Source organism: Serinus canaria, chromosome 2 (assembly GCF_022539315.1).
Source record: "Serinus canaria isolate serCan28SL12 chromosome 2, serCan2020, whole genome shotgun sequence".
Lineage (NCBI taxonomy): Eukaryota > Metazoa > Chordata > Aves > Passeriformes > Fringillidae > Serinus > Serinus canaria.
This window is the reverse complement of record NC_066315.1, coordinates 124,875,016-124,944,577: the sequence shown is the minus strand read 5'-3', so window position 1 is coordinate 124,944,577 and position 69,562 is coordinate 124,875,016. Positions and strand designations below refer to the sequence as shown.

The following is a 69,562-nucleotide window of genomic DNA, read 5'->3' as shown; positions in this document are numbered from 1 at the left end:
ACAAAGTCTGTTAGTGCAACCATCTTAAAATCATCTGATGATCTCAGTGTCTCAAACCCTCACTGCAGCCATGTCCTTTCTTCCAGCACCAGCCAACATAACCTTTACAGTTTGCTCACCTATTTTCTTGTTCTGTCCTTTGGATTGTGTCACCACCTCTATGAATCCTGGCTGTCTTTTTTTTTTGTCACAGCAAACACACATAACTCACTTTCAAGGAAGGACTTTCAAGGTCCTTCACAGATTTCTTTCTCTTGACCTGTTATCTGAAACTGGGAATCCAAGTGCCAGCTCTAGTCTCTGACCAGCAAGTGTGCTCTTAGGCTTCTAAGCAAGTATTTTCAAGCAAGACAAGGTGATTAATGGCCCCAGTGATCTGAGAAAAAAGAATGTCTGTTCCAGACTGAGGAGTTCTTTCATTCTTCGAAAAGGAGGGAAAGGGAGGTGTTCCCTCTGCTACTTTATTCTGGAAGACAGCTAGGTGTGGCAGGCAGCCAAACAAAGACGGGTTTGTTAAAAACACACTAACTTCTCTAGAAGGATGCTTTTTCTCCTGAGTCTGAAATTAGCTGTATCTTCAGTCAAAATACTATTGCATATTAACTAAAATCAGCAGCAGAATGTGTATTTACACAGCACACATGTTTTGTGTCTATATTGATATGCACATATGTATACATATACACAGACAGACAGTAAGCTGTAAAAACACTGAGGCATAGGTCTGTTCAGTGGCAAAAAGGCTTTGAGGCAAGGGAATGAAACATTTTCCAAACCAAGCCAAACTTGATGCATCCTGATGACCATTACAAGGGATTTGCTGTGTGTCCTTCTGGATAGGGGGCTTTCCCCAGCTGACAGACTGGAGTTCAGCTGCCACTGCTGCCACAGAGCTGAGCAACAGGACAGACCATCTGTCCCAATAATCGTTTGTGATCCCAAATCTGAAACTTGAGCAAAACAATTCAGAATTCTTCTCATGGTATTAACAGCTCTCCATATAGGTTGCAAAATACTGTCTTACGTATTATAAAAAGAGGGTCTTAAGATCTGCTCATTTTGCTATAATTACTGTAATGAAATAGAGAATAGGCATAAATTTGGAAATAAATCAGATTTAATCAAGTTTCATTCTGTTCTAAATATTTGATGAGTAAATTCTTCAGAAATATCCATCACTTGAATTTTGACTGTTCTTCAACACCAAAATCTACATGTATTTTTATATAAAATTTTAGATTATTTATATCTACCTCCTCTTGCCCACCTCAGAGAGCTCCACAAAGTGAGACTGCAGGTTGATGGTTTCCTGCCCAGCTGCAGACAGGTAACACATGGGTAATTTCTGTGATCAACATGTTGGGGCTAGAGAAAAGGCTCCCAATGAGAAACATAAGAAAGTGGACTCCCCACACATTTACCATGGATATCTTTTAGTTTGATGACGTTTAGAAGGGGAGATCCTACCTAAAATTGGCTGTGGAAGAGCATAATCATATCTTTGGTGCTGCTGCAGCTGCCAATTCATTCCACAGCACTTTCTTGCTCGTGTTCCAGACTGTCAGTGACACGGATGCAGGGACAGCCATACCACTAAATGTTTCAAGTTTTGGGAAGACTTGCAGCACCACAGAGCATGGCCATGTAATTTCTGACCTCTGCAGTAGATGAAAAGTGACTTGGAGAACGGGCTGCAAATGAACTGTGCAGTGTGTCTGCATGTCTCATTTTTGTTTCAGAGGGGCTGTTCCTGATTAGCACTGATGTCACCAAGTGTAGTCAGGCATACATGGTATGAAAGTCAAATACAGTAGTAATTCATTCTGTTTTACCCCACCAATATGAAAACTAGGTGTCTTTCCTTTTTATCAGGTAGTTCTGAACCCAGTGCTGTTCTGAACCCAGTGCTCCCTGCTGCTGTAGTGCAGATTTTGATTACACAGTGGGAATGTGCAGGTAAGAAGTGAGGTATGACGGATGTTACTACTATGTGATCTGAATTCAGTCATACCAGTGATTAATTTTTCTTGTACTAGGGGAAAGCTGCAAAGCAAGGGGTAACCTCTGCAGAATAACAATGAACACAGCCAGAGAGAGCAGGAAATTGCACGATACGTGAGCACATTCTAAATGCTGACTCACAGCACCCCACATTTCTCCCTGCTGTATTCAAAACTCTCCCTAAACTCCTCATATTCAGCTTACAGTGTGATTCACAGGGTCCCTGAAGCACCCCCACCCCCATTCTTTGGCGTTCTATTTTCCTTCTACTCCTACTCTTTCCATTTTTCCCGATGCCTGCTGTACCATTGTTTTCTGGATCTGTCATCATTACTTCCAGCAGTCCCTGAACATAGAAACAGGGTCTGTAAAACAACTGCCAAAACTCTTTTTCACACACTTCCTCCTAACTGCAGCTCTCCTGGGCCGAATTTAGTCTACCTTCTACTAATTATAAATACAGATAAAATGAAAACAACTGCATGGAAGAGTCAGTTGACACTTTCTTTTGAGAGATTACTTAAAATTTTAAGTTTCTGAATTAACAAACATGACTCTGGAGGATGAGGCTTACCTCACCTGCATTTATAGCACCCAGACAGCTCCTTTGGAAAGCATAACTGGGAAGCCACCATATCATTAAAAACCCCTCAGATTACATGTTCCAGATTTGCAATACTATGAATTTCAAGGAAAAAAAAGAGCCTGCTCTAGGATATGCAACTCAGTTTAATACAGCACCTTGTAAAACAACTTACCTTGTAACTCACAACAAACGAAGCCTTTTGGAAAATCTTTTTTTGCTTCAATTTTCCTTTTTGTAATGAAGGAACATAAACTCTCTTCCATCAAAAAGCTCAGCAACATCCTCCTGCCCCTTAATGTGGCAGCCAAGAATCCAGGCACTGCCAGAGCAGCACCTGCCTTGTATGTCCTAAGCTCAATGGTAAACTCCCTTTCGGTTTAGTGAGTTTGGATACAGACTGAACTTTTCCACTCTGCAATCAACTTGTGAAGTTGATTCATATGATGTTGCAAGAAAGTCCTTGTCAGAATAGAGATGATCTCCCTAAAAGAATAGATGTGGATGTCTCAGGGATGTGGCTATTTAGGGTAATGTGAAATCAGTACTCTTGTAGTTCAAATAAATATCTGAAAAAGATACTATGCATCACCAGTTTCTATAAAGATACACTACAGAGGACATTGACAGGTCTTTCTTTAAAATTCTGTTACTTTTACATGCTTCTAAATAGTAAAAAACTACAGAACAAAAAAGTCTTAAGTAAATATATTTATTATTGTTGGATTGTTTTAATGCAGAAACAGTGTTATTTCAATTAGAGGCTTACAATCCTGTTTCATTGTTCTTTGTGCCAAAACAAGAGACAAGAACAAATCGGTCAATTGCATTCTGATTAAGAGTCCAACTGTGGTTTCAGATGCACTAATTTCATTGACAGAAGGATTGATTACATTTGTACATGAAATGAGAATTTGTCTCAAAAATAATTGAAAATATTAAGGACTCTTCTTATTTTAACACCCTTTTTACATAGAAAAGCCATTTGCATACATGAATAAAATATATACGAAGGATACAAAGACCAACTTCACAAAATTTATGTCACCTTGACTGCTACAGTATTAAAATGGAAATTAGTTTTTAATAAAGAGAACCAGTTGTGACACAAAAAGAAATAGCTCTTCCCCCTTCCCATAGTTTTAATGACATATAATTCGGTGAATACAATTTTCAGAACAGACCTCTGTTTCACCTGTCCATTGTTTTAAGAAAGTAAAAGTTTAGCTCTTTATCAGTGATTATAACACAATTTCCTGTACTTTCATATTTTATGTACCAAAGACCAAAAGAGTTTATAATTTCCAAGAATGCCTTGTGGATTAACTGGTGCAGCTCAGAGCTGGATATGGGTAATGCTAAAACCATCAACTGAAAAATATGTCTTTAATCACCATTATTAATCACCAAAACAATTACTTCTCTTAACTGAAACTTCTTTAGCATGCAATCAGACAAGCATCAAGGGACATGTGCACAACAGGAAATTGTCTTGTCTTATTAGTAGCATCTTCCTTCTTCCTCTGAACTATTAACAAAAGCTAATGTTAAAGCAGTTATGAAGAACAGACTGTCTACTTCCATTTTAACAGTAGGATTTGCCTAAATAAATGTTATCCTCTGAAAGTGAAATTCTCATTCCACAACTCAAGTTCCAGCCTCCAGACGTATAGCTGGAGCTCTGTGTAAATGCAGCAAAAGACATAAAACAAAACCACCTCTCATTTCTAGAGGTTGCCTCTCTCAGAGCCACCCAACAGGAGCCAGGTCCTAGAGGAACGACGCGCTCACCATCCTGAAATACCGCGGCTGAGTTGGGCGCCAGTTATCAACCAAGGGGTGATCGGGTTCGTTCTCGGCATTCTTGGAGAGGCTGCGGAGCTTTGCCATCTGCAAAGAGCAAAAATTGAAGTGTCTGATGGAAATCCTTTGGGATCAAATCCACAGCCCAACAATTAAACTAAGGAGGCTGGTCCAATTGAGGAAAATGTCTCCTTCACCCCACCACCACAAGAAATGTACTCTGAATAATCCAAACAAAAAAATGGGTCCTATTTGAACAGAATTGTGAATAATAGCATCATTTAGGTACTGTCTACAGAACTGTGTACAGACACAGAAACTGTTGGAAGCACTCAGAAAATGTGAATACAGCAGCACGTGCTGTAATAAACCTTAGAGTAGGAATACTCTAACCCTGCCTTAGTGCCCGATTGTTAAGAATCCTTTAGAATTACAAGGGGCATGGTAGGTCTGCAGCAGAGGATATATTTTGCTGCAGTTACACAAGAAGTTCATTATTAGTAACAGGAATTGGAATTTAAATCTGGATAAAGAGTTGGTCAAGGTTTCAAATGGTTTGTAAACAAGGTCTACAGCTTGACTGACTCTCCTTGGCGATACCAAGGTTTTGAGGGATGCCATATGAAGAGTTCTGCCCATACTCATCAAAGCTCTTTAATACTCTTTTCTCTACTGCTTTCTATTTCTAATCTAATTTTCAAAGGATGCAGCACATATACAGATACCCTAAATTAATTTCTTCTCACTACCATGCACTGCACTAGACCCAAAGCACATCAGCTGTGATTCAGACACTTGAACCTGTCCCTGTTGGAATGACTTACTGTGAAAAGCACACACACATTTCCCACGTGTAACTTGAAAACGTAGCCCCATGCAGGGCACACATCACCTTTGTTTGCCAGGAGCTTCAATATGCTGATGTATCTACTTTTCAGTACAGACTTCAAGGCCAATACAAGCAGAACTTCTGTCTAGTTTGTAAAACCTGGGTTCACTGTGACTGAAGTTGTTCTAGTTTATGGACTGAGCTAGCTTGGACATCTCAACATTACTCTTCACTGAACAGCTCAGAGAAGCCAGCCATCTCAGTCTGCCTGAACAACAATGGGATCACATTTATAACTAGCATAATATGCATCCAATGGATTAATATTCTGAAATTAAATTTCAGGTTTCACATTAAGAATAATTTGTACAGGAAGAGATGAAAATTGTTCATCAGTTTTGTTAAAATTGATAAATTATTATTGGAGAAGAGTGCTGGAGTTTATTATTTGTGGAAAATCTGCTCTACTCAGTAAAAAACCAACATGGATTCAGGCTACGATTACATAAAGATGAAAAAATTAGTCTGCAATTAGACAGAGTTATTCCACAGTTAAATTCCTGTTCTTTCATTAAAAGTAATCTGAGCAGCTAGGCCACCCACACTCTATCTCCCTGGGATTTCTGGTGAATTGATTTTCCTGCAGAGCACTGATTTGCAGTGACTGCACTTCCCCTTGTGGCTAATATATGGTTACCATCTGGCTGCAAAAGCATCCAAGAAATCCACTGCAAATGCACACACACTTAAAATAATCACTATTAATGAGGCTGCCATGGTACAACACTGTCTAGGATTAGAAATAATTGGCAACACAATCCTCTTATGAATATATTATTTAGAGTGCAGGCACTCTGGAGTGAGGGAAGTATTTCTATCGTATTTCTAGACAATAACTCACACATGCTGCCAATTCTGCCTGAAAAGCAACCTCAGGGTAAGAGCCAATGTCTCATATTTATGTAGTAATTTCATCTTTAACTTAAATGCTCCATTTTTTCAGGAGGGACAGTTAAAGAACAGTCTGAATGTTACCCAAAACTCACTACTTTTAGAACAGCGGAGAAAAAGACCATGACCCAAACACAACTGTACTCAAAAAATCTTTTCATGAAGCTAGATCAATAATGTGATTTGTTATTTCTTTTAAAATGCATTTTAAATCAGAGATGCTCAATAATGACTACACTTTTCCTAATATAATCTGTAGCTGATCTTCTGTAATATAAACGTCTAAGATGATTCATTTTGTGGAAACCAGTCAGACCATATTTGTATTTTTCACAGAGGAACCCACTTTAAAATAGCCCCCATATTTTAATTTTTGGATGGACAGGGAAACAGAAGGCAGAGCAATTCAATAAGCTCTGAAAATTAAGCTGAAAGTTATATGAACACATTACAATATTTCATCTATTGCCAGCTAAGTTCCTCATCATACCTGAGTTGCATTACTTAAAAGATAAGGAGCCACTTAAAAACAAAGTGCTAGAAAATAAAAATATTTCCTTTTTGTCATAACATGCATATCAATGAATACACTAAACACATTATCATCTTGAAAACTTAAAATGAAAAGTTACATGTCTAAATATAATACCTACATAATATGTCAATCCCTTGATTAATATGCAGGTGCTTTGTATCCTGGAGCCTTGAAATATGTGGTATTGCATCATTATAGTTTTCTGACTAGAGGAATAATCTCAGGTGAGAAAACTGACTTGTGTGGTAAGAGTAGAATCATAGGCTGAAATGAGCTGAAAGAGGACATGCAATTCCTGTAAGTGGATTGGGGGAAAATTAGGACAGGAATTAACAAGAAATACTTCTTTACAGTAAGTGACAAAAGAAGTCTTTGATATTAACAATAAATTATAGTTAGCTGATGTTGCTCCAGTTTGTGAAAATTTAGCTGGTATGCCTTCCAGAAACAGGTATTAAACATGTAATTCAACACTTCCAACTTGCACTCCCATCTGCAATACAGAGCAGATAGAATCACCAATCTCATTACATTTGTATTCTGATAAATGATGTTTCTAAAAGAAAACCCTGACCATCTACACTGTGGTATGTTTTTACTGATTTAAAAAGATCTCTGATGTCTGTGGGCTTGAACAACCATGGTGTTGGATGTAGGGTGGTTCTTCACTCTCCTTTTAATCCTGCAATTTCTCACAAATCCAATGACTGTTTTCCTTGTGAAAAGAATAAATTCAGGTTATTACATGCAAATGAAATGAAGGGGGAAGTTTACCTGGTCTGAACTGACTATGATGGGCTCTCTAAGAATAATCCAGGTAACACACTCTTCGCAAGGTGGAGTAGTGACAGATCCATGGTATGTCCAGTAGTCATGAGATTTAGGGAAAAGAATTGAAGGATCGAAATTTGGAAAAGGAGCATTTTTCCCCTTTAAAATAAAAACAGAAACACAACAAAACAAAACAGAAAACTCTTCAACAAATCTAGCTAAGATTTGTTTGCAGCTCTGTTATTTTAAGAAACAGGGAGTGACTCAGATACTGCAAATGTATGAACTGAGGAAAGTGAGCAGAGATCTACACAAGATACAATGGTGCAGTGAGACAGGGGGACTGAATGACCCTCACAGATGGGCCCAGAGAAGCATGACGCAACAGAAAACTCCATGCCTCAGCTAACTCATGTGAAGCAGCGTCCAGTACCAGTGTTTCACTCATTTCTGGGCAGAAACACTCCTCCTACTGGCCTCCTTTCTTATGGAAATTCTTTCTATCTATTGAATATTGCATTAGGTCACCACATAACAAAGTGAGACAGGTACTACTTTTGTAATATTTGTGCTAATAACAAGCAAGGCAGCCTATGAAATGTGAGATTTATCACACAGGACACAAATCTAAGACACAAATGTCTAGTCAGTGACATTTCCAGAGATCCATTAGGCAGCCTATATATTAAGATCAAATGGACTGATTTCTAAATATGCCTTTTATTTGGCACTGCCCACTGAGGCAGTAAGGTTCCATGCCTAGTTTTTAGGTGAGCAAAGACTGGGGAAATTGCTCATTTTTGCCAAACTCGTGTGCCCTGCTAAAGTCAAAGAAAGCTCATATGTAAATGGAAGAACAGACTTTTCATGTTAAGGAAAAGCTACTCATGGTTTTATTCCCAAAAATATTCTAGAAATGTTGCAGAGCAGAATGTGAAAACTTATTCTTTTTCTTTTTTGCCCTGAGACTTTGAGCAATCTTCCTATAATGAAGAGCCCAACATCATTACCTTTGTTTTGATAGCATTTATTTCTTCAAGAATTCTCTTCATCTCTGGTTTGGGAGTTTCCCCTACCTGTAAAGAAAAAAAGTGTGAGCTAAGCAAGGAGTTCTGCTTGACCAGGTTTCTTCTTTCTCCTATTTTTCTATATGAGCATCTATCAACTGTAAAACTATGAGTGTCTATCTAAACATCTATCAACTATAAAACTATAAAGCATTAACCCAATCTATCACCCCTACCATCTTGGTAAGCTATGTCTTCTGTCTGTTACCTCTGCCTGTACCACAACAGATTTTACAATACAAAGGGGGACATTATATCAGTACAGAAATTTTAGCATAACAGGTAATTTCACAACACAGATTTCATGGTCAGATATATTGTTTGCAATTGCTGATCTCAAAAAAGACAACCAGCTTTCTATCTCTAGTTCTGTGTCTAGTGAATATGAATTAAACAAGAAAGAGCAACAGCTAATATTTCAGGCTAAGGCTGCATGCCCCTAAAAGGATTTAAAAAAAAGGATGAGCAATATGTATTGCCTGTGAGATAGTTCTATTTGATATAAAGTTCATGAAAAACCTAGAAGAGATGCATGTCCTTGAAATCTGTCCCCAGTTAGCAAAAAAGACAGCTGACTGCTATTGGTGAGAGGGTTACTTCTGACACATGTCCCCATTCCATGAGCCACATAGTGACACAATAGCTGCAGGGACAAGTGTGTGTAGTTTTGGATACCACTTGAGATAATATGACTCATGCTCTGTAACTTGAAAGGGATACATTACTGAAAGTCAACCCCTTCAATGTGGTAGGATCCCTAGAAAATATACCCACCAGAGAGTTCTGCTTTTTTTTTAACCTTCTAAGAATAGAAACTTCATAGTATCAATGCAAAGAAGGGTTGCATGCTTCTACTTACTTGCAAAAATATGGCCAAAACAGCAATCCCATCAGTTCTTCTCTTAGCATCAAGGTAATTACTGTATTTGGGGTTCCAGTGTAACAAGTGTAGCTTGAAACAAAGAAAAACACATAAGAAAACCCCATTATTTAACAGCAAGCCATCAGAAGACTGAATTTACAGTTCTTCACATAACTGTGTGAGTTTGAGGCAACAAGGAATGATAATGAGGCCTTCCAAAAAAGAGATGTAAAAGGGAAAGCAAAGTCATCTACTAGTTATATCTAATTATTCTAATAGCATAATTATACTATTTGCTTTAAAATAAACTATAAATATCTGAATAAGAAATAAAAAAAACCCCAAAAAACTGTAATGTCATCTTAAAGCTGAAGAAAAGTTGCTGAAGTAATCAGGTAGACCATGCAGTTCAGATATCATCTACTGATATGCGACGCATTTCCATTTGGCATTCTAATTACAGCAACTCTATCAAAGAATCCATATGAATGTCATTTATGTATACTATTAGTCTACATTTCTCATTTTCTTTACAATCCCAAGGTGCTAAAGAACCAAGGTAATTCATTCTTCCCACCCATTTCTATCACTGCAATTCTGTCCTTCTACTATAATTCTGTATTTTCAGAATACTGTTTTAGTAAGTTTGAACTGCATCTGAGTAATTCAGTCTTGCTGTGCTGTTTCACACCACACTGGTTTGAGAACATGGAAACCTTCGTTTCACACAGAATTTTTCTTTTCTCCTGCTGCGAGAATGACTTCAACCTGATTTATGTTTAAAAGAATCAATGGGAGTAAGAATAAAAAGGCACAGATAAATAAACAGAAAGAACTCACAGAAAACAGAAAAATGACAAATTTTATTTTACACCCTGTTTTAAAGAAAGAAGTGGTGAGTCTTACCTCTCCTGCATACCTCACTCCATTCACGACATGCTCCGAGCCGTGATCATCAGACGAGCCCCAGTGGAAGTGCAGCTGCCGCAGCCTGTAGACTCCTGGAAGCGGCCCACCTCTCAGCACTGCAATTGAGAATCTGCAACAGCATCAGACTCAAGGATCTCCCAATTCTTTTAAATGAAATTCATATGTATCTAAAATATTTACTCGTGTATTTACATATTTGCTGTACAGATGCCCTTTGTCCTGAAAATCTGCACTGATTTTAGCCACACGTCAGGCAGCCGCCTTTAGCCATACACACCTACAGGCAGAGGAGAACTTTTGTGTCTAGGCTTCCATTACAGCCACTAGAGATCACTGATTTAATTCAGCTGCATGAATTGTACCTAGTACTTTCTGGAATAGTCCAGAGACATCTGGACAGGACTGAGAGATCTGGTCCAGGATCTGTGGAAGAACTGTACATTCTGAACCAACATCTGGAGGCAAGAGGAAATAGATTAGGTTATCAAACATGTCACAGGATGCCTGTGTTTGGGTAACTGAAGTAACCCCTAATCAGAACAAGTCAGGCCTCTAGAGTAATTCTGCTTGCCTTAAAGTAGACATTCAACAGACAGTGACCTGAATTGCTCTCTGGATTCTTTGAACTCCAACTCTGTTGCCTCAAATGGCAGTTTAGATACAACCCACCAACTTTTAAAATCCCACAACAAGACACCTAAATAGGTCTTAGAGGTCTTAATCTCCCCCTGAATTGAATCTAGGATTTGCTGATGTGAATGTACACAAATAAAACCATGATTAAGTGGTGAACTGCTAGATGATAAAAAAATTCCCAGAAAACTCTAAAAAATTGTGTATCTTACTGCAGGCTATGACTTATTTGTTTAAAGAGTTATGATATCACTGATGCTGCTTCTGCTCTAATACTTTCTCCCTCCAGTTATGGAAGAGGAAAAAGAATGCAGAAAATAAACCAGAAAAGCAAATACTGAATATACAAGCTATTTTCCTAAAGAAAAGTCCAGCCAGCAATGAATGATATCTAGTTTTCTAAATAATGTTACCATTTATAAATAATATTGTAAATGAAGGTGGTTTATTTGAAAGAATCAATGTAATAGAAAAACATATTTATATTCACCAAATACTAGAAGATACTCAATTCTCATTCACTTTTTTTGAGGACAGAAGTAATAGCATTCCTATAAAACTTTCAGCAGTTCTCAAGAACTGGTCTTTATATACCAGAAAAAAATATCCTTCAATCTGAAAATAATTAAATCCATTATCATCTCAAGAAATACAGCACTAAGAGTTGAGCAAGCTGTTTTTCTCAACAAATTCCTTTTACTTCTTCCCACAGACATTCATAACTGTGGTGAACACAGTCAGGGTAAGAGCAGTAGCTGACAAGGCCATCAATTCTCCATTAAAATAGATCTGTAAAGCCAAGTAATCCTCTTTAAGGTAAAAGCATGTAATTATTTCCACTGATGGGCCATCAGCAGACATTTTTGATTGGTCATTAGGTGAAGCTCTGCATCATCTCATGCCAACACATTCCGGTTTCACCCATCTATAAATAGGCAGTAACTTTTACCTAGCACACTTTAAGCAGAAAGAATGATGCAAACATCTCCTGAAGGACAAAATGGTATTTTTTTCCTTTTATTTACAAGTGTGTAGTATTAAACATATAAATAACATTAAATGATAATGTAAGTAAATTAAATCATCCTGCATTTTAAAAAGGGAAAAATAAACAAAACCACTACAATAATTAGGTTCTCCAATATTTAAAACATTAAAAATCCCAAACTATGTCTGCATAGCTAAAATTTAGTAAGGTTTTTTTATTTTTAAGCATGTGCTTTGGAACCTAAATTCTAAACATATCTTTATCCTCTTGGGCTTCAATACTATGCAAATAAAAATGCACAACCACATAATAGAAAAAGACTATAAAATAAAGTTTATCAAAGAGGAGATGGTATCTTGACATTATTTTTCAACTATGTTAGTATAATTTATTTATGTGTGACAGGGAATTTTTCTGACAATTAGCACACAGGAAATGTTCACCTTAAAGATCTAAGAGTCAGGGCAGAATTACCGAAATGTAACTCCCTTAAACTTGCTGCCATTAAAGTAACATGGCCCAGGTGCAGGAATACACAAACCAGCTCAGAAAGACAGGGGAGAGAAGTATTCACTGCTTTGTGGTGCCTTATTGCTCATCCCATGGCTCAGTGACTGACTCTAAATGGGTTTGCACATCAACCTCAGTGACCCATCAGTGCCTGATACCAGATATAAAAATGTCAATCTGTCTTGCCCAAATTCTGTGCCCCCACCCCACATCCAGAGTGAAGAATGATCTATCATGGAACAAGCCTACATGCACACACACATGGACATCTGCTCTGGAAAAAAGCTCACCTTTTATTTGATCTGTCATCAGCTGAGCAGCATGAGACAAAATGGGCTAATAAAAGAACAGGCTTTTTTTTTTTCACTTTCAATGTAATCACTAGGGCAAGTGCTGCACAGAAGGATGTAACTAAGGCAAGAAAACCCTGTCTCTCACTCTGTGACACAGCAAAATGAAGGTGTCATGCAGTTGAGTGGAGATGGCTGCTCCAGTCACTTTATCTCAGCTAGCTGGGTGCCCTTGACAACAGAAAAGGGACAAGAAGCTTCTCAAATATGTGCATTCGCTTGCTGAGCAGCTTCTGTAGGGGTCTGGTTAATCTGTGCTAGTGTCAATTGTCATTTGCCCTCACTAAAAGTAAAACTGGCAAAGTTATGTCTACACAAACGTCTTCCCTGTTTGCTGTAAAGGCAGGTGAAAAAAACCCACAGAGAACAAAGCAGATTCATGAGACAAGTTAGGTTTATAAACATGACAAGAAATGACTGTTCTAGGAAGATTTATGATCACGCATCCTGCCAAATCCATAAAATGAATTGGTAAACCCCAATGGAATTAAATTAGTAATGTACTATTGTATGACAATTGAAAAGATACATTACCTTTGTTATGCTGCTTCATAATAGAATCTAACAGTGCAGTACAGAAACCACAGCTCTTTCACATCAGTGTCACATTTTAAAAGTCATAAGGAAGCCTCTGCTCAGAAGAGGATCTCTGTACTGAAACCATCCAGCTAACTGCAGGGATAAAATGTGTTTCCTAAAAGCTTTTGGAACTCAAATTTCAGTTCTCAGTGAAATATTCTTTAAGCAAGCACTGAATAGAGAAACAGCAGGATTACGCTTGTTTCTATTTGAACTTTGTACTCTTTTAGGGACAGACTGGGAAAGAGAAGTGTCAGACAGAAGTCTGTCAGCTTGTCACCCACCCTCACCTACACTGTAACACATCTTTGCCAGCTTTGTGCCCCCAGATCACAGCCTGGTCATCAGTGACCTCCCAAATCATCCTCATTTGTGCGCTGTGTCAGATGTCCCACCCACAGGGGCAGAAAACTGACAGTCCTCTGTGTACCTGTAGCTTCAGCAGGCCCTTGACTAGAATTATAAGTCAAGCCCTTTTAATTCTAACAATGGAAATTCCAAGTTAACAGAAGTTCAAATCCTAAATTCCCTGTACCCAAGCACAGGAGTTCTCAATACCTTCATGCAGACGTGGCAAATGACAAATGTGTTGTTACACTGAAAGAAGAATTTTACTTTGCTGCCTTCTGCCTTATGCAATACAGCCATTCAGTGGTAGCACAACTACAAAGGTACTGGGATTTAGTGGTGCTATTTTTTAACAGCTACTGATTTTTTTCCAGTGTATATTCAGCAGACAAAATGTTTTGCAGGAATCAACCAAAACTGGAATGTCTATGGACAGACTTCCCCCTTCAATTAAAGTTACTGGGGTTTGTCTTCACTCTTTAATAACCAGTGAAAAAATTATTGGTTTATTTACCAGAAGTTGATAATCAAAATTTCATTTGCAAAAATAAATGAGATTTCCCATAAAGGGGTATTGGAGGAAATGCTGGCCACAAGCCCTAGTCAAGCTAAAGGAGCTGATTAGCAACAAGCTCCGACTTCTTACAGTAACTGTCTCCAATTTTTTTTTCATCATCCACTTTCAAAGCCACACATTTCTTTGATAGGAAAGATTCTGAAAACAGCATCAAGGTAAGCCTGTAAGAATGTGTGCCTGCACTGAAGTACTCCAAACTCTTCAATGTCACCCATCTGAAAGCCAGAAAAAGAAGAAGCAGAAATCTGTTTGGTTGATGAACATCCGTAGGAAGTGCCAACTAAAACAACAAAGAGGGAAGATGAAGGCAGGTATCCATGTGACCTTACTGTGTCTCTGTCCAGCTGCCCTGTCTGGGTTCCATTACCAGACTTTTGTATTTTACTGTTTCTCAAACAATCAAACACTCTGGTGTAACTGAGGTATTGCAACAATAGCCAAAGAGTCACTAACTGTAAGGAGGTTATACATCTCAAAAAGCATCATGACAATAGTCCCACCAGCTAGAAGCTCTCAGGATGCTTCTCTGAGATGAATATTTTATGAATTTTAGAAATAAACGGATTCTGATAGTGGAAATAAGATTTCAGCCCTAATTCAAACCAAAAATGGGTCACTGCTGGATCTAAAAGAGAATCTGAATTGCCAGTCAGGCCAAAAAAACATAGCAGTTTATAGCAGTGGTAGGTTGCCAAAGTACCCAAGTTCTGGTGTGTTTTACTGAGCCCAGCTACCTAGAAGGTTTGATTTCAGCTCCCAGTTCTTTCCTATCTTTTCATATTCCAGCCCCCACCTGCAATCATTTTACAGTGCATAAGGTCCATCTACATGGGTACAGTAAGAAAGGAAAGTGAGTCAACAAGAATCCATTGACTTGTATGGATAGGCAGCAGAGGCATGATACTGCTCCTACAGCAACTTCATCTATCAGCAAACTCAGCAAAGCTTCCAATTTTGTAGCAGATTCTCAAAGTCAATCCGACTTTAAAAATAGCTGGAAATAAATTCTCCAATCCCTTCCACTAGGCTAACCCTAAACATCAAAGTAATAAGGATAATACCTGAATTACATTGGATGACACTCTAATTGTTTAAATTTAAGAAACTGTCCTCAATTGTGAATTCTCCAAGTGTTCTTGGCAGGATACCCAGTGGATGTAAAATTTGGAGACATCCAAAGTAATTGATTTCATCACTCACCTTGACAATTTATTCAGCAATCTATTTTATCCAAACTAATGACAATGTATACAGAAGTACAGATATGGGTATGACCACTATAACTGAAAAAAGTCAGGAAAATAAATGTTTAGTTTTCTGGTAAACTCAGAAATAATTCAGATAGAGTGACAGACAAATACACAGACATAGAGAGAATGAGTACCTTTGTCCAAAGGAATGAAAGCTTAATTCCTATATGATTGCTATTGCATATGTATGTTTTGTGCAGCTGGTGGTTCTTTTACATGAAAAATAACCCATTGTACATATCCTGAAAAACTGAAAATGTGTTCAAGTCAGTAGGAGTATGCACAGTGGAATTTGTCCTGCAATTAGCATTATATTAGAGAAAGAACACCACCCACAGACTCTGCAGGCAATGGTATAACAAAGGAGACATAACAACAAACACTGAATGTTTCTTGACTTCAAAGAGTTGAGATATACACCTACTTTTTTTGCAGTGAGTCACTTTTTATTTCTGAGATCAAAACACAATAGTTACTGAGCAGTTCATCTGAAAAAAAATTTTCAGAACATTCTGAAACTTTCTGTTCTTTGTCGTGAGTGTTGCATCCATGCTGTAGATTGCTGTGCCTGGATACTCCCTCCCATTCAAAATCTGAGTTATTTTCACAATACTTACACTTTTATTTTTATGCAGAAGATGCAACCATTGGTATATCTGATGTTGTTCTAACCAATACAACATATGGTAAAAAATGGTAATAGTCACAGAGATCTGACATGCCACAGCTACATTTCTTTATCTGTGTATCATTTTATCTGACATTAATAACATTTTTCTTCAAATAACATTGAAAAGTCCCACTTTGCTAGAAAAGTTACAAAACTCGACTGCTTAGTAATTTGTAAATTTTGATAGTATATTAACTAGTCCAGAGTACATACATTTTGATCCTCAGTTTCCTAAAACCCAAGTAATTAGTTAAAAATCCATTAAATGAAATCAAAACCATGTCCATAAGTACTTAACATGAAACAATCTATTAATAAGATTTCTCATAGTAATTAGAGCTGTCAGTCCTAGTCATACAGAAAGTGTAAGTTTCAATGAAGGTAAGTAATAAGTCTGTACATTGTATGCTGTCATAGATGCAAGTGGATAAAAGCTGACACAATTAAATGTATCAGCCCTATAATCTTCATTAAGGCAAAACCTCATTAATGCCAAAAAGTTTCAACTGATTAAATACCATGACATTGTGGCAACATCTGGCTTGTTACTTCATTTATCACAAATTACATGGATAGAGTTTTTAAATATTGTAACTTAAGATGTTCCGCAGGGCATCTCAAATAGGTAAAATGGAATTCAGTTCTCATAGAAAAAACCTGGGCCGCCTCCATCCTGGAAAGCAACACAACTGCAATGACTTTTTGCAGCCCCAGAAATTTATCTTACACCTTAACTCACCCTGTACCAAGTTTCTTTGTGGCTCTCTCCATTCCCTGGGATTTTGCTGATGAACTTTAAAAGGAGTCCCAGACTTTGCCAGCAGCAGCACAGGGTACCCAGTCAGAGAAACCTGTGCATCACACACAGGCAGTACACAGCACCCTTCCGAGAGCCTGAACAGTCAGAGCAGGCTCTTCCATGCAAATTGAGAAACAGTCACTTACATGTAATGACTGTTAGAGATGAAAACAAAACTGACCTGATCTATCGAATGAATCATCAAATACAACTCTGCAGGTTTTCCCATTGTTGAGGATGGTCTTAGCTGCACCAGGATCATAACTAGCAAACCATGGTAGTAGGGAACTATCATAATGCACCTCTTTGTTATTGATTTCAATCGGTGACTGATGGCGTCCTTTTGCAAAAGGGTAATTTTTGTGCCACTGATCTGGTCCTACAAAAAAAGTACAGAGAAGTATCAGGAAAATCTTTTCCAGAGAAATATGAATTATACTTGTAACAATTAACACAGGCTTGGCTTTGCTTAAGTATAGAACATAACTTAAGTGCATTAATAAGTAATTGCCTAGATGTTATTCAAGCCCTGTCAAGAGTTTCACTGTATAAAAACCAACTCGATTGATTTCTAGCTGGAACACTGGATACTTAAAGTCCTTCAACTGAACCTAAACTCTTGCAGCAACCTCAAGACGGACTACTAGGAGAATGATATTATGCCAGGGAAGAAAACCAGAGATGTGCACTCCAAGTCCAGCAGCAGCTAGAAATATGATGGGATATACCCAAATGATTGAAATATGGCACCATGTAGCCATACAGAACAAGAAAAGGCCACTGATCCCTGGACATGCCAAGAATTTGAAACATGAATTTAATGATTATCATGGTTTTAAAGAAGTTCATGTGGGAAAAGCCTGAGCAATGCTGAACTGTTCTTCCTGCAGCAGAGGAGAGAGCAGGAACAAGAGACCACCAATACCCCAACCTCTCCAAGCAGGCGGGGCCTGCAGCCCAGCACTGCTCTTCCTGCATAACGGCTGGCCTAAACCGGACATATTGCTATCTCCATTTTTAATTTACATTAACAGTAGGAAAACTGACTTTATTTAACTCAAAGACCCCCTGCCATTGACCTCTCCTTCCGCCAGCTTCGCCTCTTCCGTGCCTGCGAGCGACAACCGAGAGGCCTCGGCCCCGCCACCTGCAGAGCCCCGGGCCCGCCTGGAGCCCGTGTCCCCGCCATGCTCCCTCGGGAAGCGGGGTCCCCGTTTCGCCCGGGTTTCGGTGCCGGGAGGAGCGGGCCGGGCGCGGCCCCCTGCTCACCGTTGTCGCTGTCGTAGCCCCAGGGGTAGTAGTTGGGGTTGATCATGGTGCGGTGCCGGCGCCGCGCCCCAGCCTCTGCCGGCGGCTCTGGCAGGACGCCGGCCTCGCCTCACGGCGGCTTTTTATAGAATCCCGCCAAATCCATGCCCATCCCCGCCGCCCGACGGCCGGGAGGGCCCCGGGGACCGGGGGCGGGGAGAGCGGCGCTGCCTCGGACCGCCTGCCCCGCTCCCGCTGTCCGCCGGGAACGCGGAGGAAGGAGCCGGCCGGGACAGGGTTGGGAATGCCCTCAGGAGGGGAAAGGGCTGTACCGCCTGCCCCGGCGCCGAGGAGATGGGAGTATAGTGCTGCACAAATGCCCAGCACTAGGCACAGGCAATGTAGGGATAGTGTTCAAATTCAGGTGGGATAGGTGCGCATCCATGCGCGGACGCGCAGCCCGATCAGGGAGCTTTAGCCGGGCTGGCTGCTGAAATGGAATGTGCAGGTTCAGGCAGGCTGGCCGGGCTTTTTATGGCTGTTTGTAGAAAGCCTCTTTTGGCCTAAGGCCTGTGCGGTTCGGAGGGGCTGGGTGTCTCCCCAGGAGGCCGCGCTGGAGCCGTGTTTCCCTCCTGGGAAACAGCCCTGATCCAGGGGCCAGCAGGGGGTGAGAGGATGAGTCCAACAGCTTTTGTGCAAATGGCTATCACAGGTTCACACCCTTCCCTAGGAAATTCCCGTGTATTCGCCTGGGTTCCAGCGCTGCTCCCTGCTGTGCGGTCTCCCGTTGCGTTCATAAACAGCTTCCCTGCAAAAATTCAGAGGCATTAATTGCTCCAGCCTTTAAAAAGGTGCTGCTTCCTCTGCTGCAATGTTTCTTGGTAAATGGAAATCATTAAGCTAGCTGAAGATCCAGTTCCCGCCAGCTCCAGATAAAATCGTTATTATCAAATTAAGCCTAGGATTTGTTTGTTTTGCTTCAGCTCTAATTCTCCTTTCATTTAGCAGGGTGTTATGCATCAGATTGCACTTAAAATTGTAAGCATACTTGCTAGCAGGCATGTGTTCCTTATGCGACGCACAGAAATCAAATGACTTCTAAAAATATTTGTTATTCTGACACACAGAATTGCCAGATGAGATAAAGACAGAGGTTAGCACCAGTGGTGTAAAACAGATGAGGGGCTGACTAAGGAGAAGACAAAACACTAGATTGAAAGATGAATTACTGTGATTTAAATTTTAGAAGACTTTCTGTATAAGGATTGAGCTTATTTTACTTGCTAGTAATGAAGTGAGGTAAAAGCATACAAGTTGGTTGAAGAAAAATGCAAAAGGCACAGGATGGAAATGTGGAGTCATAGTGCAGAAAAATTCAGTATCCCTAAATGTTGTGTAAACTACAGTGGGTGATACTCAGTAGCTGAAGGTGCTACATGGTGGTCTTGAATCTTAGCCCTGACTCAGATTTTTTTCTGATATGAAGAGGAAGTGAAGGAGAAGGAAGAAGAGTGGGTCTGTGGGTGATAACATGTGAAGAAAAAACCCAGGAACAAACCAAGGACATGTCAGTGGAGCTGAAGAGATCCTGGTATGACCTCTGAGACAGGTCTGTTGGCCTCATGAAGCTGAATTACGATGAATTGCAACAGGTGCAGGGGAGACAAGGCCATTAAAGAGCCTCTTTTATAAGATGAGACTATAAAAGCTTAGTGTGCTCTGCGTAGCAAACAAATGTTACGAGGGTAAGTGACAACTGTCTTTCTATGCACTTCATCAGAGAGGTGAACACCAACAAATTGGAAGAGTTATTGAAGCTAAAGAGAAGTGTTAGCCAATGAACAATTACATATAACTTTGCTATGAGCAATTTGAGGCAAGATAACAAGGCATTCCACTGACTTTGAAGTATTAAAAGTGGAGACATGAATGAGGTACACAGGAGTTTTGTATTCATGTCTGACAGAGCACATACTGTCTCCCACCTCTTCCTCAGTTTTCACTTCCATTTCTGAGCATCTTCTCACTGCCATGACCCACAGACAAATCTCCAGATGGAGAGCATGTGACATAAAAGTACTGTGTCTTTTAAACCAACTTTAATGGACAGATTTGAGGTTGTACTTTATGGCCTGGGTAGGAGGACTCAGGAATTTTTAGATACTGTAATTTCTGTCCTAAGCTCTCAGGCAAATCAATTTTTCAGAGTCAGTTTGTGTTCTGAACTCCTTGGCATTAAGATAACCTAAAAAATGACTGTGGAAAGAAAGAAGGAGCAATCTAAGAAATTATTTTAACATTAGACACTCAAATGCAGACCTTTAAATCAAATGAATAAGTTATACCTGAGGAAAAACAAATGTCTTTTATATATCTGCTTTCACTGAGCTCTTTTTCTCTAGGACTTGAGGATCATCAAGAGGACCAAGTGAGACAGGAGGCTTTCTTCTGGCTTCTTCTACTTTGATTTCTCCCTTTTTGAAAACAGTGTTCTTAGCCCTTTCTTCTGGATTTACTCCTTTCCCCAAGCCTGAGTATCCTGTGTCCATCAATACCTCTCTCCAGATGAAATACTCACTTCACTCTCTGAAAAGACCTGTGCAGAATCCCTTAAAAACACTGCTCTTCTTTGCCAGTAAAAAAAAAAAAAGCCTTTAAAAGTCTTTGTTGGGCTCTTGATTATTGAATGTGGTCTGTACAAGGGAAGTGTTTTTAGAAAATGCACAGATGGCACAGAAGACAAGGTCAAGATTGAATTTGGTCTCAAGCAGAGGTGGTCTAAAAGGAGAAGGGAAGCAGCTAGGTAATCAGGAACACTGGGGGTAGTTCATGGTTACAAGGCAGAATAATGAGGGACTTAGAAATAGGATTCCAGGATTCTTCATAATTCACCCCATGCACAAAAATCCCTATAACCTTGACTTCCAACAAGTTTTATTCTTTTTATATCTTGGTGAGGTACAGAAAGTTATTTCAGGGCAGACCACAGGTCACAATTTGGTGAGTCCCCTCTCTGTGTTGTAACTAATAAATCTACTGCTGCTTTAGATGATGTTAAAGTCAGATTTATTAAAAAAAGAAAGTAAAACGGACTTGGTCTCTAATCTTAAAGGGATTTAAAGGATAATCATTGAGTTCAGAAATGAAGATCATTCAGGAAGTGAGATTAAAATTCACCAGACAGCATCTGTCCATGAAAAAATAAACACACAAATTCAATACATAGATTCCTATAAAGTTTGTAGTTAGTTAGCCCTTATGGTGTTGCTGCAAGCATTTCCCAGATGGCATATATGCTGAAATATGAGTCTCCATTTAAGTGAGGATCAATCTGCTCATGTGTGCTCTGGCACTGATTAAGAATTATGTCATTACTTGATAAAAGCAAAGTGTGCCTGTTGTGAAAATCCCACAATTTGGTTGCTCCTGTTCATTTAGGTATAGTTGATATTAATTTGCATTGAATTTAAAGTGTAAGTCAGAAATGAAAAGGACTAGTCCAGTGTTAAACAGGTGATTAAACTGTTTAACAGGATAATTTTCTAAAGCTTAAACCACATAAACCATTATTCTTAATCTTTGGTAGTAAGCAATGTGATAAAATTCTTAGTCTTAAGACCCAAACACACATAAGGAAGGTCTGGAAGAGAAACACACAATCTTTTTAAACTTAAACAGCAGTCCCACTTCACAGTCTGAATGCCCCAGCCGTTGCTCTTCCCCTGACCTTGTTCACTCTAGCATGTCTTTATCAGAAGACATTTATGGTTCAAATGCCTTTAAATATTCCATTAAATGGTTTTGATGTAAGGTGAATCTCAGCACTTTAAGTATGGTCCAGATTCTGCACCTTACCTACCTTAATAGAAGGGCTGAAATATATCAGAACTTAAATAATTCTGCTAATTAGTATAGTTAATGAGAGGCTGAAATATATCTGCACTTAAATAATTCTACTAATTAGTATAGTTAATGAGAGTCAAAGTCCTGGGACATAAAGTGCATCATGAATCCCCTTTCCTTACATGTCATGGATAAGTGCTTACAAAAGCTTCTTCTGTGTCAGCAAACTAAAAACTCCGAGGAGCATGGTGGGAGGGAAGATCTGCAATTGTGAGGATCAAGCCAAAGCCTTGATATTACTGATGGTGCTGGGAACAAAGATATGAAAATTACTTCCAGAAATAGATGAAGAGGTTGTGTTTGCTCCTGTTTCATAACTCACTTCCAGAGGGTGGAGGAGGTTGCTATTTCTAGCAATCCTGACATAGCGATTCCTCCCAAATGACTTTATTTAGGTTTTGCTCAAGGGACCAGGAATTAGTGCAAGATCCTTGACTGATTAGCAGACTATCACCTCTCTATATTGTTTCCATCCTTCATGATTCTTCACTTCTCCTTTCTGATGCATGAGACAAAAGATCATTAACACAAGAACCTGTAGTCTCATTTTGACCAAGTACAAGGATAATTCCTGTTCAAAGAGGCAAAGGCACATAGTTGGCCAGGAGTTTTAGGTTGGGCAGTTATATTTACTTCTCAGACATATGCTTGGACTTTACACTTCAGATAGATATTTTTCCACATAATACTAATCACCTTTAAAACTAGGGATTTGACAGTGGGGATGGAGAAATGTTTGAAGCTTATTCTGAATATAGGTACAGATGCTTTAATAAAAGGCTGTTCATTCAAATCAGATTGATACATTCTCAGTCTAAGAGTGACTGTATTTCTCTGTAGTGTAATTGTGTCATCAGTCCTGGATTTAGATGAGCAATTACAAAACTCATCAGATCAGAATGTCTAAATTTTGCTTTGTTTATAAATATAAAGGTAAATTTATTCTTTCAGGTTATCTCTGTATCTCCCACGGATCTCAGGAACTATGATGCTTTCATCTCTATCTACAAAAATTCCATATATTGTCATTTTGCTGAGAAAATGATAAAAGAGAGACATAGTTCTAACACAAGCTAGCCCCACAAAGGGTCAAGTTATAGAGTCAGTGAAAAGACTTAATGTGTAACCATAGAAGTTAATGAATAGCAGCCCCCTCCTTGCATAATGGAAGAGTAAAGTTTAGGAAAGTTCTGTGATACTTTTGTGATTTCTGTTATGAGGTCTTGAAAGAATCAGCATCTGCTGCATTAGGTTATTACAGGATTCTCATCCAAAGAATCTTGTTCCTTGCATGTTTTTTATTTAGAATTAAGTGGAAAAAAAAAGACAGTGTTTGAGAAAATCCATTATTAAAACAGAAAAATTCCTTTTTCCATTACCAGTTGGATCAATAGAAATTGCAAGTAACACCAGACCTATTTTTCATTACATGCTGCTGCTTATGTAGCACACCCCAACTCCAGTTTTTGCTTTTTCATAAAAACACTGATACAAACTATCCCATTAATTCAAGCGTTCTGTCCCAGATTTTTTTTTTAATTTTTTTTTCTTTGCCTCTTCCTCATTATCCTACATTGTTTGTACAAGGGAGAACAAGGCAATGGAAAAGCATTGATCTCAGGAGCTGAGCCTTTGCCAAAAGGCCATACTTACTAAGGCCATGCTTGCTTCTCTAGAGTTATTTCTTCAAGAAATAGAGAATGCCAGCTCACCCTTCTATAGCCCTTTAACCCTCAAAATAAACTTTTAATATAGTATTTACAAAATGCAACACTGGACTAGAAGGATGCAAGACTACAAGGAACAGAGAAGAGATCTGTGGGAAAATTATCCAACCTATCTGGGGTTCCCAAATTGCAAGTAATGAGGGTAGAGCAAGTATTTCACACTATGTTCAGAGCATCAAGAGCCCTTAAATGTTAAGTTTTGTGATGAATATACATAACAGCTTAAGTAGAGGGAATTTGAAAGTCCTCTGAATATTTTGTGGATCACCAGGAAAGAGCAATAAAGTTGTTCTTAATATACCACCAGGAGAAAGGAATGAAGTCCCACTTCCTAAGAATGGCTATCAGCTGCTTCCAAAGGAAGCAGGCAAAGTTATCTGAAGTTTTATGTGGAGGAGGGAATATGCAGAAATAGTTCAATTGTTTGGCCTTTATTGAATATAAACACGCAATAACTTGAAAATCAGCTGATCACAGCCAGAAGAGCCATTGGCTTAAAATATATTAAGCAGACATTTGTCTGTTTAGTATCTGATACTAAGCAGACATTATTATGAGTCAGCACAGTGGAATATTGCTGCTAGCAATGACATTTTCTTTTAGGAAAGTGAATAAAACAATGCTTTTCAAAAGGAAAGTGACATTTTAGTCTTGCTTCTGTACATGAAGAGAAACCAACTGGAATAAAATCCCAGTGTTGCTAGTTCTTACTGAACTGGTGGTCAGTTGCAGTGCTACAAGTAGGTGTGCTATTCAACCTGAAAAATATGCATATGCAATAGAAAAAAACGTACAAGGAAAATGTGCTAACAAATGAGAGGTATTTTAGTGCCTGATATATATAAGCTAGCCTAAAACTAATCTAGAAAGATCCAACCTCAGAACGGTGACATATTTCAAAAAAGTGTTTGGATCAGCATCACATAAGCCAGTTGGCTGAATTTTATGACATCATGTTGATGACATTTCTCTCTGCTTGGATGTAATGTGATAACGATGGACTGGGCAGCACTGTAGCACTCCAGTAGCCTAAATAACTCTGCAGTTTTCTGCAGATCAAATAAACAGCCAGCTGGTCACACCAGTTAATGCTGTTCTGCCCAGCTATAAACTGAATGTCTTCCCTATCCATCTTCCCAAATAGGCATATTTACTGATAAATCACTGGGTGATTTATTGGCCAAGCAGCAAGACAGAAGAAGGAAATAAAGGGAAGAAGAGGATTATGAAACCTCTCTTGTGTCATAAGGAGAATAGCCTGGACAAGGGACATATGGAGCTCTTGTTGTAAGGAGAATGGGAACTAAGCATGGTAAGCATGGGTTTCCAAGACTGGTATGAGTCAGACAGAAAAGACAAAGGGGGCCAAATGGTAAGGAACAACAGTGAAGAAAAAAAGTGAAAAATATATTTGTGGGACAAGAATTATTTGCTGATTGCCAGGAGATCATAAAACAGAGAGGAGGAAATGAAGGCAGATTACAATGTCTGTGAGTGGAGAAGTGACAAGACTAGATGGCAAGGTCAGTAAAAATATCCAGTAAAAGTACTGATGCATTGGTAAAATGCTCCAGTATACACAGAGTCCCCCTCCTTGAAATTTTGTACACCTATGATCAAAAAGAGATAAGTCAAACAGATAATGACAATTTAGATTAACTTTTTTCAGATATGATGAACAAGATTTGCTCCACCAGACTATCCATTACTTTTCTGGAAGGAAATTTCATTTTTCTTATTACTGGCAGAACTTTAATGACCTGAACAATGGCACAAAATGTACCCTCAGGAAGTTTAAGGATGAAATCATGAGCTGCTATCCAGAGGATCCCAGACAGGCTTAAAGAAATGAGCTGACAGGAGCCAGAAGCAGTTCAACAAAGGCACTGCAAAATCCTGCACCTGGGGAGGATGGGCTGGGGCTGGCTGGCTAGCAGACACCTTTGCACAAAAAGGTGTGGAGATCGTGGTGGATAACAAATGAGTTGAGCCAGCAGTATGCCCTTGCAGTGGTGCACACTGAGCTGCTCTAACAAAAGCATAGCCAGAGGGTGGCAGGAATAATAATTTCCATCTTCAACACTAGTCAAGTAGTTCTAGAATCCAATTTTGAGCCTGCTATTGCAAGAAAGACATTGAATAAGCATTTCATGTGCAGTGGAGGGCCAGCAAGGCAGTAGGCTGGAGCACCACAGGCAAGGAGAAGCAGAGCTCACTAGATTTGCTCAGTCAGTAGAGCAGGCTAAGATATTCCTGCATTAACTGTTTTCAGTGCAGTGCCAGACTTCAGAGCAATTGCACCAAATTACAGAACTGTTTTGGAATTATTGTTTTGTGCCTTGTGCAAATATTAATATAGTCTACCTTCTATTTTTATAATGAATGTGTGGGAAATAAAAAAGCAAAGAAAGAAGCTGCAGAAAACAACGTATTGTTTTGCAGTGGGTTGCGCATACCATGCCTGGCACTGTGCAAAGGACATTCACACAGTGCTTTTCACTGGGCATGCCATAGTTGGTGTGGCATGTTACAGCCAAGAAGCCAGTTCGTCATATGCCTTCCACTTCACTGAAATTTGTGCCAGGCAATGGAAAACATGGTAGGCATGAATGGAAACCTATCAACAGCAAGATCTTTGTCTGCCAAAATAAGAAAAACTACATACTGAGTTGAATTATTTTGCTATTATGTCACAATCCCCATTTCCCCCCCCCCCCAGTTTCTATTGTCAAGGAACTGATACTTGCAGCCTAGGAGTAGATACCTCTGTAAAATATCTTTCTGCCAGGATTTATTATGGTTTTATTGTTACTCATCTATAAAATCAAAGAGTTGCTGTGGCACACTCTGCTCCACCACTTAGAGTATTTAAAAGTCCACGTAGACAAAAATCTATACTGAAACAAGAAAAAAAGAGCATATTTTGTTAGTATTGGTATTTTTGTCACATTTGTAGGTAAAAAAAATTATACATGGATAAGCTAGAAATAAAAGCCCAAGTAAACCTATCTAGATGAATGTTAAAAATGTGTTGGCACTCTTGGCTGGAATGCGGGTAAAACACTTGGCCTATTTCAGCATGTGTTCCCATCTACCCACTTTGCAATGCAGTGCAGCTACAACACATAATTGTGAGCTCATTTGGATACTTTCTGAATGCCGTCCAGGCATTTCTGTCAACTGCATTGTTTTGCCTGCTACCTTTCAATTCCTTTCAAAGCCCTGGAAAATACTTGCATCTGCAAGCACACACACACACACACATCACCCAAGTTTAATTGTGGGGCCTACAGGTTCACTGCAGTGACTGTACAGCAGTTTAGGTGGAACAACTGCAGCGTGCCCAAGAAGCATATTACTTGATGGGTGGGGAAGCTCCTTAGGGATAACAGCTTGTGCCATTGGTACAGTTGAGATGGCAGTGCAGGATAATCCAGAAACACGCATTTCTCTAGAAAGATTGCACCTGCAAAAATCTGTATGGGGACGAGATGGGTCAACCAGACAGCTGGTTCATGCAGGGAACTTCTAAAGAATGCCAGGGAATTTTGTAACTCAGTCTGCCTGTTAGGACAAAAAAATCCAACAAGTCCTCATTAGCTCTGCAAGTTCAGTTTGCAGCCTGCAGTGACCATCTCCCATGAAAAGAGAGGCAGCCTGTTCTGTAGCAGACATGGGTAAACAGGAAAGCATCACCAGGAAAAAGGCAGAAGGAGCACTCCAAATCCTGCATCCATGAAGCAAACCCTAGAACAGACCCCGCTGCTAGAGACAGCCCTGGCACAAGTCAGGCAGTGAGACAGCCATTGAGACAGGCTGGCATAATCTCTGCAGATCTTACCAAGTACATGCAAAAGAAGCACAAGGAGAAAGCATGTCCACAGCAAGATCTGATGCTTGCTGTATAACGCTGATTCATAGATTATTTTGGAAACATAAGCAAGAGGGATTTCTGGCCTGTGGCCAGTGTAATCATGTATATGGAGATGGTTTAGCCTGATGGTGAAGACTCTGCCATTTCTTTCCCCAGCTGCAACCAGGGGTGTTTTGCAAGTGAAGTAAGTGTAAATAAGTAATTTGCATTCTTTAATTAAGTGTCCATGCAGTAATGGAAAAATTACAACCAAATCATAAACTCCAGCAACTGCTAACAGGATAGATGGATTATACAGAGATTCCTTGCGGTAAGGCACAGACAGGAAGGCTTCTGCAGGTAATCCTGCCTGTGCCTTCTTCATCTGGGCTGTTTGGCAAAACTCTACATCCTAGTTTAAGATTATGTGAATGTTCACACACATTCCCTTCACCAGTTCCAACTAGGGAAGCTTGACATTTTTGTGCATCAGATAGACCACAGAATGAATCAGAAGGTGGAGCAAGGAGATGTTCAACAGCTTGTCTTCTTCTGTCTGGTTATAAACAGGCACTGCTATGGTGCTTATTTACTGGTCACAAAAATTTCTCCATGCTAGCATAAATGGAATTCATCTACTCCTTGAGTTCTCTTGCTGACATGGAAATATGTGCACCCACATTCATGAAGTCTATCCAGGCTACAAATTTTAGTGCATGTCTTTTATTCAACAGCTCAGTGACAGTAAATATTGCCAAGTGAAGAGATGGCTCACTTGAACAGGTGCATCAGGAACTGGACCCTACATCCTGTGATGTGAAGATACAAATGCAAGTAATGGATTCAGTGTTTAACTTGAAGTTTTATTGTTCTATGTATATTGTGAAGTTGTTCCAGGAAGATCTTTTCCAAATCATGGGGCTTCATTTCCTGATTAAAGACATTTCAATACAGTAGGGAGAAAAAAAAAAAAAGAGAGCTCTAATATAGTGTTGCTTTTGGTTCAGCGTTTAAACAAAAAATCAGCAAACACCAAAAACATGTGTAAAAATGGCAAACCCTTGAGTCAGATTCTGTTAAAAGGAACACTGTGCTTCCAGAAAGGGTGACAGAGACTAACTAAGACAGCCAAGCTCAGTGGAGTAGCAAAAGCAGCAGATTTTGTCATTCCAAAAATTACTATTTAATGTCAATGCTTACTTTTATTAACTTTACTACTACAATTTTAATTGCTGTATGCTATTAAACATTAACCATTACAAGATCAAATTGATTGAAACATAAACCAGAAAGCAAACCTCACTGTAACTCAGATCATATCCAGGATAAAAGGTCACAATCTGAGCCCAGCAAGGAGTTGCTTTTACAGAGCAACTGTCGTTGCCAGTCGTGATTGTCTGCAGCAGATTTTTGCCCCCCATTCCTTTTAAGACAAGAAGAAGATATTTGTATACACAGGGTATACAGGGGTTTTGAGGCTCTGAGAAGGGCATATAGGAAATCTGGTTGGAAATGTTCAAAATATTTTATGGGACTTCTTACACTGGCATTAAAATAGTCTGATGATGGACACCAGCCTAAGAACATAGTTATTTTCACTGTTAATTAAGACTGTACCTTATTTATGGTGTGGCACAATTATTACCTTAAAGGCAGAAGAAATGTTCCAAAGCTTCAGCTTTATTTAGATTACATGGACTCTATTTCTTTCACAGATTTTTTTCAGTGGTGGAAGTTACAGTGAAATGCTCCCAGACATTAGGCATGGAAAGGATTTTTTCTAAACTTGCATTCCCTACCTTTCCCAACAGAGACAATGAAATCAGTGTTTCAATTATAGGTCTTACACACCATTGGGCAACAAATCAACTTTCATCTGTTTATTCAAGGGTCAGTAGCATTTGCTTAGCTGTAAATTTAGATAGGCTGCTGACACTGTTGCCATTTGTTTCTCAGTGATGTCTGACAAGAAAAAATATTTGATGATTATGTTCTTTCTCCAGCAGAGATTTATTACAAGGACAATTCACAACATTGTAGGAGCTCTTAAATTAGGGCTTAATGACTGGTAGCCTGCAGAGTTAAGAAAAAAAAAAAATCACTGTTCTCTGAAAGAAGTGAACCTTAATGGAAATGTCTTTGTTTTTTAATTCAGTGTAGAAATGATCATAACCATGAAGGATGACTGAGACATGCAGAGAGAAAAGGGACACATAGACTGAAATTGCTCTTCAGCCAGGGTATTGCTAGCATGGAGGGTCATGTATCCTGCAGTCTTGGTCATAACTACTCAAATCAGGAACCAGCTCAGTACATACCAGGGGGAGATTTTCACCTCTAACTCCTCTTACCTTGTGATAGGATTACCTGGGACTTTAGGAATGGAATTATCTGGACTATTCTCAGCCTGTAAAAACTTAAGCACTGCCTAACATATGAATAAACATGCAGACAAAATACAGAAAATTTTTAGATAGAAATGAATACCAGCCCATTGCTATCAATATTTTATTAAACACCAGATCCTGTAGCTCAAGAAGAACTTAGATAAACTGCATTTGTTTCCATGTTCAGTTACTTGTGCAGGACTAGAAGAACTTGCACTGCCCAGGCCTCCTGATAGCTGAAAGTGGTGTCAGGAAGGTGACTGCTGAAGAACTGGCTCCACCATGTGGGCTCTGGAAAATGACCATTTCAAGCAAAGCAAGAAGCAGCATCCTTCACTTCAGTTTTCAGCAGGAATGTTTGTGTTGTCTGTGGGTGAAAGTAGGATAAAACATGGGAATGTCAGTAAAAACAAACAAAAAAAGAGAAAAAATTAATAGGAATTGGAAGAATTAAAAATCTTAGTCTAGTAAAGATGTATTATCTCCACACTTAAAGAAGTCTGAGACAACTGGTCCATGGGCTTCCTGGTCTAGTGCAGAATGGAAACTGGTCTAACTGCAGGAAGGAGTTTCAAGTCCTTCAACAGTTTTTTGACAGACCGATCTTCTGCAAGATATTAGTAACAGTCAAAGAGTGACAAATTTACTCAAATTTACCAAAGGCATATTTTTTCCCTAACACCTACTGCATATTCTGCTTACTGATGGCATGACAGGACTGCAAAAGCATGAGTTAATGTCAGCCTCTGTCTAAAAGAATTAGTGGCAGAATCAGTGAGACTTACTTTGAGAATTCCCATGCAGATAACATTCCGTCAGCGCTCCTGCTTGTGCTAACTACAGGCGTGGTTAATTAGTGACTGAAACCTTTCTTTTGCATACCTGATGGCATCATTGCTTCCAACCTTCCTGTTGGATTTTTCTGTAGAGGCAGGATGCTGTCTCCAGGGAGATCTTGTGAAATAGAATGTTCAACAGAAGGGTTGCAGTTTATTATGCCAATCTTTTTGTTTTTTGAAACAGAGACAACTCCATCTGTATGAAGTTTGCTCTGCTGTCCTACTTGATTTACCATCTCACTTATGGTAATTTTCATTCTCATATATATTAATATATTTCTATTAACCCTTCTTTTTTTGTACTCATGTTCTTCACAGTCCTTATTGAAAGTGAGGTATTAATCTAGTCTGTGGACTTGTATCTTCACTTCATCAGTTTGCAGCACAAATTGCATTCCTTTCTTCTCCATCCTTCTGTTTTATAGAAATTTTTCCATCTGCTATGATTTTTTTTTCCAAATAATGGTCTAGTGCAAAGTGTCCCTGCCCATGACATGGGGGCTGGAACTAGATGGTCTTTAAGGTCCAGCTCAGGCCTATGTATCTACAAATATTTTGTTCCTTTAAGCTCATGGACATTCTTGCAAGTATTGTGCTATTCAGTCCAAATATAGTTCAAATTTTCTATAATAGCAATACTCTGTTAGTGTTTATTTTCCAAGTAGTATCATGAGTTCTCCATCTGTATTCAAATCTGTTTGTGTGTTTTAATGAACACAAAACTCAACAGTTTTTCTGCCTCTCCCTCACAAATAACCCTGAATATGTTAATTTAATTTTATTGCGCTTTTTTGCAAATCAACATATACAGCAGCTGTAAACTGAAAAGAAGATGCTTTAAAAAAATGTTTATAAAAAAAACTTGAGTCTGATTTGCTCTCTAATCCATCATTGGTTATACATTACCTTTTGGGCGAGTGAGGAATGTTATAAAAAGTTCTATTAAATTCTTGGGAGTGAGAAATCTTATAAAATGTTTTATTGAATTCTTGGGCTTGGAAATAAAATGATTCCTGAATACGTGTTTTGTGTTCCAGTATTGACAAAAATAAATGCTGAAATTCATTGACATGAAAAGCACAAGGTGGAACACACACCATACAACTGCTCCCTTTGCTGAGGCATGGGACAAAATGCCTCAGGAAGAAATAGATACTGTTCTATTTTGTCCAGCTCCCTGACAATGTGAATGTTCTTCAACGCTGATTACTCAGCAGAAAAACATCAGCAAGGACATCCAGGAGCATCTTTTGTTGACATACAGAAAAAAAAGATACATGTTCTTTTCATTTTGTAGTCTACTACAAAAATGAAAATATATTATGAATATGAATATTATTTTTTAAAATGCAGCATCATAGCTGGTTTATAGCTGGTTGTACAAGAGTGCCATACCAGGAATTCACAGTTTGGTTACGAATTTACACATGACTGAAAAATGGTGACACCTGTTTCAGTTAGTAAAGAAAAGCTTTGAAACTACAGGAATAAGCTTTTAATTTTTCTAGTAATTTCTCTCTGAGGTGTGAAAAACTGGGCAAGTTTTTTGTCAAAACCTAATAGGTGGTATCAATGTGAATCACTTGGCTGCCCTGCTGTAATGAATATATACATTATAGGCACTAAATTCATAAGGATTTTTACTGGGTTGGTTTTTTTTTTCTCTAAGATGCATGGGGCAGCAAGATTCGACTCTGCATATCCTGATTTTGTCACCAAGGTAATCAGTGCTGAGCTACACTATTCATCAAAGGAAGAAAGGCAAAAAAAATGTGAAAAATGTGTATTCTTCAAGGAAAAAAAAAACACCTTAAAGCATTTTTTCAGTGAGGCTGATGCTTTTGTGTAATAATAGTTCAAGGACAGAATGTAATCAGAGGAGATACATGAGGAAGCAACATAAATTTCAGACTGTATTTTCATTTTGCCAACATACTAACCAAATGTTGGTTGTTGGAACCGAAACCACTATTTCAGTAGTTCATAAACTTCTGCCCATTGTACCTTTCAAAAGCAGTGGAGGAAACATGCAAACCAAGCAAAGTGCACTCATTGTCTGATTTTCAGGCCATTATTCTTTTATGAGTTTGTGTGCTTCAAAAGTATAAACTAATCAGGAATTTGCAGAATTATGTAACATTTCAGCTAACTGATTGATGTGCTTCTGGTACTAAACTCCAACAGCTAACAAGTACTAAAATGTCTGTTCCCCTGTATTTCAAGCATATGTATCAAAGAAAGGAGCAGCAAGGTTTTCTACTAAGTTTTTGCTACTTTCAGTCATCACTTAGCATAAAAACAGCAATCAATTTATGTTTTATGTAAGTCAATTTATTGATTCTCTCAAGACATAAAAGCAGTTATTTCAAGTGCAGACAACTAATTCTGTTTTATTTCTTCAATTACAAGAGATTAAAACATCACAGTCAATGGCTTTGTAGGCTGAAAGACTCAAACCCTTGTCTCAGTTGTGTTAAAATTTTCTCATCACCAAGATCAACTGCATATGGATGTGAGAAGACATTTTAAACGTAAGACATAGTACAGTAGAAAAAATTGTTGCTTATGAGCTTTCTGTAGTAACATTTTTATGTGTTGAGAAGATTTACATGTTCAAGAGTTTAAAGAAGATCTAAGGGACTCCTAAAATCAATACCCTTGCAAGTGCTGCACTCCTAATATCAAAAGCTGATCTTCTGATAAAATTAAGCCAGTGCCAAACATTTGTAAACAGGATTCAATCAATACTTTAGCTTCTATTCACATATACTTAGTTTTTAAAAAGAAACTTCTTTATACTAAGCAAAATGCAATCCTAATAAACTAAAATACTAACTTTCAATGGGAATTTAGTATTCCTTACAACATTTCTAAATTAATAAAAAGAATCAAAATCTGCCCTCAGTTTGATTTATGCATTCTCACTGAATTGTGCTGGTAATAACAGCAGGATTCGTCCGGTATAGCCCATTCATTACATCCCTGTTGGAATGCCATTTTTCTAATAAAGTGAAAGTGAAATAGTTAAGGAGAACAGGGAAATGCCTATTCCATCCATTTGTAGTCTGGTTTTTTTCAGACTTTGACATATTGCTTATGAATGCTGCTGTGAACTTGTTTGTGTCAACATCTCCAGAAGAACACCTACAGCAGCAGCTCCCATGAGTTACAGGAACACAGAGAACCCAGAAGCTGCCTGTGCAGTAGGATTTATGCACCACCTTTGACCATCCAATCTCCTCTGTGTCCAATACTGAGTAATCACCTGGGTGTTGAATGTAATGTAGATTTTTATTCACATGATCTGTGTGTGGGCTCAGCCTAGATGGTACTTGTACACTGAAATGATGAAGTTTACATAATGAAGGACAGGGGAAGTTGATATAGGTGTTTCTGTCTGCCAATGATTCCTTGCTTGGATCATATTTGAAAGCTGATGTGTCTCCCCACAAAGGAACTGAGCCAAAGAGAATCCATTTATATTCTCCAGCTACAGAGTCAAATAAACAAACACTTAGGTGACTTAATCTGGATTTTCCCCAAATGACACTTTTGAATCATCCAGAAAGATCCTTTCCATATGCAACGAAATCCATAACAGGCAAAACTATTAAGGTGTCAAATATAGAAAGCAGGCAGAACATCAAAAATCCATCATTCTGGGAGATAACAAAGAGCAGCAGAAGAAAGGCACTTCTCCCTCAGCAATACTAAAGCTGGTATACAAGGCAATATGATGCCAGCAGGACTCTACACTGGGTGAGTGAAATAACAGCAGCAGTGAAAGAAGGAAAGATCAACAATGGCAGGAGCAGGATATGCTGAAGACAGCAAATGCTGACATGACAGCAAAGTCTCTTTTCTTCTTCACACATAAACTGAATATGCCTGATTTTACCCTCAGGCCACTAATCTTATCTTGGATAAAAAACTATGAACAAGACAGGGAAGGGAAAACCTGGTATGTTTAAAGGGTACTTATTCTTTGGATGTTTCCTCTGAGGGTGGGGTATCTGAGCAAGATCACAGTGCAGAGACAGGCATTTCCCTCCTGTTCATCTATCCTGTTCATCTATCGTTACTTCTGCTTTCCTGAACTACTGGTTCATTTTTTTGCCTTGCTAAATTGCCTTTGAAGTTAATTTTAAATATTGAAACTAAGCCTATTTTTCTTACAAGACCACAAGGCAGAGAAGTGACCATAAATGCTGATGCATTTTTTGTCAAGAACCACTACTTCTCACATTTGCTTATTATGCTTACAATTTGCATACAGTATTCTTCTGCTTTTAAAAACAGATTTACTTCTTACCACTCAGAATTTCAAACTGAGGAACATAGATTTGGATCCAGAGGAAAAGCAGTAGACAGCAAAAACTAACTACACTTTTGGATGTAGGGATCAGCAGAGTGAGACCTGAGATGTTACTTGAACGAGGCTCTCACTATCCTGCCCTTCAGGGGCTGCGGAGGGCGCCAGTTGTCAACAAGAGGGCTCGCAGGTTCATTCTCAGCATTCTTGGAAAGGCTGCGGAGCTTTGCCATCTGCAAGGAAGAAAAATTCAAGTGTCCATGTGGAAGCACTGTGGACCTTACTGCCTAGAACAAACTCTGAGATGAAAAAGAAATTTTCTTATGTAGTGACAAGCACCCAATGACAATGAGTGTTGCTAAAAATGCTGAGATTACTGATAAAGATTGCTGAAGCCCAGGAGTTTGCACTGTTTCTGTGGATCTTCACACTCTTCATCCACAGAGCAGTTCATCATCTGACCCTTGCCTGGGCTTGTTTTATTTTTTTCTCTGATTCACGCCCACAGTGTTGAAAAAGAATAGGGCCTCCTCCCAGCTGGAGCTGGAAAGCAGGCAAATACCTTGTGAAAATGCAGCTATCTGTGAAGGAGGATCCAGACCTATGTCAGTGCAAGGCAGTGACAGAAAAAGCTGGTGCAGAAGTTTGTATTTTGATCTGTAAGGCAGAGATACGCCTAATGGATTATTAAGTTGAATCGTGAATTCAGCACTCAGCTGCTGTTATTCAAATTAACCTAATTTTAGTGTTGATAATTGTTGTTAATTGTTACCCTCTCATCCAAATGCAAAATAAATCTATTTTGAAAACACCCATTTCAGTAGAAAGGATATACCCTGACTTGTGTTGCTGAAGCAGAAAATGGTATAAATTGCCAAAATTTTTGACACAAGAACTAAAAATGTCACCTTATCCAGACAGGCTTTTTTTTTTTCCTTCTGTAAATGCACATTTGAGCTATGTAAATGCAAGTGGTACATTAATTTGTATGAATGTTCAAGTTTGTAGGTTGAAGGTTGTTTGATCTTTCTCACTGACAGCTTTTAAGAAGTCAAGGTCTGGACCAGCAATTTCTTAAACCAGGAAACCAGCAAAACATTAGTCTCACTTTCCACTTAATTGTAAAGCTTGTCGAATGAGACTTGCGTGATGGCTGAATTTTGTGGGGCACTTCTGCCTTAGCAGGTCTTCTGGATCCCAAGAACACCACTTGTTCCAGGAAATGTCCTGCAAAAGCACCTGATTCTTAGGGTCAGTTTCACACCCATTTCCACAGTCCATTCTGCAGGCACGTTCTCACTGTCCACAGCTCAAGCTTTCCCTACCAAAAAATACAAAGCAGCACAGGGCTTGCAAATCATCACCCTGGTATGCTGAGACACTGCTGAGACTGGAAAAGGAGCAGCAGAACTGGCTGGAGTTTACCTGGTCTGAGCTGACTTCAATTGGCTCCCGCAGGAGAATCCAAGTGATGCACTCCTCACAGGGGGGTGTGGTGAACGAACCGTGGTAGGTCCAGTAGTCACGAGATTTGGGGAAAAGAATTGAAGGATCAAAGTGCAGAAAAGGAGCCTCCTTCCCCTTAGGGAAACAAAAAATTTCTCTGCAGTAACTCTAGAAATCTGCATCTTAAAAGTCATCAGTATCTATGTTATTATAAAGGAAGCAATTAAATACCAAGATTCATGCAAGAAATCAATCTCCTTTTCTTCCTGTCAAGCACTTTTCCAGCAATTAATAATAACTGACATTTTGATTACATAAATCAAAAGAAGTTACAAACTGAATTGTGTGGGATCAAAGCAAACTCGTTTTTACATTTTTCTATTCTGGAATTATCAAAATTGTGTTCTATTTTGGGCCATTGGGATAAAAGTTAAAGCCTGTGTCACTGCTGATACTGTTACCCTTTTTATCCAACAGGATAGTAGCCAGGCATTTATCCAAGATTCATTACAGTCTTCTGTCTGGAGGAATTTAAATCTGCCCCTCTCTCCTCCCAAGATTTTGCTTGAATTATCTATTTGTGGTGACACTCTCAGTCTTTTTGTTAGCACTTTTTTACTATTACACTTAGTAAAAAATTAAAATATTTCCTGTAAGAGTACTGGGCCCTAAATATCTTACAATTCGAGGTGATTACCACCAGACAAGGGAGAAAGCAGACATCAGACATTTCCTGCTAAGTCTGCCACCAATGGGATAGTAACTCCACAGGACTGTGCTGAGTATTCCTTGTTCCCTCTGGGCACCAAAAACTAACCAAGGAAATGCAGTTCACTTCTCTATTGATATTTTGGGTACAGTTTGGGAAGGAAGATATATTATTCCTATTTCCTTCTTCTATCATGGAGAATCTTCTCTAGATTAGAACAAAGTGAGTGTCAGAAGCTGAAATTGTTTCCATGCATCATTGTACAAATTAAGAGTAGAAAGAGTGACTCCAATTGCATCTTCCTGAAAAGATTATGCTGTAAATTCAATATGAATTTGCAAATAAATTCACAAAATTGGGCTTTTTCACTGAAAATAGTACAATGACCAACTCCTCTGCCTGTAATGCATCAGAACAACTGAAACTGTATGTGTGATAAATTTACCAGCTATACCACCCATTATTCTTTCTGAAAAATAAGTAATCTTAGAAAAATGTCTGTGAGGACAGAAAAGAAATAAGAGATAAAATACAGCATATGGTTCTTTGCAAACGCACTTATCTTTCTCTACTTTACTTCACCTGTTGCTTTTTCCAGAACTGCTATATGTAAATAGCCAACAAAATGATATAGTCATTATGAGAGAATGCCATAAAAAGAGATACCATTGACACATCAAGGCAGGGGCATGGATAGGGTGAAAAAAATAACCTTCAGTTGCCTCAGCAGAAACAACTTAATTGCATTTGAAAACTGAGTTGAAAACACAAAATTGTTGTGACTCTTACTAAGGAGAGAAGAGCTGTCAGGCTCAGACCTGGCAGTACACTCATGCATAAGTGAAATACAAGGAGTTCTGGCTAATTTGTAAGAAAATGCCTGCAAATTTGGTGATCTGGTGGCATGTTCAAGGTGAAATAAAAAAAAAAAAAAACAGAAACAACAATTTTTAGCATTATTACAATCACAAAGTTTATCATGAAGTGGAAATGCTAAAGTATACCTAGATGTTAAGTTTATTGCAAGTGACAATGCTAAATGACAATAGATGCAATATTGCAGTTCTCTGCAAATAACTCCCTTCAGCAGCTGTATCTATGTAATAGATATGGATTGGTGCCTTAGATCATTAATTTAACTGAAAAACACTTTAGAATATAGTTGCAATGCTATTTGTGCTAGTATCATAGGAAGAGAGAACTTAGGACTGGTGCAGAAACTGCACCATGTAGTTCCTTTTATAGATACAGTTCCTTATTAAAACTAATAACATTTTTAATCTCCCTTACACTGACTGGGAGCCTGCTCCATAATTGCTACTAGTTTATTCTCATTTTAGTCTACCTAAATATCTGATTCTGCTGTACGCATTTTTTTTTTTTGGCCACTGTTGTTGTCAAATTCAAAAAGCTTTTAATTTCTTCTTGGTATTGGCCAACTGGCATATTTTTTACAGAGCAGGACCAATAAGACTATCAATTGTGTATGCAAGGATTGATAAAAAAATCTTCCTCAACAGGAATACTTGCAGAAGTGAGGAGCAAAAGAAAGTATCCCGCAGTCCACTGTATCATCTCTGGTGCTACAGTTTGGCATCAAAATTATGCCAAAATATGAATCTGAACTACTGATTACTGCTTCTGTGGCTTTCCTGCTACATTATATCACAAAAAATTGTTTTGATACCTTGGTCTTAATGTTTTCAATTTCTTCAAGAATTCTCTTCATCTCTGGTTTGGGAGTTGGCCCAACCTGTAACGCAAAGCACAAATACTGTAGGTTTTTCATACCGTATCTTTTTCATCATGTTCCACAGTATTTGAAATAAATTCAGCACATCCCATCTGTCACATTAGGCAACAGCAGTCTCAGAGAATCCAGTAGGGACTGACAGAAAATTACGTGTGTTCAGAGAACATCCAAAATAGCAGACTCCAGTAGCTGGCCTTGCAATTTGAACATGCATTGAAGGACCCTACAAGGCATCATGCCTGTCTGAGGAATGGACTGCACACTCAGTGGCACTACCCAGAGCTTAGCCCTTGGCTCCTGCTTCAAAAGCAACCCACAGCCACTGTGGGATGTCTGAGCACTTGGCAAAGTCTTGAGGGCCTGAAGGGCTGTAGCTCCTGCAGACGCTTCCTTCTGCAGCACACACACAGTCAGATCAGACTTGATGTAAGACGTGAAAAATTAATGTCTAGATGACCTCCAGCTATGGGGGTAGCTTTATTGCTTGTGTTCATGACATTTAGCACTTCCAAAAGCTTTGACATCCCAGAAGAGTGAAGGCAGTATGTGTAAGATGTACAGTTATTGCCATGTCTTGTTCCAAAATAGATTAACTTCAATTTCTCAGAAGATAATTCAACAGTATCCCAAAACCCAGTAATGGAACATGACAAATTCAGAGAAAAACAGCAGCTCCTTCATCAAAGAGCAAGAAGGAAACAGGGAAAGAGGGCCAGAGAAGACATTGATACTTTTTACATTTCTAGACCTTTTAGCTGACCTTAGCATGGTTAATAGGAATAAAGTGGTGTGCTTTGTAAGTTGTGCTTGACAGCATAAAACTTTAACCTAAAATAGACCAAAAGAAATGACAAAAGAAGAATAACTGAAGGACATAGTCATAGGGGAGAATCTGGACAGGTGCTGACCTTCAATTTCAACTAACCACAAGAGAAAAGGTCAGGTTGGCTCACAGTGTAATAGAATTAAAATGACACTGCATCTAGTCTGTCCAGGGACACTGTAGCAAAATTAATTACATCCACTGGCTCTTGCTTTTACAAATGCCACTTACTAGTGATAAAACAATAAAAGGACACCTATTTCCTGATGGTGTGTTCAAGCTAAAATACCCACCTGCTGCTAGAAGGACTGAAGTTTCTGTACTTTATCACCATTAGGCTGTGTGCCCATTAGCATTTCTCAATGTCCTAGACCACAGGTAGATCTGATACAAGGATTGCTTTCTTTCTGTTGAGTTTATAAAAAATCGATCTGAAAATACTGTGCAGTATTATTTTGTTTAAAATTTTCTGTGTTTCAAAGTTAGAATGTTGAGTGGTCTTATTTAACCATCTTTTTTTTTCTTTTTGGAGTAGGTACATTGAACTCATTTTGATTCCCAGCTTGTGTGGGAATCAATGAGAGACCAGGGAAAGGAATCAGTCAACATAACCTTGCTGGCAGGCAGATCCAACACCTGCTAGCAGACAAAATACACAAAAGATGAGAGGAAACACTCAGCCTATGCAGACCCAGTGCACAGCACAGGAAAGGGCTGCAGTGCAGGAACAAACAATGGTACCTTTTCCCCTAGCACTAGAGAAAGATGAAAAATACAAAGAAATTACAAAGACTGAATATTTGCTACTTACTTTCAGAAAAATTCCCACAACAGCTACACCATCAGGTTGTTTTAAAGCTCCAGCAAAATTACCATGCTTTGGATTCCAGTGCACCATATGTAACTAAAATCATAATTAAAAATCAAAAAAACCTCAGTTTTAAATACAAGAAATTGTCAACAGCACAATCTACACTTTAAATTAAATTAAGAAAAATAATCTGGTACACAGTAAGTAAAGGAATGGACTTGAAAAGGAAAACTCTATGTAAGTATTTCTTACTGCTGTTCCCATGCTTTTATATGCTCATGCTTTCCATAAAGCATTGTTTTGCATCTAATTGAAGCACAGAACAAAGAAAATTGAGTTTACCACATGATATCAGGCAATGCAACTATAAATAGTTTGATCCAAGCACATGATATATACACATGCAGTGCATAAAACACCTACTGACATGCACTTCATCTCAAGTACATTTTTAGATCTTCAGGTTAGGCAGATGTCAGCTCAGGGATTTACACTGGGTTTCTATGTAATGCACACATTTTTGGTTCTGTACCTCTTACTACTCTCAGGACATTCTGCTGGAAGGGAGTGGGAATATAATCTGGCATTTCTTTCTCATATCTACTATGGGGTATAATCTGACTTTTTTTTCTCATATCTACTTTCAATAATGCTGTACTTTCAGGATAAATTTCAAATTTTTCAAAAAACTAGAAAAATATTTGAAAAATATTTTGAAAAAATATTTCAAATAAATTATTGTCCAGAAAATCTCTAGCTCATGCATGTAGCTACAAATACTGCAACCAGCAGTGTGCAGTCTCAGATTAAGGAGCATTGGAACACAGTCATACAGGGAGAAAATAAAGTATTTTTAAAAAAGTTTATTTAAAATAACAAAAAAAAAATATATTGAATGTGAATTAATCTGTTGTTCTCTGTTTCTTTTCCCTTGAGGATAAGTATTTCAATGCTAAGGATAAAGTTGGAGCAATCATATATCTTTGGTTGCAATATAGCTGAAGTACATATATTCCAGGCTTTCTTCTCCCATCACTGAGTACTGCTAACTAAAGTAACATAAAAAGTCTGTGCTTGAACTAGCCAAGAAATAGTTTGAGGAAGCAGATTTTTTTTCTTTTGTTGACCACAGAAAGCAGAATATCAGGAAAGATTAGCTGTGGTTAAGGAACGGGAATAAAAAATCCTTAACCATCACCTGCAGTCCTCTCTGCAATGTCTGTGCACATTGACCCTGAAAATATCTGCCTCAGTTTTGTCCTGTGAGAGGTGGGCAAAGCTCCTCCAAGCTCTGGGCCTTGAGAGTGTAGGTGGAAGGCAGGAAAACAGTACTGCAGGATTTTTGTGGGCATAGGTATCTATTCTCAAATAAGGTGGAGGAAGGAGGCAGCCTTTGCTAGCAATTCTCTACCATCAATAGGTAATTCACTTACCTTTAGGACCTGAAAAAGTCTTTGGGGTCTAAAGCATTCATGAATTTTAACAAACTAGGACAACAGCCCTGCAGTGGTTTACATTAAAAAAAACCCACCAAAACAAAACAAAACAAAACAAAACAAAACAAAAAAAAAAAAGAAAAACCAGAAAAAAAAACCCAAACCAAACCAAAACAAAAACAAACAAACAAAAAAAAAGGAAAAAATAAAAATAAAACCCCAAAACCTCCAAAAAATACTTTGGTTCCTGAAAATAAACCCCGCTAAGATGTTCAGAAACTAAAACATACTCTGAATCTGTTTTAAGATGGATCTCATTTTGAATGTCAGCTTATCAAATGTGCTTTTAGTGAGTTTCTCTATTCTTTTTAAACTAACTTCGTAACTCAAGCTATACCAGAAATGACTAAAAGCCAAAAAAACTTCAGCAGCTCTTCCTGTTTGGAAATAACAGATTGCTTTGTGGCAAATATTTTTGAAACATTCTAGGATACTCGCAAAAAACTCTGGCGTGAAGAAATGCGTGTTAGTAGATACGTGCAGGGATGCATTTGTTGGCAGATGCGACTTTATCCCACTGCATGTTAAACAAGTTTCACAGGCGGAGAAAAATCAGTAACTAAATACTTCCAAGAGGGAGAATGAATGGGCAAAGTGTTCAGATGCGAAATCAGTCAAATTCCAGCCCGGAACGCCGCTGTTAAAATCCCGTCCTACCTCTGCCGCGTACTTGACTCCGTCGATGACGTGCTCGGAGCCGTGCTGGTCGCAGGAGCCCCAGTGCAGGTGCAGCTGGCGCAGGCGGTAGGCGCCGCTCAGCGGGCCCCCCCTCAGCACTGCGGGGACACGGCGTCAGCCACCGCCACCACCCCGCGGGGACACAGCATCAGCCACCGCCACCACCCCGCGGGGACACGGCATCAGCCACCGCCACTGCCAGCGCCACCGCCACCACCCCGCGGACACACGCCGCGGGGCCCCTCCTGCAGCCAGCCCACCGCCAGGCGCCCACAGCGCTCGCCACTTTGCGTGGCTGCGGCTAAACTGTGCTGTCGGGAGTTCTGTTTGATGGGAAAATTGTGGAGGCTGCTGTGGGTCAAACGCAGAGTCAAACCCCAGCTGCCCAACCTTTCCTTTTCTGCTGGCAAGTGGTCGTGCTACAGTTCCTGGTATGGAGAGAGAAGGGGGGGCGTTCGCAGGTGATTCTTGTCAAGAAAGGATCTTTTTAAAAAAGATTGGCTTTAGGGCTGTTAAATCCACCAAAAGGTACTTCAAAAATTACTTCCATGGTTGGCATACCTTTGACAGGTCACCTTGTGCTGCCCAAGGTGTATCTATTAAAGCCTTCTAATAAATACCTACTTTATTCTTTAGTTCTGCCCAGTCTCTATTCCAGGTCAGCCTTCACAAGGCATCAAGACAACTAAACAATGGTTACAGATGGCTGCTTCTAAAACAATATTAAATTTTTTAAATGATCTATTTCTTGGATGTGAGGGAAGACAAGTTGAGGTCAAGTGAGTTAGAAAATTGTTCTTGAGCCACCAACAAGGGAAACTAAGAAGCTGTTACTTCTGCTGGGCTTAGCCAAATAATGCTGACCATGCATCAGTCTGACAGTTGACATCAACTCTGACTTTCAAAACATCACACCTGCTCTTTCAGCCTAGAGATTCTTTTGAGCAGGGACTGCTTAGAGGATAAGCTCTCAAATGTATTTTTCATTCATTACCTAAGGTTGGAATGAGTCGTGTTTCCTTACACAGAAAGCTGATAATGTAGTTCACAACTGCAGTGCCAGAAGGCCTTGTTTAAATAGCGTCCAAGTTTGAACTACTACCAATAGCTTTGAAGTTCAAAGTTAACATTGAAATCCTCTTTTGCCCAATGGTCTCAAATGAATTCTTGATATCCTATAAGTTGGAATACCTACACAGAGCAAGAGGTTTAACTTTGCAATTTCTCTTTTTAGTTGGTAGGTGTCACAACCATCAAGGGAGGGCCAGAAAAAAAGCACTGTTGAGACTTAGGCATGTAGTTCCTCTTACTTGACTTTGTTCATACATAAATAATCATAACTCAGTATAGTTTTGAGTAATATTGAGGAAAACTTCTGTAGAAGCCTTCGATGGAATATATTTATATTATTATTATTATTATTATTTCACCTTTAAATATAGGACAAAAAATGCATAGAATCTGAGGCCCAGCTCCTCAAAAGGCTTTGGTTTCCATTTTATACAGAAATCAATGGGCAGTAGAAGTTGAATTTATGTGATCTACCTACATTTAAAAGCTGAATCAGTGTCAGATTTGGAAACTCATTTACCACTCATTTCCTAGAGGTGTCCCTTTCCAGAGCTAAAATACTGTGAAGCACTTGAAAACAGCAGTTCATAATAGCCTACAAGTCTCTGTAGCATAAAACCAAATAGTTTTAACATTCAAATTTTTCCATGTGTTTGGAAAAAAAAAATCTTCAACTATATTTCTTTTTCCAATTAAAATGGAATCTGTGACTATTACTTATTCTCATCTCAGCACTGCAGAAGCCAACAAATGAAGGTAAAAAAATGTCTACAATATTCTTCCTCATAGTCTTTCAGAACTGTCAGGCATTGTATTTGATTCTGATCAGACATGTACCTATGAGGCAATGGAGTCCTAAATTACTGCCTAGCAACCTGCAAAAAGTAAGGGCAGCCAGGAGTGACTGCACACACTGAAACAACAGAGGTGATTGGGAAGGGAGAGAGACAGGGAGGAAAGGTAAGGAAAGTGATTTAGGGGAAGCGCTAAATACACCAAGGGCTGCATTTGGTTTGGCCAAATTGGAGGCAGACAACTTCTTGAGCAGCCTAAAACATTTCAGCCTTTAGGAAGCTGTAAAGGAGATAGAACAGAACCACCACGTGAAAATGTTCATTACCAATTTCCTTCCCATGCTTTCAGTCATGGCATTAATTTTATGCAGAGCTTTTGAAAGAGCATTCTGGCTTTTAAACAGAACTTGTTACAAGGGCAGGTGGTGACAGGGCAAGGAAGAATGCCTTCAAGCTGAAAGGGAGTATGGTTACATTGGATATTAGGAAGAAATTTTTTACTGTGAGGTTGATGAGGTACTGGAACAGGTTGCATGAAGAAGCTGTGGATGCTCCATCCCTGGAAATGTTCAAGGCCAGGCTGGGTGCATCTTTAGGAGCCTGGTCTAGTGGAAGGTGGTGATGAGGGTATGGTTGGAACTAGATGATCGTTAAGGTCACTTCCAATCTCAACCATTCTGTGTTTCCATGGTCATAAAAGTGCAATTTATGAGACCACTGTGTAGAAACTGTGCTAATGAATACTAAAGGACCATAAAAATACATAACTTAGGGACAGTCCTCATTCTAAATAGTTGGGAATCCGTCTGAGAGATGTGGAACAATAACAAGTAGCTGTAATGATAAATAAAGAAATCCAGGAAACAAGGGGCTCATCAAGATAAGCAAGAAAGTGATCTTTCAATGTACTGTGGATATATTTCATTAGTGATATAGCTGACTACAAACAAAATCTCAATACAAGTGCCATCAAAACAGATGCACCGAAATACAAAGGAAAGTAGCTGTTTTCCTTTAAGTAGATTGCTTTCTTTCTTGATAAAGGAGCAATCAATACTGCATGCTTTTGAGATGTCTTTGCATTATATGATATTGTGAATTTATTATTCATCTTGATAGTTGTTGCCTTTCTGCATCCAGAGTGATACAGGTAGAGCTCTGCAATCAAGTTTTGAACAATTTAATTTAGAGCTATGAGTTTGCTCGCTCTTAATTAAATAACAAAGTCATTTCATAGTTTTCCAGAAACTATAAAATGCTATTTACATAAATGCTATTTTCATACCTTTTTCAGGCTTTGAAGTACCTGAGGAATTACCATGCAGAAGAAATCAAGATCACAGTCAGCAGAAATGTATATACAAATTTTTGTCTTACAAAGTGCCTCAGAGCATTCTAAACCCCTCTGGGCACCACTCTTGTCCCCTACACAAACCCTGAAGATGTGATGTCTGTCTTGAAGGAGGTGACATAGGGAGAAGTCCACCATCCAGCTGAGTCTGTATTTCAGGGGTTCCCCTGCAGCTAACAGCCTTTCTGTCCCACTTCAGATCCACCAGAATAAACTCCGGGAGCACCTTTTTTACGTTCTCAAGTGACTTTCCTCAGCTGGCCTGCACAGGCTGGATACTAAAGGATGCTTTTTGATACCCTGCGCTTTGCCAACCTCGATTCCTAACAACCCTCAAAAAATACAAACCGACCTGATCGATCAAAAGTGTCGTCGAAGACGACGCGGCAGGTGCGCCCGTTGTTCAGGATGGTTTTCGCTGCCCCGGGGTCATAGCTGGCGTGCCAGGAAGCTAGAGAGGAGTCGTGCTGCACGTCCTTGCTATTGATCTCAATGGGCGACTGCTTGTCGCCCTTGGCCAGGGGATAGTTTTCGTGCCAGCGCTCGGGTCCTGAGGGACAAAGACAAAGACACGTCGCCCCTGCTCAGCCGGGCTGGTGCCGGCCCCGCGGTGGCCCCGAGCCCGCTCACCGTTGTCGCTGTCGTAGCCCCACACGGACTGGGCCATGGTGCCGCTGCCCGCGCCCCGTCCCGCTGCCGTGGTTCCCTCCCTGCCGGCCCGGGGGGTTTTTATAGAGCGCCGCTGCTTCGCGTCCTCCCCGCAGGGCTGGGCAGGGCAGGGCTGGGGGCGGCCGCGGGGCAGAGCCGCGCTCTCCCCCGGAGGAGGCAGGGGGATGCCGGCGGGACCCATCGGCTCCCTCCATGCCCGTCCTGCTCAGCCCGGGGACACGGGGTCCCGGCGGGAGCGCCCCGCAGCCCTCGGGGCCGTGGGTCCCGGCTCGGGTGAGGAGAGGCTGCCCGGAGCGCCCAGCAGCTGCTCCAGCGCCGGGAGCGGGCGGAGGGAACTCGGTTCTCCCCTCCGCGGGCAGCGCCGCGGGCGTGAAGCCCACCCGGTGTTTCTGGACGGGCTCCCAGGGCGGGCAAGCTCCCCCACTGCCGCTTCCCTGCTTTCACAAATCCTCCCAAGCAACAGCTCAGAAAGGCCCTGTGTCTGCCTGGAAGGATGTCTCACAGCCTGCAAAACCGCTGAGCAAAGGGACACTCTGCCAGCCCCAATGGACGCCATTGCTGACCATTGGCTCAAGTTTGGGTTTGATGTTGTCGGGTCAGTTCTTCACACAGGGAGCTTTACACCGAATATATTTCTCATGTTAGGCAACTTAGCAGTGGGTATTTTAGTGAGCAAAGCATTTGGTTTTCAGATGATAGGGAGTTAGCAACAGTATGGTTGTGTTGGCTTTGTCTGCACATCTATTTTGGACACTCAGAGCTTTTCTCTCAAATGCCAGATCACCGTGATCTCCCAGAGCTTTGTCAGTGCCTGCTAACACTGCTGCAACTCTGTCTACCTTGAGCTAAAAACTCAAACTACATAACTCAAACTAAATACTATTCCAAGATAAATATCTGGGAGCCAGTCAAGAAGCATCACAAACCATGGAGAATTCCAACACAGGTGCAGTGAACTTGTTCAAATGCTCCTTGGACCTATCAGGACAGTAATGCAGCGTGGAAATAAACCTGCAGCTTTGAGAGGTTCCACCCTTTGTGTTGGTGAGGTACAAAAAAAAAGGTTGAGAAGCTGCAATATAGAGAGCTTAGGACTAACTTGGTCCTATTTGATGTCCCAAAACCAGATGGAAGATAAAGATTCCCCTTCTAGTTATGCTTTGTAACTAAGCTAATAAATATCTAAATATGGACTCTGTTTAGCATAACTGAAATTGCTTTATTAAATTTGTTTAGTAAATTCTTTTTACTCTGAGTATATCATAAGTAAATATCCTTAGTCCTTTGAGACAAAGGTAGGACAAGATGTCTCACTTAAGAATCTGCATTTGAGAAAATTTCTGTAGCGATGTACATAGTATTTTTACGTAGAGAAGATACATCAAATTGAAACTCAATGAACCTTAGCAACTTACACAATACTGTAAGAGACATGCTTTTATTATCTTTAAAGGAACAGAGATGTGTTCATCATCAAAGTGTCCTTCAAAACATGTAGTTCCTCATATCTTCTTTAGGCAGAATTCAATTAAGAAAATATGAGGAGATGATTTGGGTACAGTGGTATGGAAGAATACTCTTTTTGATTCCAAAAAGAAAACTTTAGGACAAAAGAAAAAAACATTTTTTTTTACTCTGTCTTCAATCAAATGAATAATGTCACATTTGTTGGAAGGGCAGGCACGTAAAATTGACACCTGTTGTAATTTTAATTCAGAAAGCTTAGACATTAATCCTTTTGAATTTGTTTGTACCTTATCTGTCTAGAGAGAAACACTTGTGAGCTCATAAAATTCTAATTGAAGCAGCTCATTTTCTGTCTGTATAAGCAGACAGCTTTAGTGGACTTGTTCATGGAAGTCTCAGAGAGACTTCTAATCAACTTCATGCACACAAAGAATGCTTATTGGAGCTCTTTGTGGAGGTAAAAAACATAATTTGTACTGCATAGAAAAAGAAGCAAGTCAGTTCTTCCCCTAGTATTTGAATTCATTGCTCTTTGTGAGAATTTTACCAATCTTCTTTATTAATGAGTCCCATCCAACAGTGAAAGTCTTCATATTTTCTCTTTCCAGTGAGCTGGTCCAGTTGCACCCAGAGGAGCATCTTTTTGTCAGCTTCTGCATGTTGTGCCTTCCAGGCAGCAACTTACACACAAGTGACAAATGTAGGACTTGGAGTCAGCCCCAGGTGCTGAGTCATCCCACAGTGTCTCACTGACTGCTTTCTTTTCGTGTTGCTTTCCTCATCAAAGGTAGAGCAAGAAGCAAATGTAGTAGCATTACCTACTTTAAGAGATAACCAGAATAACATTATTTTTGCATTCCTTAAAATCTACCTTTATTCTTTTCTTTCAATATTGTCTCAGAAATTCATTATCATCTAAATTGTAAAAAGTTGCTTTTTCTGAGAAATAAGCACTTCTGTCATAGAAATGCCATTTTAATTAAGAAAAGGTCACAGCTTCAAACATTTAAGAGTGGCATTACCTAGCGCATTCACAACTTTATTGCAGTGATTTCTTCTTTCTATTTTGTAAACTTTGGACATGTAAAAGCCATCAGCCATCTAAAATATCAAAGGCAAGAGCATAACAAGATCAATCTATACCATTCATGAAGAAGTTGAGGATTTCAGTAATTGCAGAAATGGTCTTGCCCAAAACTGGCACCCAGTCACAGAATCACAGTTGGGCACCTGATGATAACAGCTTATTCAAAAGATTATCAAAATAAGTCAAACACAGTGGTCTTGTTGGATACCTAACACATAAGGGGCTCTTCATCCAACAGGGGGGTTTGTGCATGTGTTACCTAAATGAAAGGTTGAAACAGAGGCTTCAGTCAAATTCCATGCTGTACCTGTGGAACACCATGTGTTGGATGTGCAGTTCACATGCTGCATCTGCTTCTGCTAAACAAGCAAAAAGCATAATCATGCTTAATCATTCTTAATCTCACTTAAAAATACCTTACCTTAAGTCATAGAGACTTTCTTTTTTGAGAATGGAAAGCAGGAATAAGCAGAGTCTGGAAAATGGCTCAGAGCCATGGCTATACCCAGAGCACACAAAGCATGTGCAGAAGAATGATGCACGGAAAAGTGACTGGCAACAGTTTTGAGCTCTGCCAGCTATGACTGACTTGGCCAATACCTTGAAATAACTAGAACAACCAAAATACTGCTTCACCTCAGCATGCCAATTTCCAGCTGTCTCCGGGAGCCAGCATGAGAGCAAGGAATGGCTGACTGTGAGGGGACACACAGAGGTGAATATGCCAGCAGCATGTAATTCAAGAATGCCTCTGCTCAAAGCTAAGGTTTTCCAAGTTTCACCATGCTCAGGGATATTTCCCATGGGTGATTTCATGCAAAGGGCTTTGCTGGAGCACAGAGTGTGCTCACTGCTAAATGAGCAAAAGCATTTACTCAGTGCCTTTGGCCAATCTAAATATAAAATATATTCTACTATATTTAATAGCCTGTGGAAGAAAACAATACAACAAAAAGGAATCTGATAATACATAGTATGGAAGGGGCAGCAGTGTTTTTTGACATACTGCACATTGCATGCCAGGCAGTGCAAGAAGAGCATGTCACTCAGTGCTTTTGATTGAGGGATGCCATGGTGGCATGCCACAGCCAAAAAGCCAAATTGTCATATGCCTCCACTGAGATGCCATGCTATGGAAAACACTGTAGGAATGAATGGAAACCCCTACTGACAGCCAGATCTTACTGGAAGATCTGCCAAAGAAAAATAAAAAGCATATTGGGTTGATTTTGCTGATTTTATACACAATAGTTTTTTCAGCCACATTAACACTTTTATTTGTGTAGCACCTCTAGACAAATATTAGGGAGACTTTTACTGCATCTTTCCTGTTCAGAAGGTGTGTAACTCAGCAGTCTGCAGTTTAGACTTTAGGACCTCTCCCATCATCCTTCTGATGTGGTTTAGAACCTGCATTACCATTTGCAAAACTTAATATTTAGTCTGTGAGATACAATAAACATGAAAACAATAAGCCAGACTGTAGATTAGCAAAAGGGACAAAAAGGTGAACAAGCTTTTATTGTAACAGTCTACTAAAATGAACACAGATTGAAGGACAAGTACTAGCATTAAAAAAAAAAAAAGAAAAAGAGAAAAAAGGAAAAAAAAAGAGTAAATTTATTATTTATCACATACAAATCTGATACAACAATACAACAAAAATTCAGCGTGTATTTCAGACACCCTTTTCCAGATCTGAAAAACTAAACAGATAAACTCTGCAGGAATATTACTCTTCTCTTGATTCCCATAGGGCTTGTATGGCACTCACACTGAAATCCAAATCTGAGCTGGGCTGTCTGCTTTTATATGCACTGGCACAGTCTGACTTGAAATAATCCAAGTACAGGAGTTTGACCTGTACTGTTTGCTTTTACAAGGTCCGTATGTGCCTGTTTGGAAATTCCAGCAGATTGGCAACTCTTCTATATTGAGGTAGAGTTTTATGTATGACCTTTATCTTGCATGATACTCTGGCAGTAGCATTTGCCTGGGAACAGTCCTAACCAGGCCACAGAAATGCTGACAGAGCTGCAGGACTTCAGAAAAGTTCTGTAAGAGACGTCTCAATGAAATATATCATATAATTAATGATGCACCAAACCAGAAATACTTCATGCATATTTTCCAGTGAGATGCATCCTCCTCAAAAACAATTTATGAGAAAATTGTGTGTTTCCAGCCCTTGAAACGTGGTCTTTGCAGGCAGAAGAGTTTCTCATAGACATTTTCCAGAAATTCCATAAGATGTGTGTTTCCCAGAGCTTCCAGAAAGTCACTCCTTCTGAATCCATACAATTAGGGCACTTTGAAAGGTCAGAGCATAGCATCCCATTTCTATCAATATCTGTCCTTCACTTCAATGGAGTCAACATTTCACTCTGAGACCACAAAGCACCTTTGAAAGAATCATCTGTTGATAATGAAAATGTAACTGGATGTGTGTTAGTACAAATATTTCTATGTGCATTGCAAGGGTAAGCAGTATGTAATAAAAAAGGAGTCAGTTTTAGGAAGCCCATGCTTGTTACACTTACTGGACAACAGGTATTACCAGAAGAGAGGGGAAACAAAACTGTAACAAAAAGCCTTTAGTAACCTAGAAACAATATTGGCTGGGAATGTTAATGTTCTTCTCAGACCAGTATAGGAAAATAAAAATCTGATTCTATCATGAATTCTATCAGAAGCAGATTGAAAGAGTAATATGCAATGATCTCACGATCTAATCTTCAAAAATTGAATGGGGATACAATAATAGAGCAGTGCCCCATTTTGCAGTTGGTAGTGCATTACAGTACATTGCAGACAAAATCCTCAGATTTCCATCTCCTGCATTCTAAGTCTCATTTATCTGAATTTCTACTGATGGATCTTGATGGGCTCCAATGCAATATTCAGCTTTCTCTAATACAACCACATATAGGCTTGGGCTATGGATTCTAAAATAAGTCTCTACTTTAAAGATGCCAGTGCAGCTAACAGAAATACTGTTTTTCTCACAGTTTAGCATGACTCATCACAGTGGTTTGTCAGTGCAAAAAAAAAAAAAAAAAAGGTTTTGCTAGTTTGTCTTTCACTAGTCCTACCTTTCTGCATCTTCATGTTCCTCAGTCTCTTTTTAAAAATTTCTCTGTGGTGTTACTCTCCGTTCTCTACAAATGCGTTGGTTGCTTAATGCATCTTTACATTCCATATTTTGAAAAGAAAAACACAATCCTACTCTTTACTTTTAATTACCTGAATGGATGCCAAGATTTCATGGCTGGTTTAAGACTGATGCCAGACATATTTTAAGTGATCCAACCAAACTTTTTCATTCTCATGGTAATTTCAATGAACTTACTCACATACCCACAGCAGTGCTGAGGTACAGAAATATGTTTGAAGCACAGGGTCAAAGTACTCAGACCTTTTCAGAACTAAGCTTTTTACTCTTGGCCTTAAGGATGCTTCAGAGCATCTATAAAAGCAGGCAAATGTAATAGGCCAGTTTGAATATTCTGAGAGGTGTTTTTTGATAGTAAGCCTTTTATGTTATTGTGGAACTGTTCCTCCTAGTCAAGGACAGATTATTTTCCATCATGAATTCTCTGATCTTCCTAACTTCCTAACTGTGTGCAAGGATTAGTAAGGGCTTTGATATGACAAACTAGAGGTAAATAAGGCTGTTATGCTTCATTCTTGTAAGAAAGACAGTGATTACTGTTGCACTGGGCTGCACTTCAGACTTTTTTTGAAAACACTCTCTGCATCATACCAAGGAGTGATTCAGAGAGGTGCCCTCTGATAATTGCTATTTTACTGCTGCTGCAGTAATGTTCATGGTTTATAATCCAACACATAAAGAGTTCAGTAATAGTGAACAATGAAATGCCTTTTATTACCCTAGCTTGGAACTGCTAACCCAGAGCACACTGGTAGCCATGTGGATCTACAGACTTTGGGCCTCCCCGCAGTGGTGATTGTGCATCCTCCCCACATTGTCACAGGCACAGTTCCTGGTCACTGTCATTGGAGCAGAACATGGTTTTGCCTGTGGAAAGTAGTCGAGAATATAAATAATTCTCTTTGGCTCTTCCCGTTTGCTTGGTGCTGGCTTGATGTCTTTCCCTCAATTCTCATGGTGCCAAGAAACTTTCTATATAGTCAGCCATTCTAGACTTGTAAAATGTTTTTGATTTGCTCAGAATGGAGATCAATGTAATGCTTGTGTTCATGTGCATTCTCTGAGGACATGAATAATGCACCAGTTCACTACTGCACAACCCAGGTACAAAATGAAACAAACCTCATTCGTTCGTAGACCTTACAGGTTAATTTTAATAAATATGCTCAACTGAAATGGAGAAATAAGGATTAAATATATGATAATGAAGAATCACAGATCAGGAAATGCCTATAAGACGTCTCAAGCCTATCAATCCTGGCAGCTTGTATAGTCAATCAGCATCTGCCAATTTCTCAAATATCCCACGTGGACAGAGGAAATAGATTTCTTATCTGTTCTAAAAAAAAATTCCTCCAGGACAGCACAACTGTAATGAAAGGGATATGACAAAAAAATGAGAAGCCATTAAATTTAGTCCCATCTCAAACAGTGATGTCCTCTGAGGAGCTGTGGTTGTCAGTCCCTGGCCAGTGTTCACATTGCTGTAGCCATGCAGAGAGAACAGCACCCTACTCTCTACCTCACTGTGTCAAAGATGAATAATATGATTCTTGCAAACTGTTATTCATCAAAACAGCCACACAAGTGCTAAATGTTAGCTAACTACTCCTTACAGGAACAGCTTTATTGAAGGGGTAAATCTGGCCTGTTCTGGGTGTCCCCACTGCAGAACATCACCAATCTATGGCATTATTTTCTTGCAGAGATGCAGCTGGTAAGCAGCACGCTGGATGGAACAAACAGCAGATCAAGCACCCACAACAACCTGAAATTCCTCTCAGTACTTGTCAGTTTGTGTCCCTAAAGACTGGTGTTTGTAAAGTTAGTTTCACTATTCAGTCTTCTTCCCAGTGCTTCTGGCTGGGCATTCCAGCTTTAACCACATGCTTTTTGCAAAGGCTCTCTACAGAAATTACAGCAAAGTATTTTAAGGCATTAGACACGGAACATATTTTTCTAACCTTGCATCACTCTACCTTTTTTGAGAGGGGCAATGAACCTAGTGTTTCAATTATAGGTCTTACACACACGATTGGGCAACAGGCCAACAATTTTCATCTGTGTATTCCAAGACTAATACCATTTGTTTAGCTATAAATTCAGAGATGCTGAATGCATTGTATTTTTACTTCTCAGAGCTTATTAAAGGTCTGAGTTTGACAATGTCTTTGAGTATAATAAAATAATAAATTGCTATCTTGTAAAAAACACCAAAAATTACTTATAGCAAAATAACTGATAATATACCCAAACCACAAGGAAATACGAAGAATTTAACTTCAATAGCTGGATGCACAGTCCATGAAGCCAAGCAATCCTTACCCAACACAATTTCTGAGAGTTTAAGCAACCTCATGTGGACTAGAAAATGATCTAATCCCAAAAGTATTTTTAAAAAGGCATCTTAAGTCTCCTTGTTTCATCATAGACAGACAACACCTTCATTAAGTCCTTCTGGATTTATCAGCTCTGACAGCAGTCTTTTGCTTTTGGCAATATTATGACTTTTCTTTTCTGGGTGGTAGTACACAGACTAACAGCTAATAACACTGACTACTAAACATCCTGTCCTACTGAAATACAGACATTCAGGATGTGTTTTCCAAATAGGTTTATATTTTAGTAGTCAGTAGTGCTTATATATAGATCCCAACAGCAAGAGTGAAGATAAATTTGAGCCATTCTGTATTACAAGAGTTCTGCTGGTTTTCAGTAAAATGATACATTAGAAACTGATGTCTTTGCATCAACAGTCACCACTACAGCTTTTGTGACTCCGTGAAGGCAGGACATCTTCCTGGTGGAGGAAGCCTCCTTATGGATTACAGATAGGAGCTGTATTTTTCTATCATTCAAACAGAAAACTGCTTTTAGCACTGACTCAGAAAGACTGAGATTCTCTAGACAGTCAAATATTCAGTGAGTCACTTGCTTCTCTGGCATAAGAACTGAAGCTTTCATTTATGTAGTACAGTGGGGAAGAAAGAAGAGTTCAAAGGACCACTGATACACTGTAAAACTGAGAAATTTGTGCTGTATAGGATGAAATGTTTGCAGGATTTTCCTCTGCTTCTAAACTGCTGCTGGACAGCTGTCACCCAGCACAAAAGCCCAACCTAACCAAGAATTCAAGCACTTGAAGGATTTAAAGTTCATCACCAGATCCTTTGTTTACCTGGAGTGCTCAAACTTGTACACTTTATAGACACAGTTCAGGTAAATAATATTTTTACTTATTCCAGATATCGGAGGTTTATTTTAAATAGCAGTTGTCTGTTTTTAAAGTCACATAAAGCTTTGCATTTGAAGAAACTATGAATTTATTAAAAAAATTAATGTAACTTGGTCTTGTTACTGAATTAACTTACTAGATGTTCTTTGGGTGTGCTGGGGGAGATGTGGGAGAATCAAGCCTGAGCTTCCCTGTTTGGTCTGTGGATGTCTCAGCAAGGCACTCTTTGTTCTCTGACATCTCTAGCAGATGGTTGAAACTGCCTGTCCTTTGTAAGACAGCATTAACCATACTTCTGAAAAGCCTTGGCATTGCTCATAGTCCTCCCTCTTCTCTGGTGCTTCCCTCTGTTATCCATGTGTTGACAGTAAAGGGTAGGACACATTTGCAGGCTCTGTGCAAAGAAAGATCTCCTGTGCCCCTGCACTTATTCTCACTCAGCATTTGAACCCTTGCATATTTGCAGACTTTGAAAACTCTCTACACACAGGAAAAGATTCACACAGAACAGACACAGTCATTCTTCCTCAAGTTTTCATGTTAACACGTGAATATTTGTAAACAATAAGTAAAACAGCACTGAAATCACTCCTGAGAATAGTAAGCTTGCTTTTACAAGGATTCTGTTTTTTCACCAACCCATCTGCCTTCTTCAGAATTTACCAGTGCAATATAGAGATAAAAGCATCATCTATAAGCATGTAAATAAAATCCACATAACTTGGTGACATTTAATTTCAATGTGTTTGTTACATTCCAATATAAAAAGTAAACAGTCTTTCAGCAATTGCAGTGTTATTAAAGGAAAAGTATCTGTTCCAGAAAGTTTAAAAGATTGCTCTGAAGTAATTGAAGACAATACTGTTTGTTCAAGATTTGCTTTTCTTTCTGTGCTTACTACACGATATGTGATCTCTGTATGGTAATGCACTTTGGAATGGAAAAACCTCAACAGTTTAGGTTAGGCTTTTAGGAAGCATTAGCTAATTATAGCTTTTATAATCCCCTTCATTTAGATCTAGTCTCCTGTTTGTAATAACTGAGATCATCCCCATCTTGCAACATCCCACACCATCACTTACTGGATACTCTTTTTTTCTATAAATATGCATGCCTGAACTCTCAATTTTATTAGTTTATCTTAACAAAGTGATAAGTTTTGGGCTGCTGGCTGTTTCATTTTATTCACATGATGGTTTTCACCACAGATAAAAATTCAGAGAACAGAGAACATCTATGTATGCTCTGATCCAAATGTATGAATTATAAAAATCTTTGCACATCCATGTTCAAAATTCCTAAGGCAATGCCCACATCTCAGACTCATTCTTTTTGTCATTAATTCTGGACATATTCTCAGCACAATCTATCATTCCTGAATCTGTTAGTAGAAAATAAATAGAATAAACCAGGAACTCAGTAGTCTTATCTAGTGTTCCAATATTTTTTATAGTGATAGAGAAGTATTTTACAACATTCCAGTCACAGAACCATAAAAAGATTCAGATTAGAATGGGCCTGAGGCAATCATCTAGTCCAACCTCTTGCAGAAATAACAACCTCAAAATATCTCACATGTATTTCAGAAAATATAATAAAATAGTTTATATTATTTTTGCTTAGCATAAGAGATGCTTTCATAATTCATTCTTAAAATGATTGCTAAAATTTAACTTCACTTAGTGAAATATAAATATAAATTTGGGAAAGAAGTAAAAGAACTAGTGTTTTCAGTAGTCTCTGGATGAAGTGGGCTTTCAAAATGGTTTGTCACGCAAAAAGAAGTGTGTAGGGTTAATGTACATGAACTATTAATGTACACCTGATGTTCAATTAGTGTAAAACAATGAGGGAAAAGAACATATCTGAAGTCCAAAGTCTTGCATTAGACAAAATTGCCCTTCCTACAAGTACAGCAAATTTTAGTGCAAAGGCAACAATAGCATCATATGGCCACCTAAAAAAACATTTAGAGCAGTACTTCTGTAAGAAAAACAGTGAACCCAAGTTCAGTGGTTGCTGTATGTGGCAGAGAGCAATACAAAGATGTGAGAAAGAATGGCCATCCTTCATGGAAAATTAGTATCTCCATCCAAGTGCAGAAGGATTAATGTAAAGGACAGAAACAATTTGTTTCTGCCATTGAGCAAAGCTAAGATAACCTTGTTCTGTGAATACACATTAGAGGCACTCAGGGTGTACAACTGAGGCAGGCACAAGCTAGAACTGTGATCTCACCAGGCTGTCTTATCATGCATTTCATTTCCATCTTCCCACATCTTCAGATCCAGGCTGGTCCCATATTATTCTGCACAGACACTTTCCTATAAATCCTCCATTTCTTGTTTGCATCTTACAGCCTCCTCTTCACATTTTTTCTGTTCATTTTCAAAACACAGAAGCCAAAATATCTTTATTTAGATCTGTTTTCTTGTCACTTCAAAAAGCTGTCAAAGACTGATGTTATTGAGATCATCTGAGTGGTTTTACTCTTCCACTAAGGAAACACAAGGGTATAGTCCTTTCAAATAAGAGTGGGCATTTTTCAAGACACTGTTACTGGGAAGCATGAAATTAGGGTAAACTGCAAAGAAACAAACAGAATATTAATTCTTCCCAAAGGCAATAATTTGATTTTTAAACCATCTGTCCTGTCAAGTAAAGATGTTCTTCAGAGCTGAAGTGAAATAGCAGGGAGAGTCCTTCATGGTCTCCCACATTCCTGCTCTGCCAGCCTGCAGTGGGATGGACAATGGCCAGGGAGATGGTAAGGGAGAGGGAGATTTTTTCAGGATTTCTTCTTTTCTGAATAAGTAGGAGCATGAATGTGCAGGAGTGCCATCATGCACCTGTCTCTGTTCAGCAACACTCTTGCTTTCTGCCTGTTGTCAAGCTGAGATCAACTCCTTGGCTGCTTGCCTCCATCTTAAGTCTGTTCATGTTGTTTCAGGTTTTCAAGGCCATCTCTGAGAAGAAAACAGATGAAAAAACTTACTTTAAACTGAAAGGAGACCTGCAGCCTGCTCTGTTGACCTGAGACTCACACAATTCTCTCTGATGCTTTGGCAGTATACCAGAGTTTATTTTTTTGTACTTCTGTGAGAGGAGTAGGATAACTAGGTAGTACAAAGTGTGATCTCGTGGTAGCAGGGAGCATGGAGTATGCTAAACTGCAGCAGGAACTCTGGGAAACAGGGCAAGCACGCCATATTTTTTGACATTTTGAGGCACATCTTAGTTTTTTCAGAAATTTGCAAAAGCAGATGTTCATTTAAGAATAGAAAATATATCAAGATTAATTTATTAAGAACTACTAATTCTGCCTCCCGTTTAGGAAGGGAGATCACAAAGATAGGGAGGAGGCATCATAAAGCTCACTCACATCCCAGTGGGATGCCCACTGTTAAAGATGGTTATGGAACATGCGTGATTTCTTGCAAAAACCTTGCTCAGTTTCTCTACCATTCTCATTAAATCTTGATCATTCCTTACACTCTCATACTTCAGTTTGCACACTAGAATGTCCCAGTTGGGATGCTTGTTAGTTGCACATCTGTAAGGACTCTACACAGGGCTAAGGGGAGGGGTTTTTAGTGCAAATACAGAAATGGAGTGTCTGCAGGTGACAGAGTTGGTTTAATGTCTCTGTTTAATGAATTCTGTGACATTCCCAAAGCTATTTCTGGCTCTTAACAAATATGATTTTTAGGCTGCAGATGCAGCAGGTTTCAAACATGCCCTGGTGAAAAAGGAAAGGTACCAACAAGTCACATTGTGCCAGGCTGTCCATGCACCATCAAAAAAGTGGATACACTTATCACAGAATCATAAAATCACAGTGTTGGAAGGGAACCTTAAAGATCATCTACTTCCAACCCCTGTGCAATGAGCAGGGATATTTTCATCTAGATCATATTTCTCAAAACTCTGTCCAACCTAAAGTTGGATGTTCCAGGGATGGGGCATCCACCACCTCTCTGGGCAATCTGTGTGAGCATTTCAGCACTCTCTTTGTAAAGACCTTCTTCCTTTTATCTAATCTGAATCTACCCTCTTTTAATTACAACATTACCCATTGTCTTACTGCTAGATGTCCTACTAAAGAGTTTATCCCCATCTTTCTTAGAGGCCTCCTTAAAGCACTGAATAGCTGTAGTGAGCTCTCCCTGGAGCCATCTCTTCTCCAGGCTGACAAAGCACAACCCTCTCAGCCTTTCTTCACAGGAGAGGTGTTCCAGCTCTCTACTGATTTTTGTGGCTCCCCTGTGTTAGACTTGCTCCCACAGGTCTGTGTCCTCCATGTGCTGGGGTTCCTAGGGCTGTACTCCAGTACTCCAGTGTACTGCAGTACTCCAGGCGGGATGTCACGAGAACAGAGGGGTGGAGTCTGTTCCCTGCTGGCCAGTCTTCTGGTGCAGCACAGGATAAGGTTGGTTTTCTGGGATGTGAGTTCACATTACTGGGACATTTCCAGCTTCTCATCCACCAGCAGCCCTAAGCCTTTCTTGGCAAGGCTGCTCTCAGCCCCTTCATACCCCAGTTTATATAACCCTAGGGTTTGCCCTGACTCAGGACCTTGCACTTGGCCTTGTTGAACATCTTGAGGTTCTCATGGGCTGGTTTCTCAAGCTTGTCCAGGTCCCTCTGGATGGCATTCTATCCTCCAGATGCGTTAACCCACCCACTCAGCTTGGTGTTGTTTGCAGACTTGTTGAGGATGCAGACTTGATCCCTCAGCCTATGTTCCTGTTAAAAGCCATGAAACTGCACTTGTCCCCATAGGGACCCCTGAGGGACACCTCCTGTTTGTTACTGACATCCATCAGGACTTTGAACCCTTGACCACTGCCCTCTGGATGGTTCCACCAAGGGTTCCACCAGCTCCTCACTCAGCAAATAGTACACCCATCAAACCCATCTCTCTCCATCTGAGATTGGATGCTGTGGGGCACTGTCCCCAAGGCCTTACAGAAGTCCAGACAGGTGACATCCATGGCTCCTCCCTTGTCCACTGATGTAGTCAACTCCATCACAGAAGGGCGCTGTGTTTGTCAGGCAGAGCTTGCCCTTGGTGAAGCCATGCTGGAGGCTCTGACTCACCTCTCTGTCCTCCATGCAGCCCAGCTGCCGTGCAGGTCTGTTCCCTTATATTCCCAGGTGGCAGGGCTGACAAGACTGTAGTTCCCAGCCTCCTCCTTTGTGCCCTTTAGAAACATGGGTGTGATGTTTCCATTTTCCAGTCACATAGGGCTTCACCTGACTGCCATGATTTTCAAATGTCATGAACAGTGGTTTGGCAGCTACCTCAGCCAATTCCCTCAGGACACTGGGATTTATTTCAACTTCCCATAGACTACTGTATGTTCAGGATACTCAAGTGGTCACAAACCTGACTGTAACCATGAGGATTTTGCTCCTCTAGTCCCAGTTCTGCAGTTTGGGTACTTCTCCAACTTGCACTATGCTTGTGGAGTTTAATGTGGAACATAACAAGAGAGAACACTGCCTGTGTAATAAAATCTTAGAATGGAAATCAGCTAAATTACCACTGTGATGCATAAATATGCTTATTTGCATAGATACACATCTGAATTTTACATTTGTAACAAAACTTTAATGTGTTGCTTGTGAAGGTGTGTTTCCAGCAGCTCAGTAGCTCAAAGAGAAAAATAGTTTAAATTAGCAGCAAACAGCTGAAACTGAAATTGTGATTTTTTTTTTCCCCCTTTTCCTTTGTTATAAGGGACTCTGAAAAATTGTGAAAGAAGCTCTGTTTCCCTCACTGGCTCATAGAAATTATTCTTTGTGACTATCACCAATGTGGACAGTAAAATTAAAAGGTATGGCAAATTACAGGCAGAATAGTCAGCCATACAGACAAATAAGCTTTGAATTGGGCTTTAAGTACTATTTGATAAAAAAAGGTTCAGCAATAATAAAAAGAACAATAGCCTTTCCAGAAACAATTTGCTTTTAGGTTTTGTACTTCTGTTTTAATAGAAGAGTTATTACTTTTTCTACTCATTGCTTCAAAAGAAATCATGAATATTAATGCTTCATCACTGAGAAAAAAAAATCCATCTCAAAAGTTCTGTTGCTGGTGTTTTTCACTGATGAATCTCTCAAGTGACAAGAAACAAAAAATATTCTTAGCCACCAGATGCAATTTACAATGAAAGTTGAATTAAATATTCTGTAGCATTTTGACAAAAAATTCTTATATCACAAAAAGGTTTTGAACAACAACCTTACCTTATAAAAATAGTTATGTTAGAAGATGTTTTTGAACTGTTGCATTTTACCAGTGTTTCAGGTCAAAAGTATTCAGGCTGCAGCTTATTGCTATTCCTTCACTGTGCTTGAGCCAACAGCAGAGGGCACAGCTCCCCACTGAAAGCCTCCAAGCTGGAGACACTGTGACTCTGCCTTATTCTGATTAAAATATTTTCGATCAGGAGCAACGTTTTGATTAAAACAATGCAGTTTCAACAGTCAGTGACACCTCCAAAAGAAGGCATTTCTCTTGTGCTATTTATTCAACAGTCAATTCTGTACAAAATAATGAGACTTAGTTAATGCCTAATGTAACTTCCAGAATAAATGCTATCACAAATCACTGAAGTATCGTAGAATTATGGATTGGTTTGGAAAGAACATTAAAGATCATCCAGTTACAACCCCTCTTCCATGGGCATGGGCAGGGAACCTTCCACTAGACCAGGTTGCTCAGGGCCACATCCAACACTTGGCCTTGAACACTTCCAGACACTCACAACCTTTTTTGGACATCCTGTTCCAGTGCCTCACCACCCTCACAGTGAAAATTTTTTCCTAATATCTAATCTAAACCTACCCATTTTTAGTTTACAAAACCTACCCATTTTTAGTATGTCCTGTCACACACCCTGGTAAAAAAGAACCAAAATTTTTTGAACTACAAAAATTGAATACATTTGGTTATCTTGGACAAACATCTACTCCGTACATACAGTACCAGAGATACAGCTCAAATGCTCAAATTGATTCTCAAGCAATAGCAATAACATATCTATAGATATATATAGGTATGTATGTATGTACATACATACCTGGCAGAGCTATGTTCAAACCCACCAGCAGTTCCAGCTGAAGTGTGCAAATCATGAACCTGTGTCATTCAAGCAACAATTTTCAGCAAACTTCTGACACACAAATGTGATTTTGAACTTGAGGTCCAAAACTCTGGGGTCTATAGATTCTTTTAAATGTGAAAGACAAGCAAGAAGAACAAGCCTGCTTGGGGAAAACCCCTAAAGTAGGGAAAGTAAAATATACCAACAGAACAGTCTGTCTTTCTCTTTCATATGTTATATCAATAAATCTGTGAGTCTGTTGCCACTATGTATGCTGTTTTCATATTAAGATACAAAGTTCAAAGGAAAAACAAAAGCATAGAGCTACCCCATCCTTTCTAATCTCAATTGTTTAATGTTGTGTCAGTATAACTGCAAAACATAAAATTTGTTTTTATTATCATTCCCTGTCCACCTACAAATCTCTTCTGTTATCTAAACATACACACTTTTTGCAATTAAATATATTCCCTGAATATGAGGTGCATGATGACAACCATAAAGCTTTGTTGTTATTTACTAGAAAATATGGACTACATATCCCTAGCACCAAGTTACAAGAAAAGATTATGAACACTTCACTATTTGGACACAAGTTTTTTCCTTGCTTCAGACTTTGGCTGTTCTTTTAATTGGGACAAGGAGTTATAGGCTGAAGTTCTATTGTTTTTATATATAACAATGCACTATATTTCACAACCTAAAATATATGCTCAGTTAGCATTAAAAGCCTAAAACTATAGGCCATAGCAGATAAAATTCCCCAGTTAAGAAGACACTTTCCCTGATGTTGAGAAGCCTGGTTTGATCCTATCCACAGCAGCCAGCTGTGCACACACAAACTGAGCTGTATGTCTGGCACTAGCAAAGCCCAGTGCCTGCAGCAGGTGTGGGGAAATATGAGACAACAGCTCTTCCATAACCATCGGGGCCCCATCTCACACCTTTATGCCACAGGCCAAGGTTTACTAGGACTTATCTTATTTTTAAGGTGATCCTTATCTCTGGCACCCTGTGCAATACTTTGCACCAGGATGGCCAGAGCTTCCTCAAATCAAACAGTGACTGGTTGCTTGGAAGCGCCCTCCTGTTTCACTCCAGAACTTTTATGACTTTGCAACTTTCCCTCACTGGTTACAAGAGCAATAGTAGAAGATTGTCTAATACAGTATTTAATTTTGACCAGACCATTACAAATAACAGTATCTCAATTCTCTGTAAGCAAATAAAAAAGGTCACTACAAGAGCTCATTAAATATTTAGTAAGAATATTTGCAGGGTTTTTTTCACAAATCAATACACTATTGAGATATGTGGTATTTGAAACTTACAAAATGAAAAATAATTTCAATGTTAATATTATCATATAATATAATATAGTATAATATTAATATAATATTTTTCAGAAGAGCTTTCTGGGATTTTTTTTTACTAGCATCCTTAAAATAAGACTATTTTTCATTCATTTCTATACTATGTTCATTTTTAACTTCATACTCTCAAATAACATCAGTATATGTCCTGCTATGCATAAAGTTAAACACATCTATAATGTTTTGTAGGTTCAGAGCTTTAGACATTAAAACTTTACACACATTCATCCAGAAAGCCAGGGATCCACTTCTATTTATACTGTGCAGGCTTTGCCAAGGCTATCACATTTCATTAATCCCAATTTCCTGGAAGGATGCTAACAATTTCCCTGCAGAGTGGGGTAGCCTTAAATGTGTAGACAATAATCAGTGGTTGATGGAATACAGGGTTGTGTTTTAAGAAGTGCATTAACATCCATTATCCTCAGCCTTCCTATGTGCTGTGCTGCTGGGACATTTTTTGTGGTTTCTGTCTCAGCAGTTTAGTCCCATAAGTTCAAATGTACTGGAAAAACATGACAACATCTGAACTACAAGAACAGTGGAGGAATGCACAAGACCCACAAAAATAAACTGCTTTAAATCATACTATTTTAACCTAAATTTTAAAAGAAATTTCTTCCATCCCTATGTCAATTTACAAAAATCTCTTATTTTTGGAAAAAAGATCTCAGTGCTCTTTGAGTTTGGGTATTTCCTCCTAGTGTGAAGTTGCTGTAAAAACAGCCTTTAAATGAATTTTGTCAGCTAGATAAGGGATCTGAAAGAAGTTGCCCAAATGGAAAGAGCTGTACAACAAGCAGTAGGCTTTCAGCCACCCTTTCTAAGCTGCATTTCCAAGGGCTTTCCTCAAAGTCATACCAAATTTCTTTGCCATCTGGAGAAAGGCTTATTGCACAGGCACACTGTAACTTCAAGAATTAAAAGAATTGGGAAGTCTATTAAAAAAAAAACCACTGGAATATTTTTCTTTGAATCCTGGATCTTGGACTTCGCATGAGGTCAAGAGCTCCTTCATAACATTATTCTTACTCCCTTCTTTCATACAGAAGAAAAAGGAAAAGGTGTTGACAGACTTGTTTTTATTTAAAGTTCTAAGAATCAGCAGCATCAGAATTAATTTTCATTAACTCAGAAACACTTGTAATTAAATATTTTAACAACAGTGGTAGGATCATAGCTAAAAGCTGAAGTGCACTTAAGGATGTAGGAACAGAAAACAGTAATGGCAGGAATCATAAGCCAGTTGTGTTGGGTTTCAAGAAGCAAAGCAGTTGTTGTGTCAGTCACACAGAAGCTGCTGCATTAAACCAGAGTCTAGAATTACTTTATAGCCAGGCTGATGCGACAGTGAAAAGGTCACAGTTCCAAAATATTGGCTCCTCTTCCAAGAGATCATTTTACCAAATCTCTGCCATCCTCATCTCGTGCAGAAAGAATATTTTTCATAGTCATAAAATTGACATTGATTATCTGATCAAGCAAAAGAAACGGTGGTAATATTTCCAAGTTATATTCCCATTGCATCTGTATAACAAGATAATATTTATATTTCCTCTGGTATTATTCCTAAAACTTCGTTCTTTTCTTAGAAAAATCAAAATTACCTTGCCCCACTCTTCTGAATTATTTGTCACTGAATTTCTTTATATTATATTGTCTCTCTATCATGCTTTAATGCACCATCTGTTTCACACAAACCACAAATACATTTTCAAATCTCTCTGGGTTAGTCCCATCTAACTGGTCACTTTCTTTTTCAGTGGTTCAGCTGATAGTTCTTGACTGTAGGCAGAAGCTCTTTGATAACTGTATATAACTCCATATACAGAGTTATATAAAGATATATAACTATATAACTTTGATAACTCTGTATAACTAACACACAGAAACCAACACAGTCTACAGGTAACTGATGGCAGACAGGAAACTGAGGGGTCTTTCTCACCCTGCCATGAGTGTGCCCTGGCTCTCTTAGAAGTGAAGGAACTTATCTCCTACATTATTCCAAAGGAGCAATGATAATTGATGTCAGATCTGGTCAAAAGTCAAAATTTCTGTTCTGCAAGATGCACATTCTGTTTCAAAATGGCTGATTTCATTTTAGTAATCTGACTTGGATCAGAGACTCAGCAGTCAAAGCTGTCTTTCAGCAGAAGTTTGTGGTGTTAATTTTTCTTTGAACATTTTCTGTTCTGATGAAACATAATTTCTAACAACCCCAAAAAAAATGAACAGAAAATTGCAATCCGCCTATGACTGAGAGGTACCTGAAAGTTGTCATATCCCCAATCATCAGTGTAACAAGTTTTACAGGTTAGAACACAACTTGCACAATGGTGCCTGAAATTCCTGACGTCAGCTGTGGACATCTGCAAAGGCAGATATCAGTTGTTTCCCATTACTGAGAATAGCCTGTAAGAAAAACAGGAAAATGTCAACAGGTTCCAGTTTTGCAACTCAGGATGACAAGGCAAGACTTGCATAATCTATGTAAACCTTATTTTATATAGAAATAATTGCTCCATACACTCAGTTCAAGTGTTTACAAATATAGATAAAACCACAACTATTTAACTACGCTGCAGTACTTAACAAGCATAAGGTCCCAAAAATGCAATCCTGCTTTTAAATGTGCATGAGATAGAGTTGAGCCAGGCAAAATCCCATATGTGTTAGCAGAACTTAGCTCTAAAACAGTCATGTATCAATCCCCAAAAGATTGCCTTGAAGATTCTCAGCAGTTCAAATATGGAATGAGATCATTCCCAAAACATCTGAAGCTGGTAGGACTTGGTAGATTTTGGACCTTCTTCCTTATTAAGAGCATTGCTGGGTGTATTAATGTAGTATTTAATTATATATTGACCATTTTCTTGAACACTGAAGGTTGTTTACCACCACTAAGAGCTATGGAGATTGACTATTTTTTAGTGATTTTTCAAAATCAATGTTCTAAAATCCACATATAAATTCCTTAGACCACTGACATGGATTTAAATATAGTCTGAGCATCCATTGCTTTTCTCTGTAGTCTTTGTTTTTCTATCATAATTATCCTTTGGTTTATTTAGTTTAAAGGTCTCTGGACAGTATAAGAACAGTTAAAATGATTTGTATTTTAATTTGGCATCCAACTCACATCTATTTTAATATTTGTACTGAATCAAAAAGTAAACATTTTCTGATTGTGCAAACCACACTGTTTCCTTATTACAACCTTATTACAACTTTTATCATAGTTTCTCATGCCATTCTGAAGTCACATGAAATCAATAAAGGCTGGTTAGAAAATGCTAATGTCTTTACTGTTAGAGCAGAAATATAAAAACCCTCAGGTAAGTTAGAAATTCAGAAGAAATTCAAATCAGAGATCTTTTCTTAACAATTTTCATTGGCACCAGTAACATTTTTTAAAAGAGGACAGCACCTTTCAAGGAGGAAAAAAAGGCAAGTCTGAGCTGCAGTTATCAAGGCAGCAATGGCAAAAGCAATCTGTAATAGAAAACCAGATTTTTTAATAATATATTTGTTTATTTTAATTATAACAATAATAAGTTACATGGATTATATATGAAGTATCTTTATTATGTATACATGTCCATGGGAAAGTGACATCAATTTAGTACTGAATTAGAAGCAGAAAACTTCAATTATTTATTTTGCCTGGGACCTGAGCACTGGCACATGTTATACTCTATTGCCAGTGGAGACCTTCAGTCTCCTATAGATACTAAAAACTAAATATGCAAAAAAAAGATCAATTTGTGGGTCTTCTGTGAGTCACTTGGAAACCTTCCAGATGCAAAGAGATCATCGGTGCTGGACTTTCATTCCACATGACATTAAGGATAAGGGTAAAGACCCTTCCACTAACCCTCAGGTTACTAAAAAGGGGACCTGAAGAGGGGGATACAAAATTCTCTTTTTCATTCTCTTTTAAAAAAATTTATATAGAAAGACTATTTAATTTTCAGGAGTACTTATATAGATTAGGATATTTCTAATTCTGTTATACTAGTTGGCAAATACCTTTTAAATGTCAGAGAAGATCCAAATTATGTTCTTTAAAACTAGTACATGTTGGCAAGTGTTCTTGTGTCAATGGTAAAAAGCAATTTCCCAGGAGGAAACCTCCAGGATACTCACTGGTTTGGGGAGGGGAACATAGGAGGAGACTTTTTAAACACAGTTACTCCATTGTGCCTTTTTTATTATTTTTTTTTTTTTAATCTACAGTGGGAGGTTTATACATATGCAAAAGTTACATTATTAACCCATCTGAAAACACTCTGGACGAAGGTTTGGTTTTTCTTTTCCTTTGGAGACTCTTATTACTTTGATAGCAAAGGAGATTTCTTTCTGCAGATGTGTGATGTTGCAAATGCAACTCCAGGTACATATTTCTAAGCATCATGCACAATTACAGGTGCCTGTCACTACAGTGGAAATCAATACACTTTTATGTGCTTGCAAGCAAGGAATTTATGGTAATGACCAATAAGCAATGTCAGTAATATCTGAGTACACCAGGGGCAGCTCATACTCTAAATTCAGAAAATATCAAATACCTGTAACTATTACTTCTGTGAAGAAACAGACCTTTAAACCACTGTCATACTCCCTGGAGGAGATGTATTCACATATATTTCAGCTGAATTTGGAAACTGTGTCAAAGAGACTTTCAGATCTAGTCTGACTGATGCACTCATATACACACCTAGAATTAAAGCCTTCAATTATTTGGCTAAACTGCATAAACTGTCAGGTTTTTTCCTCTAGATATTAAAAATAATCTCATGTTAAAAGATGTGAATAGAGAGAAAACTCTTTGCACAGTATAAAAATCTTTGAAATCTATAACTTGGCTGTCAGGAAGACTTTATTGATTGACAAAGTTTTTACCATACTTCATGCATTTGCAAGGCTGACTGGAGGACCCTTCTCTGGAACATAAATGTTGCAGCAGTTTCATTTCCATTTCAAACTAATGAGCAAGGCTCAGAGGGAACTGTGGATGGAAGGAAATATGCCTCAGAGGCAGAGTCAATGAAAGAAAAGACAAATTCAAGTTTTTAAGATCTGTTTCCATATATCATCCATAGGAAAAAAAAAAAAAAGCATATGTAGATAGCTTTGGTAGTTATTTTATTTAACAAAAGCAATACCATCCCTGCATGTGCAAAGTTGACCTTGCAAAAGCAAACAGG

General features: G+C 38.9%; 2 protein-coding genes across 2 annotated transcripts; both read right to left on the bottom strand.

Annotated features, from left to right (window-relative positions):
* Positions 1-3,280: 3,280 nt before the first annotated feature.
* Positions 3,281-18,495, bottom strand: LOC103813306 (carbonic anhydrase 3-like). Its single transcript, XM_009086559.4, has 7 exons — positions 18,306-18,495; positions 17,218-17,415; positions 10,309-10,427; positions 9,400-9,492; positions 8,484-8,549; positions 7,477-7,632; positions 3,281-4,474 (listed from the first exon to the last, which is right to left on the bottom strand). The coding sequence occupies exons 1-7, from the start codon at positions 18,349-18,351 to the stop codon at positions 4,355-4,357; spliced, it is 798 nt and encodes a 265-aa protein (XP_009084807.1). The 5' UTR covers positions 18,352-18,495; the 3' UTR covers positions 3,281-4,354.
* A 15,067-nt stretch (positions 18,496-33,562) lies between these two features.
* LOC103813291 (carbonic anhydrase 3) lies at positions 33,563-46,937 on the bottom strand. The gene is made up of 7 exons (XM_009086539.3): positions 46,868-46,937; positions 46,590-46,787; positions 43,001-43,119; positions 40,848-40,940; positions 39,148-39,213; positions 36,731-36,886; positions 33,563-35,538 (listed from the first exon to the last, which is right to left on the bottom strand). Exons 1-7 carry the CDS (start codon positions 46,902-46,904, stop codon positions 35,419-35,421), a joined length of 789 nt encoding a protein of 262 aa, XP_009084787.1. The 5' UTR covers positions 46,905-46,937; the 3' UTR covers positions 33,563-35,418.
* Between the last annotated feature and the right edge of the window lie 22,625 nt (positions 46,938-69,562).

Bases quoted from the DNA above. Each gene is read 5' to 3' on its own strand.
- LOC103813291 (XM_009086539.3), bottom strand. From the start codon at position 46,904: ATGGCCCAGTCCGTGTGGGGCTACGACAGCGACAACG. The intron at 46,788-46,867 runs GTGAGCGGGCTC...TTTGTCCCTCAG, and splicing joins GGGCTACGACAGCGACAACG to GACCCGAGCGCTGGCACGAA. The intron at 35,539-36,730 runs GTAAACTCCAGC...TCTTCCTTGCAG, and splicing joins TTGAAGTCAGCTCAGACCAG to ATGGCAAAGCTCCGCAGCCT.
- LOC103813306 (XM_009086559.4), bottom strand. From the start codon at position 18,351: ATGATCAACCCCAACTACTACCCCTGGGGCTACGACAGCGACAACG. The intron at 10,428-17,217 runs GTCAGTTTTGTT...TCTCAATTGCAG, and splicing joins TGATTCATTCGATAGATCAG to TGCTGAGAGGTGGGCCGCTT. The intron at 8,550-9,399 runs GTAAGTAGAAGC...TTTTCTTTACAG, and splicing joins TTTTGGCCATATTTTTGCAA to GTAGGGGAAACTCCCAAACC.